The sequence below is a fragment of the Ptychodera flava genome (assembly GCF_041260155.1).
Source record: "Ptychodera flava strain L36383 chromosome 3 unlocalized genomic scaffold, AS_Pfla_20210202 Scaffold_27__1_contigs__length_13241970_pilon, whole genome shotgun sequence".
NCBI lineage: Eukaryota > Metazoa > Hemichordata > Enteropneusta > Ptychoderidae > Ptychodera > Ptychodera flava.
The window spans coordinates 4,669,402-4,741,490 of NW_027248281.1; the positions used below are offsets into that span (position 1 = coordinate 4,669,402).

At 37.5% G+C, this 72,089-nt stretch overlaps 3 protein-coding genes across 3 annotated transcripts; all 3 read left to right on the forward strand.

The window, feature by feature from the left end:
* Positions 1–15,233: 15,233 nt before the first annotated feature.
* LOC139126192 (gamma-aminobutyric acid type B receptor subunit 1-like) lies at positions 15,234–27,003 on the forward strand. Its single transcript, XM_070692240.1, has 4 exons — positions 15,234–15,386; positions 21,312–21,484; positions 26,321–26,458; positions 26,995–27,003. Exons 1-4 carry the CDS (start codon positions 15,320–15,322, stop codon positions 27,001–27,003), a joined length of 387 nt encoding a protein of 128 aa, XP_070548341.1. The 5' UTR covers positions 15,234–15,319.
* A 653-nt stretch (positions 27,004–27,656) lies between these two features.
* On the forward strand, positions 27,657–34,460 carry LOC139126193 (gamma-aminobutyric acid type B receptor subunit 1-like). Its single transcript, XM_070692241.1, has 6 exons — positions 27,657–27,821; positions 29,801–29,902; positions 32,642–32,848; positions 33,437–33,667; positions 34,018–34,081; positions 34,375–34,460. Exons 1-6 carry the CDS (start codon positions 27,723–27,725, stop codon positions 34,458–34,460), a joined length of 789 nt encoding a protein of 262 aa, XP_070548342.1. The 5' UTR covers positions 27,657–27,722.
* An 805-nt stretch (positions 34,461–35,265) lies between these two features.
* LOC139126454 (gamma-aminobutyric acid type B receptor subunit 2-like) lies at positions 35,266–43,291 on the forward strand. The gene is made up of 8 exons (XM_070692511.1): positions 35,266–35,415; positions 35,700–35,835; positions 36,175–36,288; positions 39,468–39,590; positions 40,699–40,876; positions 41,368–41,531; positions 41,914–42,021; positions 42,383–43,291. The coding sequence occupies exons 1-8, from the start codon at positions 35,315–35,317 to the stop codon at positions 42,458–42,460; spliced, it is 1,002 nt and encodes a 333-aa protein (XP_070548612.1). The 5' UTR covers positions 35,266–35,314; the 3' UTR covers positions 42,461–43,291.
* Positions 43,292–72,089: the final 28,798 nt, after the last annotated feature.

Sequence of the window (72,089 nt, forward strand, 5' to 3'; positions counted from 1 at the left end):
TTCAACGATCACCCAACATCAAGGTAAAAATCTCACAACGTCACTTTCGTACCATGAACATTGACAGACTGATTGATATTATTTCATCCAAATGATCGGTCATCCACGCAATACCAACCCAGAGGATGTGTATGTTTATTTCCATGATGTTGTTACCGATGCTCTCGATACAGTCGCCCCTGTCAAAAGCAAATCAGTCTTAAATAAAGTGCGTGCACCATGGTTCACTGAGGATCTACTGACTTTTAGAAGAGAGGTTCGTCGACTAGAAATAAATTGGCGTAAATCACAGTTAGAAATCGATCGTCAAATGTTCGTATTAAAGCGCGTGGAATATTCACGCCGCTGTGATGCAGTAAAATCAGCCTATCATCGGACTAGAATTGAAGACGCAGATAACAAGAAATTGTTTGCCATTGTTGCAGAGCTATCGGATTCGAGAACAGCTTCATCCAACGCCATGCCAAACAACATCCCAATGAAAGAGATTCCTTCAGCATTCATGAGTTATTTTGAAACCAAGGTGTCGCAACTTCGTGACAGGATTGGTCAACAACCGCACAGCTGTGAGATTAATGATGTAATGCCGAGCCATACTTTAGCTGAATTTGACCCGGTGTCACCTGGGGATATAATTGCGTTAGTGAAACAGTCATCACCGAAATCTTGTGAACTCGACATTCTACCGCATGGAGTGTTGAAGAAATGTGTACACATCTTGGCACCTTTCCTTGCGGATCTATTCAACAATTCGTTCACAACTGGCATCGTTCCGAGTCATTTCACGTCAGCGATAATTCGTCCATTGTTAAAGAAAGTAGATCTTGATCAGAACATTCTGAAGAACTACAGGCCGGTTTCAAATCTCCCTTTCTTATCGAAAGTCCTCGAACGGGCTGTTGTTCAGCAATTGAACCATCACCTTACTAAATTTAGTCTTTTCACAAAGTTTCAAAGCGCTTACCGGGCTAACCATAGCACAGAAACTGCTCTCCTCCGTGTTCACAACGACATAATGCTTGCCTTGAATAACAAACATGATGTGATTCTCATCATGTTAGATCTATCAGCGGCGTTCGATACAATTGATCATGAAATTATGCTTCAGAGACTACAATTTCGTTTTGGTATAACAGGCAAATGTCTATCTTGGTTTCGTTTGTACCTCGTTGATCGCCAGCAACGCGTCAAGGTTGGATCTGCATCATCCCCATTTTCTCGCATGAAATACGGTGTTCCGCAAGGATCTGTTCTCGGCCCTCTCTTGTTTACACTCTACACTGCACCTCTGGAAGACATCTTCGTACACCATGGGATTGATTGCATGATATACGCGGACGATACGCAAATTTATGTCATCTGCAATAGACCTGACGATATCCGGAATAACATTGAACTCTGTGTTGACGACGTCCGCAGCTGGATGAAATCTAACATGCTTGCGCTAAATGACAACAAAACTGAAGTTATTCACTTCTCATCAAGTCTAAAATCTGATGTGACAAAGCTAGACAGTCTGAGAATTGGTCAATGCGACATAATCCCTTCAGTTTCAGTCAGAAATCTTGGCATTACTTTAAGTCAGGACGGTAGCATGTCTGACCATATCAATATGTTGTGCAGAAATGGTTTCTTCTCTTTGCATAGAATAAGTAAGATTCGTAAACTTCTTGACAGATCTACAACTGAAAAACTAGTCCATGCATTTGTGACGTCCCACTTAGACTATTGTAACAGTCTTTTGTTTGGTATCCCTAGAGGACAACTTGCACGACTACAGTGTCTGCAGAATGCCGCGGCGAGGTTAGTTTCTCGTACGCGCAAATTCGATCATGTCACACCCGTTCTCAAAGATTTACATTGGTTACCGGTAGAGGCTCGCATCAGATTTAAAATTTTGTTGCTAACATTCAAAATTATCCATGGAAATGCACCTATTTATCTGAGAGATTTATTAGATTTATATGTACCAGCTAGAGACCTGCGATCACGTGACAAATTATGTTTAACCAAGCCCCGTGGCAATTTTAACAAGACATGGACAGAGAGCGTTTTCAGTATGTGCACCCTTACTATGGAATGATTTGCCATTTGAAATTAAGACTGCCAGAAGTGTAGATAGTTTTAAGCGCAATTTGAAAACCCATCTTTTTACTCAGTTTTATGTGTAATTTTCTGTTTTAATTTTCTTGTGTGGTTGTACTTTTAAATTATTTTATCCAGCTATGTACAATGCACTGAGACGTACGTGTAGTGCATTTTAAACAATTTTTAATAATAATAATATAATAATAACCTAGACCAAATATGGAGCTCAGAGGCCCGGGCACGTTTCTTTGAATTATAAGCTTATAAGCCGTACACAGGAAGGATATAACATCAAAAAATCGAAACTATGTCACAAATTTGAATACCGGCATATTAAAAAAAATAAGAATAAAAAAGGTGGGGTCACAGTGCTTGATCTTATACAAAACAACGTTTAAAAGTTATCGTTTTTCGCGACGCTCAGTGCAACAAGTCATTCATTTACAGTTCAAACAGTGAAGAGCTTCTCACCCATGGCGAGAAAGTGTTCCTTTTAGCTCCAGTCTCTCAATGTTTTTCTACAGTGTCGTTCACACAGTTAAAATCGTAGACAGTAGGCTATGTCTACGTTTAAATTCGCCGAGAAACGTTTTATTCTTAATGATGAAATCTGAGTGCTACCTCCATTTTTTATTGTTTTGCACCCACTTGTCATATCGAGCTGTTAAATATCGTTTTAATTTATTCATTAAAGTGTTTCAAGAGTTTTTCTTTGAAAATACCCCCACGCCTCTTTTTCGTTGTTAAATCTCGTTTTAATTCAACTCCGCAAAAGTGACAGACAGTCTGTAGACAACGGGGCCAAGCCGGGCCCAAGCCCTGCAGAGCTCTACAGCCGCTCGGTTAAGCTAGCTAACATGTACAGTAATATCACGTACCGTTATTCTTTATTAAATAATCAAGTCATGTAGACATTCTACACATTGATGATTATGCAGTGCGTTCGCGGGCCGAGCCAGGCAGCCTAGCCATTCGCCCCAAGTCAACATGTTGGCCTATAGGCCTACACTAATATCACGTTATGGTGATTCTTTTATTGAATAATCAAGTCGTATATAGACATTCTACAATTAAATACGATTATTATCCCAGCAATGTGCCAAGCGCCTTTGTATGTATCGGCGATAAATCAAAACATAGGTTAGTTGCCATATTAGCTCCAAATATTTGCGTGTCGGTGTCTGACTAGATTACCCCAATTTTGTCGGTATATAAATATCAAAACAGAATAAATTGAATGATTTTGGATAAAATCAATCGACTGTCGCGTATTTGGTGAGGTGACATTAAAGCAATGTACTTTGGTAGGCTGATGTATCGATCGGAGGGGGGTTTCAACGCGATGGCCTTGGCCAGCTATAACTGGTACGCGCGCCGAGACAAAAAAGCCAAGCGAATGGGGTCAGCCTGGCATCTCAGGTGTTTTGACTTATGTACTCCAGGAAAGCACAGGATCAATTCCACAGGCACTGGCAGTAAGCCTGAATAAAGGTAATATTCTGCTCTCATAACTTTTGTAAAGAACAGTACTGATAGATCGAAAATCTTCTAGATTTCCTGTGTAGCTGCCGATTGTTTGCGTTGTTGACCTACGCGACTATATAGCGGCCGGCTGGTCTAGGGAGACATTTTACGCTGAGTGAACTGAGGCACAAAACCTACGCTCACAATATTTCCGATAGAATCATTTTCAACAGTAACACTATACTCTCCATCACTGACTACCCTCTAAATAAGTAATTCCAAACATTGTTCTATTGTAGGAGTGATTGTCACTTTCGAAAGTATAGACAAAACTTGAGATAGATGCCATTCTGCTATTGTGTGTATAGCTTTTCCGTTCTGAACTCACGAACGCCACTTGTGACGTCACTGAAATGGACGAGTTCCTTACCGAGGATTTTTCGTCAAGCCATGAATATTTTTCATTCTAACAATTATTCATCGACGGGAAAAGGGAAAACATCATTTAGCTTCGAAATAGCATTAGTATTTATTGACAAAAATAAAAAAATATATTTTCTAGGTAAGATATACCCTTTAAGATATAAAGCTACTTAGAACTAATGAAACGCCTATCATCGTCTAGGTTATAAATATGTTTACATTTAAACCATGTGACAGCCGCCTGTCATGATGATCGTAAATGCAAGTAGCTTGAAGAGCGTATTGTAACATCTCTGACTAATTGACAAAAAACACGATTGGAACTAATTCAAGACAATTGGATTGAGATGTAATTTCAGTTAATCTGTAAATGTAAGCTCACTTGCTTGTTTTAGTTATAAGCTTGTTTTTATGACTAATTGTAATAGGGCGACATTCAGCTATAGAGCACCTAACCCTTTCAGAAATTTTAAAAATATGAAGATCCAATTATCCCAAATTCTAATCGTTTTCAAAATGAAATACGCATCAAGCGACAATATTGGAGATGGTGAAAAACGGCTTGTGTGATGAATTACCGGAGCCTTTTGTTGTTTTACAAATAAAATGAAAATTAATGTTGAGCGCTAACAATACAGAATCATCGGTTTAACGCCAGCACGTTAATTAAACTCTTTACTGGGCATGATAATGATGATCACGCCGAGGAAATAAATCCTGTGGTTCTAGTTACCCGATGTACTTATTTTTTACCGACTTTAAACTTTTTAAAGCCCTGTGGGCATGGAAACGCGTAAGTGGAATATAAGGAATCCCATCAAGGTATTGACATCCCAATGTGTATATGTGAACGATAGAGCGCAGGCCGTGCAAGCGTGCCTACGATACGTACGTGAACGTTGTTCGTATCAGCAACGATATTCAATGTGGCAACTTACATATTGTGACGTCCATGTAGCTTAAGTCCGACCTTAATCTGGTGAGGTAGTTATACAATACGTTCTGTCGTTGGCATTTCAATCTGAACGTCATCAAGTTATCAATTTTCTTACTAAGTTATATCATCATCAAAGTTCGCATTTGCATTAGTTTATTTAAACTACCAATTCAGAACAAGGAGGACCCGAGACAGAACTCGCAAATTACAATCTGAAGAGTGCAGATCGAACTGAACAACACAGTGTCGGTTGCAATACGTACAAATTTCCGATGTGTTCGTTTGTTTGTTTATATTTCTCAAAACTTTACTTGTACCTGAGTGCAATGCCCATGATTAGATACAAACACCGAAATGTTGACAATAATTATCGATGAAGTGTCCGAATGCCATAACTCCTATTCGCTCAGCTATTTTTTGTATATGTATACCTCCGAATTTAAAGGTCACGGGTACGCGTACCTGTAAACTTTGAATAGTTCTGGTTACAGTCAAAATACAATGCGAGCTATAGTAAGCAAACTTTATGTTTTTTTTCTTTATGATATTTCATAGAGTCAAAGCGAAAGTGCTTAAGGTAGAATGCACCTTGGGGAGATATTCTGACTTGAAATTCATTTTAAATTCTTTTCTGATCTACCACTTGTAAGGGCTCATTTTACAGCTCTTGGAGTAAGAATCATTTCTACTGTCTTCGTTTTTTCGAAAATCCAAACAGAGTTAAGGTAGCGGTAAAGGCTATTTTTGCACGAATTCTTTTCTCAGAGTTAATGTCAAGTTTCAAGTGTTAGAATCAAGATATTTAGTTCAAATTTTCAGGATAACTCCCTTACTTAATACTTTCTCCAAAGAATATAAAAATTGTATATTTGCAGCCATGGTTTTGAAATATGACACCAGTAAATATTAAAATTTTATTTTTCACATTGTTTTACATATTTGAATTTAATAATAATTGGACAGCACTTAATACTACCAAATTAGTTATAAATATGTTGACACTATTAATTGTAAGATGTGTACGGCAGGATTTGTAAATAAAATTTGTTTTTATGATTTTACATGGGTTTACATATCAAAAAATTATTAAAAATTCTTTCAAATTTCAAAATGTGCTTTTTCAAAAATACTTTAAATACAGGAAATTGTGCCATAGTCATCTTGTCTGTAACCTTGTTAATAGGCTGTAAAAATTCCATGTCCATATCTCATTTCAAAGGTTGGATTAAATTGGCATAAAATTATATAGGAAAACTGTTATTCTGTCAAAAATGTTGAAAACAAGCCATATTTGCACCCCTCTTTTGAAGTCACAGAGCAGTCTTTTTGGTTAATCTCACTTTTGACACCTCTTTGACACTCAAAGAATCTAAAAATGCATTTACAATAGCAGTCACGCATTCTGAATGCAAGCACTGCCTTGTCAAACTTTCCTGAAAAACAGCAAAAAATGACTTTCCCTTTTCAAACATTTTTTTAAAAGCTAAGGGACCTCTACCATAGTTAATACACTAAGACTCCCCAACTTCCTCTTGTTTGGTCACTTTTTCAGAAGTTTCAACAGGCTATAACTCTGCAATGCCTTTGACCCCAAATGTCTAGTTTTTTTATTCCACAGAGAATGTTGACTACTTTTATATTTTAATAGTTTTATTGAAGTTTATAACTGACGCTCTAGCCTTTACCGCCACCTTAAAACAGTGATGGCAGTCATTTGAATTTTAAAGTTTCATTGAGGAAAGTTAAAGCAAAAGTTTAAGTTATCAATACCTTGAGTAGTAATATGGTTTGTTGAAACTCTTGAGACATACAGTTACTCAGAACTTATGAAATGCTTGCCATTTTCTCGGTTATGATTATATTCAAATTTAAACCACGTGACAGCCTGTCGTGATGATCGTTAAAGCAAGTAGCTTTAAGAGTGTATTGTTAGATCTCTGATAAGAAGTACAGGACAAAAACACGTTTGAAACTAATTTGGAATAATTAGATGCTGAAGTAATTTCAGTTTAATCTGCAAATGTATGTTTATCTGCTTTCTTTTTAAGTTATTCATTTGTTTTATGAGTACTTTGTAATATGGCAACATTCAACTATAGAGCACCTAACCCTTTTCAGAAATTTGAAAAATATGAAGATCCAATTATCCCAAATTAGTTCTACTCGTCTTTAAAATGAAACACGCATCAAGCCACAATATTGGAGATGATGAAAAACGGCTTGTGTGATGAATTAGCGGAGCCTGCTGTTGTGATGCAAATTAAATAAAAATTAATGTTAAGCGCAAACAATACAGAATCATCGGTTAAAACCACACAGGTTAATTAAAGTCACTACTGGGCATGATAATGATGATCAAGCCGAGGAAATAAACCCTGTGGTTCTAGTTACCCGATGTTCTTATTTTTTACCGACTCTAAGCTTTTTGAGCCGTGTGATATGGAAACGCGTAAGTGGAAAATAAGATATCCCATCAAGGTAGTAACAGCCCAATGTGTACAGTATATGTAAGACGAAAAGCGCCGGTACCAACGATACGTACGTGAACGTTGTTTCGTATTGGCAACGATACGATGCGGTCAATGTGGTGACGTTCATGTGCTAAAGTCCGACCTAGATTGGTGAGGTAGCTTATTCAATACTAGTACGTTTTGTTTGGCATTTCAATCTGGACGTCATCAAGTGATCAATTTCTTACAAAGTTATGCCATCATCAAAGTTCGCATTTACATAAGTTTATTTAAACTATCAAACTATCGATTCAGAACAAGGAGGGCCCGAGACAGAACTAGCAAATTACAATCTGAAGAGTGCAGATCAAACATAAGAACGCCGTGTCCTAAGTCCTATTCGCTCAGCTATTTTTTGTATATATGTATACCTCCGAATTTAAAGGTCACGGGTACGCGTACCTGTAAATGAAATACGGGTTTATATTAGTACTCTTAAAACAATAGAAGAATAGCAATACAGGCATAGCATGTATGGTAATTGCTGATATTTAACACTTCAATCAGCATAAAATCATAGCTTGGCTATGGATTGTGTGTTTTACCAAAACATACATTGCCTATAGAGGGATGCTTGTCAGTTGATAAGTACAATTTTGAGGTCATAGCTATAACTGTTGTTTAATAATTCAAGTTATATATAAAATTAAAGCTTAAGGTAACTTGTAGAATTAAACAATTTGCTTCAATTAGACATATAGAAGTTGGAGTTTTTCAGTAAAATCATCAGATTTATCCATGGTCCAGGGAGACGTTTGGCGTCATGGGACTATTTTTGAATAAAAGATATGTGTTCAATTCTACACTAAATATTGGACAAATCAGTGGCCGTGTACAATAATGCGATTCGCAACTGACAATTTACAGGTCACCTGGCAATTTTTTGAAGTCCAACACAAACTAGGTGGATATAGCAGTGGGAGCAAATACTTATCAAAATTATCCGGGGACACTTTTTTTTCAAATTATTCTCTTCAGTCTGTCGTGATGAACGTAAAGGCAAGCAGCTGGGACACTGTATTGTTAGATCTCTGATTATGAAATAAACGACAAAATGAATAACACATCAAGCGACCATCATGGAGACGAAAAAACGTCTTGTGTGATAAATTAGCGGAGCCTGCTGTTGTGATGCAAATTAGAATAAAAATTAATCTTGAGAGCAAACAATACAGAATCATCGGTTTAAGGGACCGAGCACAATTAACGGCAGGGGGGCCGGAAGAGAAAATGGGGGGGGCCACGAAAAAAAATGAGTGTTCTTGGGGTGGGCCATGAAAATTCCAGGGAAAGTAAGGGGTGGGCCACCAAAATTTTTACACCATGACAGACAGAGAATATTTTCAGCATTTTTGTTCCTTGTTGAAGCTGGAGTTCCTTGTTAAACTTCTTGTAGCATGATGAAATACCAAGTCTTAAACCTCACAATGCAGTTGTTATGTGTAAAATGAGCAATATTATTATTGAAAATTGACTTCATTTGTCAACAGTAATAATGGTTGGTAATGATACAGAGGCTCGGTTGAAACTGGTTATTTCATCATGCTATAGGAAATTCCCTTATAGAACAGGAATGCCTGTCAGTACCATGTGAAATTAGCATTCACATGGCTAGTTGGCATGGCTTAATGCATGTGCATAGGGAATAGGCAGTCAGGCAGTCCACATTCATTTCAGAAGCACGTGGGTAACATGTGTATAGGCCGAAATATTTAAATGAGCTAGCCATTCACATACATGTGAACGAATGGTTATTCTGAATCCACTCACACGTATGTGAACGAATGGTTATTTTGAATGCACATATGAATGACAGGGTCATCCTGGCAGAAAAAGAGCACCATGAAAAGTACTGATTTGACACCCGATTTTACTTATTTTGATGTTGCCGTTATGAATTTGGTAAACATTGTTACATTTGCAGGTTTGCAAGGTGTAAGCAAACATCAAATGAGTGAAATCAAATTCCAGTAAAATCAAGTACTTTTACACAGCCTCTTTCGGTGAATTATATGATACAATTGGTTGGAGATGTAATTTAACCATATTTGGCCTAAAACTAAGACAGGCCAAACAGAGTTAAAAGCAACTCTGACTCACCTGAACACAGCAAACACAAGCAGACTCACCTTTCCAAATGTTCAAAATAACAAGCACATAACATATCTGTAAGTCTGATGACCAATTTAATAAATTTTTGGCTTCAACAAATTTCATAGAAACAGTGAAAAGTGATTTAGTCAAAGATTAGTTTTTAAAAGAGTTCATTTAACTCTGGCCAAGTCTCGTGTTTCATGTCCTATTTTGTTTTGAAATTTGACATTGAAGACTTCTTTACGTAAGTCATGATTATTCTTGCCAAATTTCTCTTGGGCCTTGGCTGACATGCACACTGAAATGAAACAGAAAGACGAGAATGAACTTAGCAACATTTATTAAGACAACAACTTTACAATATAGTTTCAGAACATGTGTATGATTTGTTACATACACATAGAGGAATTTTTTACATACATCTTTGCGAGTGCAAAATTAATACATTGAAAGTGTATCATATATATGTCTAGAAATGTATTGGGTTTGTGTATGTTGTATTGACTTGACTGGTTGCCACAGCCACTATACCGATTAATTTATGTACATCTTTACAAAGTGAGGGCATCACAATTCATAATTTGAATCAATACAAGAAAGTATGTTTATACATGAGGCAAACAAATTATTGAACTCATTAAAAATTACAGCTGCTGTCCCTTGAAAATTAAGATGTATCACATTTCTAAATATTTTTTGTCTTTCAATACAAGGCTTCTTACCTGGCAATATATCATATTAACAATGGATTTTAAAACTAACCATGTATAAAATAAGTAAAAAATGCAAGTAAGACCGGGTGGTACAAACAATCATAAGTTTACATAGCCATGTTCATCCTACAATCTACCGGTAGTTTTTTTTTTTTTAAATATTTTCATTTCGCCTATTTTTTTATAGCAGTGTTTTTGCACTGAGTGAGACCATGGACGCAAACTAAGCTTAGGCGTTGTTCAAGCCCAGCTTTGTTTTGTGTTAATGGCCACACTGTACACCTCCCTCCGCCCTGTCCAGGTTAGTCCCTGCGTACAGGTCTGTGTGTTCCCGGCGTGATACGGCCTCCACCACAGCCCTGCAACGGTTCATGGAGATGACTGGCGACAATGCCGTCCAGATCTGGCCCGCAACGAAAGACTGTCTTTTTGGCCGAATTCTGCTCTATCGGGGCAAAATCCTCTCCCTCCTACCTTTACCTCCTAACCGACCAAAGAAAAGATGCGATTAACTTCTCCTAACGTCCAAAACCGCTCGTTTTCTGAAACATACGTACTCGACAAGTGTTTACCCATGGTGATCGCCATTTTGAATCTCACCAGCTATCTCTATGGACCGTTGCAGGGCTGGAGGCCGTATAACGCCGGGAACACACAGACCTGTACGCAGGGCTATGTCCAGGTATACAGATACGTACTTTCTTTTCACCCCTGAAGCTCAGGTTAAAAATGCCGGGCCATATACAAAACCAAGCTTCCCAGGAAAACATCAATGTGCAGAGAAAAGCCTCTCTGTAAGGCATACTATACTAATTTCGTAATTGCCCTTTGTAAATATGCATTTCAAATACTTACCGGATGAATAGAAAATTATCGTCCACGACGACTTGCTATATCGGTCACTGCATCCAACACTGTCGCGGGGAAATACACTTTACCTTCATGCCAACTCCACTTAGACCTAACTCACTTGCTGTCTTGACTAAAAATGTGTCGTCACTGGAGGAAGAAATGACCGAGAAATCAGCCATAATTCGTAAGATTCAGCTGGTCTGAATAGCCATTACTTCAAAAAAATCTGCGCAATCTCATTTGAGAGATGCAATGTGATATCCGATAACGATCGTGTGGGAACACAAAGCATCGGTCAAATTCGAAAGGTCAAGGGTCGTGATCGTCGCAAAATTTTGACATTTCAAGTACGCGTAAACTGTTCTTTTAGATTTTTCTAATAAGCAAAAATTGACTTTATATGAAGAGATCAGTTAAAATACGGACGTCCAACACACTAAGTGAACCCTGTTGCAATTCTGATCAGCCTCGTTAAATCCCAGCTTACTCATTACGGGACCCTTACGTTCATACCCTGTTGCGTCCCGTCCACTCTTCCAACACAACTCTTTCCAAGTCACGACATCATACATCGTCAGAACCGTTAGTCCATCCGGCTCGACTTTTGAACGGTTTGGGGATGAACAGTACCTGTACTGCGTTTCCATTAAGTTTTATGTAAGTTGTAATCGCGAAAGTTTACAATGGCAGATGCAGGACCGTCGCAAGTGTGTTCGTCGTTGTGTGATGATCTGACGTACATGTACATGACTGCATAGCCAGTTGCTGACAGACGTACGCGAAAACGTGGACCGTATGAGAAAATTTAATGACAGATCCAACCATATTACGTCTGGAAATGTGAGTACCTTTCAATAGATTGCAGGTTCCGATCATATGGAATATTTAGCGGTGAACATGTGTTTATTATTGCACATTTTGAAAATAAAAATAAACGATGTTTAAAATTTGATCTGTGCTGATTTAATTTAGAGGCTGCTCACAGACGTTGCAGCCATCTGATGACTTCCCTCTTGTCATATCATTGGTTTATACTGAAAATCCCTGGTCTCGATTTTTTGAATGGAGATGAATGAAACCAATGCTAATTATATTTAAGGGATAGGCTGTAACTTCATAATTTTGGCAGAAATTGTGTTCTTCGTACATCGACTACAGGTTTTTCTCTCTTTTCAAAATCATGTCAGCCAGTATTGCTAATGTTATTCTATTTTCTAAAACACGTTCAAATATCCAGTCTTCACGACCTGTATTATGTACAGTCAGCATTGTTATTGTTGGTAAACACATTTTGGTCTGGACTAAACTTCAATTGAACACAAAACAGTGAACTTTTATAATATACATGCACACAAAGTGTATGTTGGTTGTATTGATAATATCAACGAGCTAATTCAACTTAAATTTGTGAACCACTGAAGTAAGTGCAGTTGATACATAACAAAAATATTAACAAAATCAAAAACTTACAGCTTTATACTGTCACTTTAAAATGGCAAACCGTTGCTTCTGTAGCCTCTAAATATTTAAGTCTGAGAACAATTTAACTGGTAAATGTGACCCATGTGCCATTTCTATAGTGCAAACATGAGTAATTTCACCTGAAAAACTTAACCAAGTAAAATCAACTCTACACTTGAGTGCCGCCTAATTTATTTAAATTAAATAGACAATAGGGATATGAAAACATGAGAATTGACAACAAGTCAGTCCTGTGTTAATGCATGTCTAAATTTTTACCGCCACATGTGTAAGCTACCATTCAATCCATTGACAATCTTCCCTTCTATCATGAATTCAATAGGACTGCTAATGAATGGTTACTTCACATGGCTGAGTCTGATTTCACATTCATAGCCAGTGATGAATGTTCAAATTTTAACATGTCATATTTCCAATACTGGCATGTGGCAGGTTGGACTGCTATGGACTGCCTATTTTTCCTCAAATAACCATTCAACCTGTTCCACACAGGAATGTGGACTGGCTAATAGGCAGTTCAGAACTAGAATACGTAGTGGACACACAGGAAAAAATACTGAAAAAAAGGAGGAAAAAATGGCATTAATGGGTCTTTTATAGTTAGCCCATGAAGGACTATTCCAATGGCAGACTGTCATTACAGTGGAGTAACATTGAATATCTTGGGTAGTCATAGAAAGGCAGACACTGGGTTGTGGAAAGTGCATTGAAATCACAATGGTCATGTTATACATTTTTCCCCAACATCTGAAAACATCATACAGATACTCAGTTGAAGTAAACTTATTTTATTTGTTTATTATTTATATATTTATTTGTTTATTATTTATTTCAAGAATGCAATAATGTTGTTTTCACTAAAGCATATATTAAACGTTATAAGGATTATATATATGTACAACTTTGTACCTATGTAAGCTTATCTTTCTTTTTTGGGGAGGGGGGGGCCACAAAAATTTTGTCGCCGGTGATGGGGGGGGCCACTAAAATTTTTGCTGGTGTTAGGGGGGGCCTGTAATAAATATACGCACCACATATTTTCTCTTCCGGCCCCCCTGCCGTTAATTGTGCTCGTTCCCTAACGCCAGCACGTTAATTAAAGTCACTACTGGCATGATAATGATGACAAGCCGAAGAAATAAATCCTGTGGTTCTAGTTACCCGATGTTCTTGTTTTTTACCAACGCTAACTTTTTTGAGGCCGCGTATGGAAACGCGTAAGTGGCAAATAAAGTATCCCATCAAGATTGTGACAGCCCAATGTGTATATGTGAGATGTGTATATGTGAGACGTCAAAGCCAGATCGCGCATGCGTACGTATGCGTACATACTTTACATACCTGAATTACTCGTGTTTTTCTATGTCTCGCAATTAACCAGATTGATTCACATCAGTGAACAAGAAGTCTGGCTGATTCTCACCAATGAATGGTGAGTCTGGTTGATTCTCACCGTAAAATTACCATTCTCACAGTGCTTGGCGAGAATTTCCATTCTCATAGGTGAGATTCTATTATCTCACCAAGGAGTGCGTTTCTCACTGCTCACTGGTGAGAATTTCTGAATTCTCACCGGTAGCTGTGAAAATGAGAATAGATTCTCACCAATTGCGAGAAAGTGTCACTTTCTCGCTCCAGTCTCGAATTTTTTTCCTATAGTGTCTGTCTCTCGACAAAGTACATCAATATTGCTGAGTATTTTTATTTATTGTTGAAAGTGAAGAGTTTATAGTAATGTCACATTGCACTGCTTGAAAGAATCAGTGTAATTCTGCCTAGGGGCAAGTATGACGTGGCAAGTTTCGGTAGCTTCCCGTTGATATTTCATTTCACTATAGGAAAAAATTGCGAGACTGGAGCGAGAAAGTGAGGCTTTCTCGCAATTGGTGTGAATCTCTTTTATTCTCACCGCTGTGGGTGAGAATTTTTAATTCTCACCGGTGAGCTGCGAGAAATGCACTCCTTGTTGAGAATAAAATATGATAGCAGATTCTCACCGGTGAGGCTGTAAATTCTCACCAAGCACGTGAGAATGTATCATACTCATCATTCACTGGTTGAGAATCAACCACACTCGCCGTTCATCGGTGAGAATCACCAGACTCACCATTCACTGGTGAGAATCAAGCAGACTCGCTGTTTATACTGTGAGATTCAGCCAGACTTGCTGTTCACTGTTCACACCAGTAAATCCCACTGTAGGCTATTTTACATGCCACACATTGCAGATATCACAATGGAATAGCCAGCGTGCTGTGATCATTCTGCAATGTTCAGTAATCTCACAAATTATTTTAAATTATCAAAAGTATTCTCGGAGCGTTTAATACAATTATCGCTCACATTGCTTAATTGCTTAATATATTTCTATCTATGTATTTGTAATAGAATGCATGTTAATATAGACTCGTTATATTCAGGATTGCCTTCAACCACATAGAGCATTGTACATTCTAGGGATGGTTATATACATCATTCATTATTCAAATTTATCCCCGAGTAGCTGTGTTAAAATGCGTTGCCCAACTCAAATGATATTCATGTATCGATTACTTTAAATACAATAAAACTGTGACGACTGTAAAAGACCAATCAGCATTGTTGTAGTAAAGTACAGAGATCCAATAGCTTAGCACCATATGTCCTCTGTCGTCTGTTGGATAACGTCACTCCGACTTAGCCTTTCCGATATTTTAGTTGTGTGTGTAGAAGCAGTTTGTTAGGAAGTGCCGTATCGCACTACTCCGTGCTGGAGGATGGCTAATGATGTATGGAATACAAAAATCTTGTACGTTCTATTGGTTCTGGCTTTTCTCAACAAAAGTAAGTGAATAGCATTTGTAATAATATTGAGATTATATTTTCGTTCGAAGAATATTTGTGAGTACACTTATTAGTTGTATAGCATTGCTTCCTAAGGAACTTGCAAACACTTTTGTCATCATTGTGGTTTCCATGGCAGTGAAATGTAAGCAGATGATACGTGGTATGCAGTTTTTTGTAATTGTCGTTGGTAATCAAGTACTAGCTCGACATGTGTCAGGTATCCTGGAAATTTATCGAGTGGCATGGTTGCTTTTTCTATCACCAGATGCAGAGTTTGACATTGAACAAAATTTACAAAACGATAACAATCACCCTACCTGCAACTGCGTTTTTACGCCAAAGCATATGAAAAGAACAGTGGACTTTCATGATGTTATTTGATTACCAGTCATACTGCGCATAGCTAATCTTGAGTTTTCAAAATTTGTTTTAATATATATAGATCCACATGACTGGTGATCGTTGAAATGGTGAGTCTTATACATGAAATGAAAATTAAAATAAATGACTTAGCCCGGGAACTGCATAATTGATTTGTGTCGCTGTTAGAATCGGGAAAGTATAATTTCATGGCCCACATCATTTTATTTGTAACTCACAGTCTTTTTAAATCATGGTTGGGTCTTCATCTATTCTTCCTTTCAATTATAAAATATTTAGGAAGTTTCTTTTGTGTATCACAATTACTTGGATTTTCACTAACTGTAATAGCAGCCAAACTGCAGCGAGGATTGGTAGAAGTTAGACCCAAACCTGTTACATCTGGCAGCTAAGAAAGTGGAGAGATTTATTTCAAAACATAAGTTCATGAAGAGCGATTTCATAGTGCAATAATTGAATAACGAAGAGTTTGGCAAAATAGTTTGCCAGATCGAACATCATCATTCATTTCGTTGAAAGTAATTTTGTTATACGTATCTACTTGATATTGCAAAATACATTTGTCGATGTTATTAAACTCAATGAATATCAATTTTTATCCTCCTCATTCGATAACGACTGTGTGATTCTTCGCTTAATAAACACCCGCAGCTGTGAATTATTTCCAGTTACTGCGCAAGGAAGTACGATTTCACATTTGTATTCCTGGAACGTGTAGTTCACTTGCAGAGCGAGGGCAACTGCGTGCTATCGCTGAAAGAACAAAGAAATTGGTAATTGACTGAAGAATGGTAACTACCGTAACGTTTTCCAGAAAATGCCACGAGGTAGTTACCACGAGGTAGTTAGTAAAATTCAACGTAGGCACATTTAGATTCGGTCATCAAATGTTTGCTGTTTTCTTCACAATATTTACGGCAAATTATTGCAGCAAATCATCAGCAGTATCCGCTATTCAACCGCAGAAAGTTACGATGTTTCAGAATGTTTCCTTATCCATAATGTAACATTATCTGTATCAGGTAGAGCTTTATGCTGCATGAAATTGGCCACTACAGCCTAGGCAACATAGCAAAAAGTGAAACAATGTAGTAACGTTCTGCGCAAGCATCAGATTTTAATAAGCGCTGATGAAATCTTGTTCAATGACATCACTGAAATATATGAAATATGAAATGCGCAACTGCTCGTGTGCACACTTGTAATTATTTGGTGGTAAACCTTCGGATAAGTTTCTGAAATTACCACTTGAAATTATTTTACCTTTGCACACTAACAAAAACTAAAGTGCGAAGAGAAAAAAACTTGCATAGCTCGGTATGAAGAAGAAATAAACTGTGATAAAGGGAGTGTGGATTTGTAACTCAACCAGGATGTAAGAACAGAGATATAGAACACGTGAAAACAGAATATCCATATTTTAGGAGATAATATTTTGTTTTACGAGTAGAGACAAGTAACACCTAGCTAGTGATTGTTGGGATTTTGAATTTGAAGTCAGGGTGTGATTTTCCGTGATCCTGTTCGAGATGGACAAGTCAGAGCTAGAGAGAATGTCACTGAGGTAGCCATATTAAAAACCACTGTTAATAACAAAGATTTTACACCTTCATTGGTTCAGATCTGACAAACAATACCAGGCTTATCGAAGTACATGTACATCATGTTTCGCGTTCATTCCAAATTCTTCCCTCCCCACTGCTAGTTTTTTTGTGCTAGGTGAATAAATCAATGAAAATAGACTTTGGTCAGTTCCCGCTCAAAATTAACCACCTTGACATCGTCAACGGACCTAACAAGGCGTGAAATTTTGCGTATTTGGACAGAGTTTGGCTTGTTAATATACCAAATACAGACGTGGTGATGTCGCTGTGTGTGACCATAATACAAAAAAGTATCCGACAGTCACTGTTCAAGAATTAACTTTAATTAGTTTCTTAAATGTTATAAAATATGCTACTTGACTTGCCAGGTTATGCAACCGTTTTTAGATGAATTTTCTTTGTGCAGGCGAGATGGATTGTTAGAACAGTACAATCACCCTATGGGACTTGTAGACAGACACAATAACTTAATAATTGACCTGTCAGTATTACAATATTTCCTTCTGTAAGGAGAACACAAAATATATTTATTACCTCATTTAATGTTGATACTGTCATCAGTTTTGTTCATTGTTTGTGAAGGACCCGCGGTCACAGTAGATTACACGAACGAACGAAGGAACAAGTTTATTTCAGTACTTGTGGCCACCGGCTAAAATGTACAAAATCGTATATGGGTCACTGGGAAAATTAACTTGCAACAACAACAGGTCATGAAAGGTAATTACAAAAAAAGACAAGATTAAAGAGATTGGGCTGCGTTCACAAAAAATGGTAAGGGGACTGGAGGAATTCGGGAGGATTCGAAAATTTTTTTGGGTAGTACAGTGGGGACTTGAAAATTTTGCTCTGCCTATAGGGGGACTTGAAAATATTTTTGTTCCCTTTTAAATTCCGAGTTTTTTGTAAGTAATTCAATGAAAAATGAATACCATTTGTATGTCTTCCAATTGTTGTAATGTTTGTAGTAGTTAAACAAAACCTAGAACCATTTTGTCGCATTCCATGACTATTATCTTGATAAAATATAAGCTTGTATGATTTGTTGTAAAAAAACAAATTTAACCTAGTAACAAGGCAGAGGCTGCAACAGTTGATGTTTAGTTTTTGCAATATTTCTGTTGAATATATCAACTACAGTTTCTTGCTGTTTCCCTACAGCATCCTTAAACACACAATATTCAGTTTGTCGGCAAAGCCTGTAAATACAATGTGTGTGAGGTGATAATTTAATTAGAGTCCAGACTGACATTCAGTTGTCAGTGATACAAATGCATGGCACACATACACAGGCTGTGTTAGCAAGCTGAATACTGGACAGTTCAACATGCTGCAGGGAGTAGAACAAGAACACAGTTGTATAAACTGAACAAAAAATTGTCAAAATTATCAAAGTTAATACAGCTATTCCCTGCGGGCAGTGTCACTATCAGGTACCGCCCTGCTACTGCAGTGTCACTGTCACTGCATACCTGAGCAGTGATAGAGATAGCTCTGACTCTGATGTATATACATGCAGCCGTATAAACGGAACAAAATTATTGTCAAAATTATCAAAGTTAAACAGCTACTGCCCTGCTACTGCCCACTGGCAGTATCACTGTCACTGCATACTGGCAGTGACAGAGATAGCTCTGAATATGAAGTAGCTGAAGAGTTTCAGTCAAATGACACTCATGACAGTGAAACATACTTGTACACAAGATCAGGCCAGAGAGCAACACATGGAAGACCAGGAGACTTTAAAACTTATCAAAAATTTTTAAATTCAGGCATATGAGAATAATCAAATATTTAAAAAAAGGATAGGGTCACCATGCTTGATTTTCTAAATTTCACATTTTCATCATAAAATAATATAAAAGCAAAACTCTGAACAGTAAAGACTAAATGAAACCAAATTTGCCGTTATTACACCCACAATTTCAGAGATGAAACATTTATTTGTTGGAATATTTTAACCTTCCAGTATTGTCAATTTTGAGTAGCATCAAATTCATATATGTCTTGTAAACAAATTTTTGGTACGTCACATTACACAGTTTTTACAATATGGCAATTAGTTAGAATTCACGATTGCCCTCTCTCTCATGGTCGTCATTCACCGGTGGAGAATCAAGCAGACTCGCTGTTTACTAGTGAGATTCAGCAAGACTCGCTGTTCACAAGTAAACAACGAGTCCGGTTGATTCTCACCTATGAACGGCGAGTGTGCTTGATTCTCACCAGTAGATGATGAGTCTGGCTGATTCTCACACGATGAACGGCGAGTCTGGTTAATTCTCACCAGTGAACAGCGAGTCTGCTTGATTCTCACCAGTAAATGATGAGTATGATACATTCTCACCGTGAAAATACCATATGTGTATCAAAACATTGAGAGTGCGGTGTGATACACTGATCTGCATACACCAGCAATACGTATCGCCATGATATACCATAGGCTATTTTAGCTAGTTGTACCATCAGCCTATGCTGGCATTCCACTGATTGTAAGTCCAAAAATCTTTTAAAAAGCAGGGTAATGCCATGTGATATTTACCGTAAGCTATAGTGTGTACTAGTGGTTCCATGGTTATGGAATCTGAAAACACCAACAAGTGAACAAAACATGCGAACCTACTTGGTAACCTACCACTGTATATACAAATCTGTATTAGGTGATAATTTGATTAGAGTCCAGACTGATATTCAGTGTCAGTGATACAAATGCATGGTACACATACACAGGCTGTGTTAGCAAGCTGGATACTGGACAGTTCAACATGCTGCAGGGAGTAGAACAAGAACACAGTTATATAAACTGAACAAAAATATTGTCAAAATTATCAAAGTTAATACAGCTACTCCCTGCGGGCAGTGTCACTATCAGGTACCGCCCTGCTACTGCAGTGTCACTGTCACTGCATACCTGAGCAGTGATAGAGATAGCTCTGACTCTGACGTATATACATGCAGCCGTATAAACGGAACAAAATTATTGTAAAATTATCAAAGTTATACAGCTACTGCCCTGCTACTGCCCACTGGCAGTATCACTGTCACTGCATGCTGGCAGTGGCAGAGATAGCTCTGAATATAAAGTTGCAGAAGAGTTTCGGTCAAATGACACTCATGACAGTGAAACATACTTGTACACAAGATCAGGCCAGAGAGCAACACATGGAAGACCAGGAGACTTTAAAAGTTATCAGAGATTTTTGAATTCTGGCATATGAGAATATTAATCAAATATTAAAGAAAAAAGATAGGGTCACCATGCTTGATTTTCTAAATTTTCACATTCTCATCATAAAATAATACAAAAGCAAAACTTTGAACAGTAAAGACTAAATGAAAAAATATGTGACTAAATGGAATTATTTATTTTTTAACCAAATTTGCCATTATTACACCCAAAATTTCAGAGATGAAAACATTTATTTGATGGAATATTTTAACCTTCCAGTATTGTCAATTTTGAGTAGCATCTAATTCATATATGTCTTGTACTTTTGAAACAAATTTTTGGTAGGTCACTGTGCTAGATTTTTTACAATATGACAATTAGCCAGAATTCACGATTTGCCTACTCTCTCATGATTGTCATTTTGTGTGCTCTTCGGCAGGAGAAATTGACCTGGCCAGAGTTGGATTAATTCTAGTTGGCTCAGACTGATAAATCAAAAAGTTCACTCATGCGTTTAAAATGAATCAATTTAAGAACTTGCCTTAATAAGGAATATGACATACATATTCTTTTTTCTGCGCTCACATCCTTTACTTATATACGGGTCTGTGACAGTTGGGGGACTTGAAAAATTTTGATCATGTAGGGGGATTCGAAATTTTTTAGCGATTGAGGAGGATCTGAAAAAAGTAAGATTTCCATCGCGATCCTCCAGCCCCCCCTAATCGTTATTTGTGAACGATGACTGTATATGTTATTGTCTGACAGATGCTTGGTGTGTTAACAAGACACGGATCTACATTGGAGCATTGCTGCCAACTAGAACAGACACAGTCTTACGGGAATACGAGAACGTACTGGAGAAAGCGGTCGCTGACGTCAATAACTGCTCCGAGATCCTGACGGAATATGAGATAACACTGGTCGGTAATTACACCGAGGTGAGAATTTCTATAAAGGATAGACGATTCTTATCTTTTCACGTTTTTCTGATTCAAAGAACATTCAAAGGCCTAGGGGAAAAGGATTAAGATCAGATTAAGGAAAAATGGCAAAGTTTATATGCATTCATATTTAGAATTATTACACCTAAGGTATCATTCGGTTATCGTGATTGGCTTAGATTAAGTCACGTGGCATTTGAAAACAGTGTTAAAACATGGTTTAGGAGATTCTTGCCTGCTCGATGAGGTGATTTTGACCGCTGTGGACGTATCTCAGTGTTGTGCGTATCGTTTCTGCGCCGCGGGAGGTTGGTGCGTCTTGTTTCTCCGCTCGGTGAAGTGATCTTGACCGTTGCTGATGTACTTGAACTTTGAATTGTGCGCCTTTTTTATGCGCGTTATAAATTATTGAATCGTGATCTTGCCCATTCTATAACAGACATCGTCATGGATCAAGTAATATCACCTGACATCATTATTAACTTTGAATTGAATGCTGACAGCTGGAATTCACAACAATCTACATGCAGAACATCAATGTATTGCCAACCTTAACTTTACCGAAGACCATCCCGTCAGAGCTCGATAAACGATGTTGGTTTCAGCAAAATAGTGTGAGGTCACACATGCCATTCCTATGCATAGCAGAGTTTATTCGATCTGTAAATGCTGCTGATCGTACAAAAGTTTGCCTTATTTCATGGCAAGTTTAATTTCTCAATCTTTTTCTCAGATTTGCATACCTTTTAATTAGAAACGAGAATACTCATTTGTTTAAGACATCATGAGTCAACGCTGTCTGTTAATTTACACGAAAATAATATGTAATTCGGGTGCATGTGAGTGGAAAACACGCGTACTTTTATTCAAATAAATTTAATTTCAGAACACAAACTTGATATTTACCTCTACTAAACACAAACAACCTCGAAATAGGGATTACACTGCCGCAAGTAAAAATGGATACAACTAAAAATTGATAGACCTGCACAAGATCAAATCATTGCAACAAATAAAAAATGGATAACAGTGAAATAGTGACCGTCCAGCGGGAGATAAAAGACTTGCAAAATCGCAAAAAAATGAAAGCATGAAGTTTCGGGTTCAACCCTTCGTCGCACTAAAATCTCATTGAGGAAATGCGGAGATAAAAAGACTAAAGAATCAATCAAACGAGAGAAAGTTTAAACGCGTTAAATTGTGCATTCATGCTAGCTGTGGCGAGAGTGTAAAAGTTTAAAAATTGTGGCCTGTTCGAGTTTATGACGGCTAGTGTCGGTAGTGGAAATAATTGCTGTACTGCCATGTCAGACCGACCTCTGTGGGGTGGTGTACAGAAATGTTTATCCACCGGGTATGCAAGCTTGCTGTCGGTCACGATGCGAAAGATGTTCGACAAAGAGATCGCCTTGGCGACGCTTTGTTTCGCCAATGTATAACATGCTGCAACGTTTGCATTGGATACAGTAAACGGTATGAGCCGACGTGCATGTGAAACATCTTACCGCGAGGACCCTGATAAAATTAGTTGTAAAAATATGCCGACAGGTGTTACATACTCGACGGCCATATGATGATGTTCCAGTTGAGCGGTCGCGATCATGCAAACTGGAACGTACGAGGCGGAGCGTCGAAATGCCATTATTGGGGGTGCGGAGAAATTATGCTTGGGGAGTTAGAATGGAAAACTCCTCAAAGACGATTTTGCGGATTCAATGGTTTAAAGGGTGGCATGTTAACACAAGAGGAATGCGATTGGATTTGGAAGTGGTGGTTGACATTAACGCCTCCTCTTGTGTAAGAGGTTTGAAGCGCTGTTTGGCTTTGTCCACTACAGAGCGGCGATAATCCCGAGCCGAGAACTGAGTACTTATGGTGTCTAACTTTAGAGTTACTCTTAATGACGTGCGTCAACGTGTTTCATTTTTAGCTCACATTTGGTATACCAATGTGAGGTTATCGTATAAGCTGAATCAGTTCATTTGCATCCGATTTGCATGTCTGTCTGTATGTATGTATGTATGTATGTCCGTCCACATCAAAAACACCTAAACCGCAGCACCTACTGTCTTAGTATTTGGTGTACAGGTGCACCTAGGGATGGAGATGTGAATTTGTTCAAATGAACTTGTCAGTGTCAAAAATATGCAAATGAGGGGAAAAAGAAAAAAACACTGCAAATTGCTAAAACTCTGTAACCGTTGGTTAGATTGGGTTGAAACTTGGTTTGCAGGATCCTTTAGGTATTCTAAATTAGGTGTTTAAAATTTGGGATGAAATTTGCATGTTTCTATTTTTGGGGTAATTTTTTCAGTTTTTAGTCAAAAAATGTTTTTCTCTGAAACCACTCATCTGATTGCTTTGAAAGTTGGTATACATGTTCCTCAGGATGACCTCAGTCAAGTGTATACAAATTGAATTGAAATTTTAATATTTGTAAATTTGGGGCAATTTTCCGAAGTTTTTGGTCAACAATTTTTTTATTCAAAAACTGCTAATCTGATAGCTTTGATATTTGGTATACAGGTTCCTCAGGTTGATCAAAATCAGTTTATGAATATCGTGAAGATATCTTGAATTTTGTATTTTTGCTGAATTTTTTGGTTATTTTTCTCATTTTAAGTAAAATTTATTCTTCTCTGAAACCGCTAGCCCAATTGCTCTCAAATTTGGATTGGATGTTTGCAAGGGTGTTACCCTTCTAATTGTTGAAATTATGACAAAATTGGAAATATTACTGTTTTGGGGCAATTTTTGTCATTTTTGGTCAAAAAATCTTAAAAAATATTTTCTTTTTAAAGCCCCTGGACAGACAGCTTTTATATTTGGTGTACAGATGTCCAGGGATGACAATAGTTAGATATGTGGAAATTGTCCTGAAATATACAAACTTGTAGTTTTGTGACATTTTTGGTCAAGAAACTTGTTCTCAAAATTACTTTGTCTGATAGCTTTGTAATTACGTACAAAAGTCCCGAGGGTGTTATTAGACAAATTTTGTGCTCAAAGTGTTGGGAAACCCCAAATTTTATATTTTAGGTAATTTTCTCAGTTTGTGACCTACACCAACCCAGGATATGTTGTGAGAGAGTTTCGAAGGCTGTGAACATAATTTTGTCATATTTAATATCAATTTGTAGGTAAAATTTGATCCAGAAAACAAAGTGAGGTAAATGTTTTCATTGCGCACCAATTTTTGCAACTTTTGCATGTAAGACACACAAGAACTGATGAGAAATTTGGATCCAGGATAATTCCAGATGTCGTAATCCCCCCACAGTGGAAGGCATTTCACTATCTGTAACTGATTTAAGTGCTGTTTACATTCGAATGATAGCACTCATAGCATTAATTAAAACATCCCCAAGGTTGTAAATACATTTCCTACCAGCTGGTCTTATGTAAGGGGTGGAACATTTGATATTTAGGAGGGGGTAGGGGCTAGAAGATTGATGAGGTAGCATTACTTTTTACCAGATCCCTTGTACATTTTTTCCCATTCTTTATTTTTTCCCCACTCTCCCAACTTTTTCTTTTTGTCAAGCTTCTCTGGCTAATTTTTTGTTGACATTTGCTTATGTATGTAGGATCTGCTTGTCCCATTGCAATAGAAGTTGATATGCATGTTCCTAAAGATGACCTCCAGTACCTAAGTTGCAGACCTTATTTGCTTTTGTCATTCTTGTTTTTCTGGTTTAAATTTCTTGAATTTACCAATTCAAACCGAATGTGAGCACACTGTCCTTGACGGTATTTTTTACCACTTCTATTAGTCCAAACGAAACGCATTCTGTTTTCCTCTGTTGTAGCACCCAGCACACACAAGAATATCATTCAACACATACAAAAGGAAAATGAGTCCCTCTATAAGTTCTTAGCAACTCAGAAGTTAAAAAAACGAACAAAACTTGGTTGATAAATTACCTACAGCCACTCAACAAAATACTACGCCAAATCCATGCAAATCACACCTGTTGTTACCATTTCACGAATTGCTCCTTTCAGACCCTGAATGCTCTGTTCTGTCAAAAAGGGATGAAATTCATTCCATGTCAGATATTAAATTCCATTCTCCAGATACAGGACAATGCGAAGCAGTAGGATTCGTAAGCAGTGGTCGACTCTTTCAAAGCAAAGATAAATGGCGTCATGATCACTTCAACTCATAGGAATTAGTCTCTGAATCGTTTACTGTTTGGCAATATTTAAGTAAGATTTCTGACAAAAATACATTTGGATTTTTAGTGCCACATTCACACCTCATAATCAGTACTTAATGGTGTCAAATGTCTGCAGATCTTGCTTAGAAGTAGAAACAAACCATTCAAGCATGCGGTATGCTTACTTAACTCTCCTTTGCTAAACCCGTGGGATACTAATCCTCATAAGACAAAAAGAATGCATGGCTGAGAAGCAAGCTGCCAATCGTCGGGGTATTTGAAGCAGAAATCGTATTGTCAAGTTTATACCAGTCATGAATAGATGAAATACAAAATGGCGCAGCCGTGAAATCGTAATGTTTGTGTGTGTTTAACCTTGACATCAACAGTGCGCTGACAGAATACGTTATCTTAATGCTGATGTATCCTTCACAAGTGTAAATATTTCAGTGTACGTAGCAATCAAATTTCAATGTCCCGTCTTAATAGTCTTGTCTCTTCATTAATTTTATCAACGACAAAGTTCATTACATGAAGAGAGAAAAACAATCCTCCATTACCTCCAATGTTAACGAGACTGATATTGCTATACGTCTTGTAAAAGAGGTGAGTCAAATTGTATTTTTCCCTCACGAGAGACATTCTAAATCTCCTAATATGTATCTCTTCACAGATGTTGCCTGAAAGAGCATTGCATATTCTCTATGACTTCATTTACCGAAAACCCCAACTGACTACCCTGTTCGGCCCTACGGTGTCAAAGGTTGCCACAGTCGTCAATAGAGTAGCCGCCGAATATAACATTATACAGGTAATGTTGATGTTATTCTTCCTTAAATTCAATCACGTGATTAAGATTGACTACAAATCGCATCATCGGTTCAATTCGAATTTTTTACGAAGTCGTCAATCCCGGATATTGGATTAAAAGCAAACAGGCTCCAGGTGTACCGGTTTGATCTATCTTGTTGTTAAATAATCACCATATAATAATCTCCATAAGCGACATTGCTATGTTTATTCCTTCGCCAGAAGTTAACAGCTGCATTTCAATTTACTGAGTGTGTGCAGTGCTGCCATTGACACCGATGTTCAACTAACGACCAGAAGCACTTCGTCGTATTGAATTACAATGGAAATCAATCTACAAATTCACTATTTACTCTCATTTACAAATGCTTTGTTTTCATAACAGTAACTCGGTTGAACCTTCAAACCTGAACGTCTGCTCTTTCAATAAGAATCGGAAATTATTTATCAACGCATTGAGAAACGAGCTCTCGATGAATTGGCAAGAGTGAAACAAACTTATAATTTGTTCTCAAAATAATCATATTATGACTTCAGTTCTCTTAATCATTAAGAGTTGTAGAATGCAGGCTACTAATATGCGATAATATAATCTTTCTTAGGGTTAACATATGCCATTGTCAAATACGAATCCTTGCAATCTGTGGTAAAATTTGCTTTTTGCAGAATCACAGAAAATGCGTTTTTGTAAATGGATTGCTTCAGACATTTTCATGTGCATCTGCAAATACACATTAAAATACCCTCGAAATAAGTTTATAAGATTTTACCTACTGGGGACCTAGATTATGTTGCGACAAGCAATGCCATTGTCTTGTCTGGAGAACCAAGGTAGATATATAAGAACAGGCCAAAGAATTTGCAATTATAATGATTGAAATTGATACTTGAGCTTAAATTTCTGCGTTTTGAATGTCCTTGAGCTCTTAGATTAGGGTAGATATTATGAAGATATCGTATGTTGACCCTCAATAAGAAGGAAAGTCACCCAATTTGGTGGTGAGGTGTGTTGCAATGAAATTTAACGCTTTATAGGTCAAGAAGTGTCGGGTAAGTCAGCAGCATTGCATGGGCACTTCAAGTTTTGCACGGAAAACCATCGGGGTCACTAAAGCAATGTGTGTCTTACCCAAGGGCATTTCAACTTGCCATTCGAATGGCCAGATTACTGACACGGTGTTAATCTTGATTTGACAGATTGGCTACGCTTCGTCACCGTCACTGCGTGATAAAGTGGCATACCCATTTACTGTCCAAATCTACCCATGGATTATGTATTAAATCCGGCCAGAGTTCAATTCATCAAGTCTTTCAAATGGAGTCGCGTCGCCATAATATTCGATGATATTGAATACTTCCGTTGGGTAAGATAAAGTTCTGACCTAAGGTTTCAATCCTGCAGGATTTTCTAACAACCTCTTCAATTTATATCCACCAAATATAATCTACACGACATGAAAAACAGACAAGAATTCTATTATATGATATTTAGTCATGTTATGTTATTAATGTACGTACACAGCTATTGTACTCTTGTACTGGCTTAGAAAGTACAAGGGGAAATGATGTAACGGAGCATTGTGCAAAGTCGACAGGGGATATGTTAATTACGGGTTAGAGGTTTCACACGGAGTTGAAACTTTTGTTCAAATTGTGTAGCAATAAAACTTGAGATAGAAATTAAATAAATTAAATGATCTAACTTCTGCTTCTCCTTATTTGTGCATTCATTCTTTTAAAGACGTTTTTGGATTTTCCAAATTGTTGTGAGTATGTCCATTGACCAAGGCACATTGCAACAACCCTTCGTCCTTACTACAAAGTAACACGACAGTCTACTCATCACCAATGAACTGTAAAGGTTATACGATGACCGGATAACTCTTAGATTTCGCTTGAGCTCACTCTTACTAAAAAATTCACTCCGACCACTTACGTTAGGGACCGTTCAGTTTTAACGGCCTGGGGGGGGGGGCGGCAAAATCTTGTCGCCGGTGTTCAAAAAATATAGACCCCCTGCATTTTTCGCGAAATAATGATGACCCCCCCCCCTTTGTCAAGACGAAAAATTTTGATGACCCCCCCCCCTCCCCCCGCTGAAAAATAACCAAAACCTATATGTCAAATTTACCAGTACGGTTTGGATTTGAACTCCGGTACGCGGCGCACTTTAATTCGTGTAGCAGAGATGACAGTGCACAAACTTCTCAGCACATCCATGCAAACGTCTGTTAATTAGGACGACTGTAAGGCAATTTTGAACTTCATTTCCATAGACAACTTATGTCCATGGACATTGTATAAAGTAAAATTTATTGGAGTGGTTCGCCAAAGGCAGCCCTCCGGTTAAGAGGGTCCATGGGCCATTACGTAAATTCAACTTTATTCTTGTGGGCAACCAAAGGTGGCCCGCTGGTAAAACGAGGTTGATCATGGGCCTTTGCACGAAGTAAACTTTACTGAACAGGGCCGCTGAAGGCGTCCGGCCGTGAAGATGGTCATAGGGTATTACAATAAGTCAATATATTGTAGCGGGCCGCCACAGGCGGCCCGCCGGTAAATAGGGTCGATCATGGCCATGGCATAAAAGTGAACTTTATTGTAGGTATTATGTTTTTGAAAATGTGGTGACCCCCCCTTTCCTACCAGTGAAAAAGTGATGACCCCCCCTTCGCGGATTCCAAAATTACGATGACCCCCCCTGGATTTTGCCGGGCCCCCCGGCCCGTAAAAAACTGAACGGTCCCTTACTCCCATGATTTCATTTTTCCTCAACATTTATTCTTAAAAAAAAACTGCACTTTCTCAGCGCACTTCAGACGGCAATGAAATACAATTTACTATATTTGTGTCGAAAAAACTATCGGTTATTAATCTATTCAATCAGACAGATGTTTGCTGAATATAATCAGCTTCTCATATACGATCGATCTGGACGATGTGTGAAATTCAGAGCTTTCAAATGTACTTTTCAAGACAAATAGCATTGGTGGCAAAGGCAAGGAGCGTATCTAATCGATTACATGATGTACGCACATGTATACCATGTCATCGATATCTGTCACCATGGCAACGTAGTACATAATAGTATTTCTGTCATTTCATTGGGAAGTAACAAATGTCTATGCCGTTGAAAGTAATTTGTTTTTGTGAGAAATTCAATGAATACTTCCTCTTACGTAATGCAATGTGAGTATATTCAGGAACATTGAAGATTTACTCTTGCCTCATTGCGTGTTAAGGTATTTGCTCTTCAAAATGAAAGTAACTTTGTAAATATGAAAATTGCTTGCATGACACAGACTAACCATTTACAGTTCATTGGTTTCTGTTTTCAATGCAGAATATAAAGAATCTAATACAGTTACTGAATAATGAAGAAATAGATATCTTAACGATGGAATCAATATCCCATGACCCTAGTTTACAGGTTCAAAGTTTAAAGGTCAGTATTAAAATTTCACAGGTAGAACAATGATTGCCTGTTTGTGTGCTTTATGGATGAAGTTGAATAAGAATACTATTGACCTGTCACCATTTCAAATCAAAATTATTTCTACAGATGGCACAGTTGGCAAAATGTACCAAAACAACTTAAAGGGTCAACGCAGACTCAAGTGGCTTAATTGTAGATAATATGAAGTCAAGCCAGGCCTTTAGTTTTATTTGTGTTTTCACATATCGGTGTGTGAGATTATTTAAATGACTTACAGTCCTCCCAAGTCTACTTTACATGAATAATGGTCAGCGACCGAACTGCCAGAATAGGGGATGTAATTGAATTCTCGGGTCAACTCACCGAGTATAAGAATGCCAATCCATATTGTAAGCATTAGGATTTGTCAAGTTAGCGCTAGCTCCAAACTATCGTAATTATGCTTGCTTTATGCAGAGACACGACGCCAGAATTATTTTCCTTTCTGCGTACATAGAAGAGACCTACACCGTATTCTGTCAGGTTGGTACATCAATGACTGTAATTGATAAATTGTAGATTGAGCTTTTGACTAATAGTTTTGAGCATGTAAGGATAAGTGACTGCATTCAATCCACAGATACTTTAAGTTGTACTTGATGTGTGCATTTTGCGAATTCTTAGCAGCATATGTGCAAGTCTTTGTATATCCTTGGTAAATACTCCTCTATCATAGCAGTGTGTGCTTGAAGAGATGTCGGGCAATTCTGAATCTTTGTAGAATGCTATAGGGCCTTTAGTGAACGTTGCATACAAACTCAGACCAGTGATTCACGCTTCAGTTAATCCAGTGTCATGAACGATAAACTACTCAGCTTTATCTAGATGATCCTTGCCTCCACACATGCTGCAGACCTGCTTGCATCGTTAGTATCGGACATAGAAATCGACGTAATCACGAATACGCATCTAACCTACCGTACACGTGTTCTTTCGTGAGCGACAATTTCAAACGAACAAAATGGGCAATAATATATTTTCTTCAGGTCAACATCGTTTCTGATCGGCGCTGATGTTCCCGCAGGGAATTTTAGTTATGTAATCAACAAGGCTTCAGATTGTTGTGGTATTGATTGGAGCGTTATTTACATTGCAGTCGTGTTAATAGCCTAGAATGTAAATCCATGGAAGATTGTTGCTGATCGAAACTACACCGTAAGCACAGATATAAACATCAGATACATATTATCGAAAAAATCTCTTATTTCGATTCATGGATGGTTGACTGTGTTAAAATAAAACGTCTCCTTTACCGCATAACACCGATGTTACGGTATTTGCTGATAAAGCTGCCGCGTAAGATGAGCAAAACAAAGTGACCAAGCTGAAAGTTATGCGGATTTACGTGTGTGTTACTTTATAAAAAACAACAGCTGCAACTGGGTCTGTACAATTAAGCTAGCCGTGAAAAATGGTGAAATCGTTAATTTTGTATCTAGTACCATCTCTGCTCTCCTATATCCGTCCAGAACAGGTTAACCAAGAAGAGAGTGCCAAGTAAGTAATGAACAAAATATATACGGCCATCGACAAATTCCCAAAAAGACGCAAATTTTCTAGAATAAGACCAAACATTCACACTCATGAAGTACGTAAAGACAGATATCAGAATAAAATTCAGAAGCTTGATTAGGGTATGCCAGATTTCGGAATCCGAATGGTTTGTTTCTGACAAAAAGCAACATGTATTTGTAGCTTAATTAAAACTCATTGAGGTACAGACTTGTTCAATGACAACGGATGCAATGATTCATTGTCAAACCTACAGGATTCCTTGAAATCCCTTTTTATGATAATGTAACCAGTGCTGTTTCAAAGGTGTGTGACGATTGCCTCCAACCTAGTGGCATTGTTGTTTTTGATAGTCACCCCGTTTACATGTTTTTAATTCTTCATTCAATTGTTCTAGGCGGTTAAGTATTGCATGGCTTAATAAGAAAAGAAGGTAGCGTTTTAATCACAAAGCCGTGATATCTGATGGTCACATAGACTTTCTGTGTTAATACGCATGTATGCAACTCAATGATGTGTTTGGTAGACACCTGGCCTTCTGGAAACACGCTGTTCAATGAAACTGGAAGCTATTCAGCTCTTCAGAGACATCTATTCCATGTGAGACTTTAAGCAACTGGCACTTGGCGTTCACGTGACGAATAACAATACATTTTGGCTTTAGTCATAGAAAGTCGAGGGACTGCAGTCCAGTACAACAACAGGTAATACGATCATGGCAAAAGACGGGTAAAACATGCCTGACCGTTTACCTTGTTCTCTGCATGAGAAATCATGATACACATCGATGCCAATAAGGTCTGACCTGTAGTACGTGTGGCTTGATACGTGCTAAGTTTATTACGGTGGTATCAGATGTAGTGTAATTAACATCTCAGAGAGACCTGGAACACAAATGTTACATGTAATTACCTTTTCACACGCGTCATACGCACAAAATCATAATATAGCACCTGAAATACCTTCTGTTTTAATAACTCGCAGTACGGTGAGATATTTGGGCACAGATTCCACACATGTGACGTCTTCACATTTAACGAATGATTTGATTTGACTTCTCTTTACAAACAAACAAACAATCGAACAACCAAACACATTAACTAAATGATAATGTGTATTTTTCTGAATCGAAATTATCTGACAAGTATGTAAATGTTTCATTCGATGAAACTTAGTTTGTTCTCAATTTCTTGGAAGGCCTATCTGGAGGGCATGTACGGTCGTAAGTATGTTTGGATGATTCCTGGATGGCTGAACGACATCAGCCGGGATAGCTGGGATACGTTTGATTGGAAAACTATACCATGCAACAGGGAACAGGTGCGAGAAGCCATGGACGGCTACATAGGTTTTGTAGCAGATCCGTATTTAGATGATCTGGACGAGATCGACTTCAATGGTGTGGTAGGTTCCAGCCAGCATAGATGGCGCACTAGTGAAACATTTTAATTAACTATTTTCTCGTACAATTCAAGTGCCAAGTAATCGAAATAAAGATGTCAGATTTATCACTTGTTAAACAATCCCATGCAGGTTTAAGAGCCAAGATTTCCATATGACAACTTTGTAATTTAAAGTCCAACAATTGAATCATCGGGCAAACGTTAGTCTATGCAAATTCAATCAATACAAGTTAACAACTTTTAGGGGCCGTCTTCCATCCCGGTTCTCGCATCAGTGCTCGTTGATATTGACTATTTACGTTATGTTTGTCTTTTCGTCTCCTTTAAAAATGTGTTACAATTAGTTTTTGAGAGGTAAGTCGAGAAAAATTTTTTGCCCTTTTAAATGTTACCAGAATGCTACAACAGTCATACGCGTCGTGCCAAATGCCTACCAATATGAGCTCTTGCATATTTTTATGTCGGCATTCCATAGAGCTTTGATATTCTTTAACAGTTTGCATCGTTACAATATTACAGATATTCAGCCGAGGATTTTAATGTTGACAGTGAATGTACATGCATTTTTAATGTCTCATCAACTCTGCAGAAACCATCCACTTCGCAAAAACAGTTTATTGCATCGATAATGCAATTCAACACGGACTTGATTCTGTCCTACGATGCTATCATGGTTATGGCGTTAGCAATGAACGCTTCCTTAAGTCTACTCAGCCAACAAACGCCAAGGCAAAGACTGGAAGATTTCACCTACGATAATGAAGACATGGCTAACTTACTTCTACGGGAGATCGCGAAACTCAACTTTACCGGAGCATCGGTAATTATTTCTCATCACTGTGACGGAAAACAACTTGAAGCGCTTAAATAATGAATAGAGATTTGCATGGCTGTAATTCTGCCTGATCCTTGATACACTTCTTAGTTTACGAAATCAAAAAACGCTACTCTCATAAAAATGACGTAGATACATGAAAGGCACCGACTTTGATGTAATTTTGAATAAAATCAAGAAATGTATAATTCAGTTGGCCTTAGTCTTTGCAATTATCAGGCTATCTCGTATTTGAAATAAGCCTATATCAAGTAACGAACTGACATGTTTTTTTTTTCGGACAAGTGCTTTAAACTTCAATAAATAATTACGGTGGCTTCACAATTTGATTGCAGGGTAAAGTGAAATTTGATGAAAAGTACAGCCGACAAAGCAATGTTGGAATCGAACAATATCGAGGTTTGTTTGTGTTGTGACATCTAAAGTTGATTGACTTCAACAGCTTATAGGCTCTTTACGAACGCTGTTGGTGTGTACCATATTTAGCTTTTGTCTATAAACCCGACCAGTATCATTCACACTCAATTTTGAGCAAAGAACTTATATCATGGCCAAGTATCAAAGAACGAACATCAATTTTACAGCAATACAGTAGGGTCAGTCCGTCGACTGCTGTTTAAGAAGATATTGAGATTGTGTGCAATATCTGAATATGTTACTTTTTCTCTCTTTTTTGGTATTATTTGACATAGAGGGCAACATCACAACAATTGGCAAATACAAAAATGACCTTGGCATTATTGACTGGTATTCAGGAGTTCAATGGCTAGGCAAGTGACAATCATTTCATAGAAGACTTCGAATTCAATACCAAATATTAATACTAGCGAGAATTACAGTGTCATTCGTGTAGTAATTCGCAACTCAAAAGTCAATGTTTTGAATGTTTGTTCTTCCTGTGCGCATTGAAACTTCATTTGTCCTCTCCCATAATAAAACTAGTCTCGGCGCTCAAATATTTTTATTACACAAGCAAATTTGCTCAAAAGTTTTATCTATGTTTGAAGTTCAAAATAACAGTCATTTCCTCATAACGCTATCAGAAAAATCCAGCTTTTGATTTTCAAAAACATCAACATTATGACAACTGAACTTTGTGAACAGGTTTCATAATAAACCCACACAAGCTGTAAACAAAAAGTATTATCTAGTTGTATTGACTAAAAAACTAGTTCAAACTCTACGTGATCAGAATTTAGATGCACTTCGAGGGGGCGTGCTTACTGCGGTGAAATTCCATACTTACGGTGACGTCATCTAAATGATAGTGTATGTGTGTGTATGTGTGTGTATGGCATCTAAACTCATTGCTAAATGCTACAACGGATTGCCCTAAGCTTGCTCAAATGTTCGGATTTAATAATTTCACATAAATACAATGCGTGCATTTCTGTAACATCGAAACAAAATATCATATCGTGCATTTAAGAATATCTCATTGCAACCGTGAAACCGATGATTGTCAGACCGATTCTTGAAGTTTCCCATTTTGCCATCTCTCATCCACGAATCGCATGGCAACACTGTCTACACTTCCAGTCACAGTGGTTAAAAAGCTTTAATCACTTTTTCTCCTCAGGTGGAGGTAAACCTCCTGTTGATGGCATTAAATTGGTAGTTGCACCTGAGTCAATGTCACGCGTGCATCGTCTAATAATTTGGTCGATAGCCGGATGCGGCTGCTTGACGGCCGTTGCCATGTTAGTGATCAACACTGCGTACAGAAATGCTAAGTAAGTTTGCTTTATTCTACAAATGTGGATACATCTCAGTCACGTAATCATATTATGCATTCATTGACATAAAACATGCACAGAGTTGTTATACCATAACGACCGTATGCTTTGTTTTCACTCACATACTCTCATTCCAAATTACGAAGAATATTTCCATAATGTTGGCCTTCCTTCTCTTTAATATATCGGTTAAGAATACTGAATGTTTAGAGAGATTATTTCATCGTTACTCATTGATGTAAAGTCTGATCAATGTCGTAATCTTTGCCTTTGTCTTTTAGAGCCATCAAAATTTCCAGTCCCCCACTGAACAATTTCACCGCTGTTGGCTGTCTCTTACTGTATGCTGGCGTTTTTATGTTCGGAATTGACATCGGTATATCAACTAATGTACAACTATTACTTGCATCTTGCTGGGTAAGCTGGTCAATAACTTCCATGTCATTTATTGTCATTCACCTGAGCACGCCCAATTTTAATGTCTGACATAATGTTAAGGGACATTGACAATGTCATTGTCGAGAACGGTGAACCCTGTGTCTTTCCTACAAGAAAGAATGGCAACAGCAGAATCAAATTTAGTCGATAAGTACGGCTACTATACGTATTCTAAATCAGAGATGAAGGAACAAGTCTGGAAGCTTAAGTTTGTAATTATCAGTAACAGCTGTGTTTCGTGAAAGTGTGTGGACTTTTATGTGAGATTCATAGAATATTTGAGAGACCTTTCATCGAGTATCACTCTCTTTTCACTAGATTCGTATCATACTGCTTAGTGTTGGACTTTCACTGAGCTTTGGTGCACTGTTCGTGAAAACTTATCGAATCCACGTCATATTCAATGAAGCTTTGACTAAGATGAAGATGACCGTAGGTAACAACTAATTTCTATTTGAACATTGTTTGTTGGAATGCCTGCTATTGCTGTCCATTAGCTTGTCTGTGTTTGTCCCAGCATACACAATTACTCTACTCAGAGAAACCACTACTCATTACCAGTTGGGCAAACACACATCTCTCCTTTGGTTTACGCCATTTACAATATCTTTATCTGTCAAAAATTGCAGACCGAAATTTGAAAAGCATATTGCTTGTAAAAGAATGAAATTTACATCCACGAATTGCGAAAAAACGGGAGTGGTATATTAATATATAAATATATATATATATATATATATATATATATATATATATATATATATATATATATATATATATATATATATATATATACACTCCCACGTGATTCTCAAAAGTCATTTGGCACTCTTCCGATCGCTTTCAATATGAAATCGAAATAATTATGATGAAAATGTAAATAAAGGCAGATGATATTGCAGCCACGGAAAGGCCGGATTTGAAATGTCAATTTTCGTCTCTGAAAAAATTATTACCATGCGTTAGCCTCAACATTTTGTATTCCCAACAAGACAGTTTTTTTTTCAATTTACACTCTTTCCCATTAAATAGTGATAAAAAGAATTCTATAGAGTATTTTCATGGAGGTCTGTGCCGTGATTTTATTCAATGCCCCCGTTAGAATACTGCGACAGAACATTTTCGAAAAAATTAAGAAAAAATACTTCTGTGACCATACTACACATTTACGTTTCGTCTACTCCAACATCTTTGTGAAATTCTTCACTGCCATGTATGCGCTTTTTTCTGCGTTTTTTTTTATCTTCTATTGATTTGCAAAATGTTGAAAATTATATTTATATGATCATTTGAGACAGAATTAGCTTGAAAATGATTGGCGGTCTTCTTGAAATACGACACATTCTTTTTGTAGAGCTATTTTCTTTTTATCAGCAAATTAATGGCAACTTGAACATAGAGCATGCCTTCAGACACAAGCAGTAGAGAGGGCAAGCAAAGTTTAATGTAGGATATGACAAGAAAGTGTATGATTGTTTATTGTAAAGAAATATCCAGACTCTCAAGTGAGATGTGCACTACAGATTTTAGCATAGACCGTGGGATGTTTGGATCATCATCTGGTATTTTCCTTTAAATCGTCTTTGTCATGATAAGTTGTATTCTAAAATTTCTTGATTTTTAGTCCCCACGGACACCGTCCGGGGGGACTTATAGGTTTGGTCATGTCCGTGCGTCCGTGCGTGCGTGCGTCCGTCCGTTCACGCAGATATCTCAGAGACGCCTGGAGCGATTTCGTTCAAACTTGGTACAAGGATAGTACCCTACCTCATACAGATGCACGTCGATTTGTTTCACAATGCGATCAAATTTGGCTGTGTTAGAGGACTTTTTAGTTTTCACCTCCATAGACTCCCATGTATAAGGCAGTCCATAGACTCCCATGTATAAGGCAGTCCATAGACTCCCAAGTATAAGGCAGTCCATAGACTCCCATGTATAAGGCCAAGAAAAATAAAAATTAAGTTTCTCATCGTATTCATCTTGCAAAAAGGATGCAGTGACACAGTTTTTAGTCCCCACAGATAAAGTCCAGGGGGCTTATAGATTGGGTCATGTCCGTCCGTGAGTCAATCCGTGAGTCCATCCGTTCACGCAGATATCTCAGACACTTTGACAAAATGTCACGTGACCTTGGTGACCTTTGACCTCAAATATACATATTTGTCCATAACTCAGTAACCACAAGTGCTACACCCTTCATATATGGTATGATTGGACACCTTATGACGCCACATATTGTACCTCATTAATTATGTGCATATCTAATTTTGAGCGAGCCAATAGAGCTAGAGGTCTGATTTTTGGTATTTAGGGATAACTTAGCAATACAATTTTTTTTTGACAAAATGTCACGTGACCTCAATCACCTTTGACCTCAAATATACATATTTGTCCATAACTCAGTAACCACAAGTGCTACACCCTTCATATATGGTATGATGGGACACCTTATGACGCCACATATTGTACCTCATTAATTATGCGCATATCTAATTTTGAGCGAGCCAATAGAGCTAGATGTCTGATTTTTGGTATATAGGGATAACTTATCAAGACAATTTTTTTGACAAAATGTCACGTGACCTTGGTGACCTTTGACCTCAAATATACATATTTGTCCATAACTCAGGAACCACAAGTGCTACACCCTTCATAAATGGTATGATGGGACACCTTATGACGCCACATATTGTACCTCATTAATTATGTGCATATCTAATTTTGAGCGAGCCAATAGAGCTAGATGTATGATTTTTGGTATATAGGGATAGACTATAGGATAGAAATTTTTTGACAAAATGTCATGTGACCTCGATAACCTTTTACCTAAAATACACGATTATGTCAATAAATAAGTAACCACAAGTGCTATGTCCTTTATATTTAGTAGGATGGGAGACCTAATGACAACACATGCTTTACCTCATTAATTATGTGCATATCTAATTCTGGGCAAGCCAATAGAGCTAGAGGTCTGAATTTTGGCGTATAGAGATTAATTAGCACTACAATTTTTTTTTTCAAAATGTCACGTGACCTTGATGACCTTTGATCTTGATTATACATATATATGCATAACTCAGTAACCACAAGTTCTTTACGCTTCAATTTTGATAGGATAATAGACCTTAAGATGTCACATCTTGTACCTCATTTATTATGCGCATATGTTTTTCTTGGCTGGCCAATACAGCTAGAGGTCTGATCTTTTTTCCCGATTTAGAACCATAACCTAGACATGCCTCTTGTTTCAGATTGGGAACAATGACATAGACCTATGTGTCCATAGATCTGAACATATACACTCCAGTGATACTTCTTAATGACCACATTTCCCTGCCCCATCAAGACTAATACTCCTATTACAAGTGGGGACTATGTCATTGTCATTGACTTGTTTCTTGAAAAATTCTTCATCATTATGGCCGCTATAACGTTATTTCTATTATCCTGAAAGTTTGCTTATCATTTTCAGTGATAGGCCAGCAGAATAGACAAGCATATATTCCTAAAACATTACTTTAATGTGTCAACATTTGAATATAACCGATAAAAGGTCAAAGCAGCGTTTGAATGATTCATCTATTTCGGTATACGTTATTTTTCAGAATTTGCCAGACAGTAAACTCATTGGTGGAATCCTTCTTCTGGTATTTGTCGACATCGTTATATTCGTTCTATGGATTATTTTGGATGATATGCAAATAGTAAAGGCCCACCTTGAACCAGTCGTAAGTATTGTCTGGGCACACCTTGAACCAGTAGCAAATATTCCATATTGAATATGTCGCAAGATAACAGAACCGTGTTCACCATATCATTAGAAAAGAAGAAAGAAACGATATAGGTTGATTGTAGTCGCGGCTTTCACGTTAAAAAGGTCGATAACGCGTATTTCTATCCCTTGCCAGTGCATCCTAGTATGAATGTTTAACAGGTATATGTTACCCTCATTTATAAATATTTGAATCATAATAAACACCTATTACCTGGTCATTAGGGCTATAGCGTCCGTTTAATACCCGGAGGGGTCGTGCGTTACCAGAAACACATCGCTGTTCCACGAGGCCGTAGTCCCAGGGATCTAGCTATGTGTTTCTAGTAACACACTGCCACGAGGGGTAAGATAAAAGTGCTATAGCCCGAGTAACAGCTAGGACATATGTGTTTTGTAGCACATCATAGGCTCATGATGTTTTGATATAAATGCAACTCAATAATCAATTGTGAGAAGTTTACTTGGCGACAACTCTGCGCCGGTAGCAGTAATGCCATTTTCTTCACAAAATATACCACGCAACGTTCTTTGTTGCATTTGAACGTAGTATTGTCGAGAATCTGTTCAGGTTTCTACACTATCGGAATGGAAATGTGCTGTTTCAGTCAGAGCTCGTCGCTCATCAACGGCGCTCATAAACTTGTAGTCACTCGCCGTTATTTCAAAGCTGCAGGCGACACTATGAATCGGGTCATGTGGCCGGGAACTTTTTCAAAGACAATTTCCCTAAGGAAATAGTCTTTTAAACCCCCTCTAACGTCACATTGTCCATTCAGTGGGGCTAGACTTTCTATTTTCTCATCACATTATGTATTCTGGCGATAGGAAAAAGGAATGAGCATATGGAATATTATAAAAAATATTATACAGAATTTGGAATTGTCAACGCGTATGACAAGATTAGTTGTAAGCTTTATCGATCTAAAACAAACAAACAAATAAGTGCGATCAAAAGGATAAAGCAGTACACACATCAAATTGTAAAAAGACCAAGAAGATTTACATTTTCCTGACGTAAAATTTGATCTTCTGACATCTCTCTCTATTCTATTCTACTATAGTTTGACGAGACCAATTCTGAATTGGAGATCTATTTGGTTCCTGAAATCTATCACTGTTCTTCCAGACATTCACTTTATTTTTCCATTGCCTTATATTGCTACAAAGGCTTTATACTTCTTTGGGGCGTATTTCTTGCCTGGGAGACAAGACGGGTCTCTCTGACACAACTCAACGACAGTGAGTATACATCATGTGTGAACATCCACGATCTCTTAGCGTTGTTGATGTTGTTTTTTTATTGCTATGGAGATCACGCCATTAACTTTCCATTTTGTTCCATCGTATATTTGTCTATGACATATCCTAACATTTGCATTCGATATGTAAATATTAATATTAAAATCACTTCAGGTGTTTAGATACAAATGAATACTGCCCTCTTTTACATTCATATCAAGATGTCCATTCCTAAAGATTTATGCATCTTAGTGATTATCAGACTCAAATCTATATAGCTTTAGTAGAAGGTACCATTTGCTAGAACTAATATGCCTCAGAGTTTGATTTGCAAGGAGTGTTTTATGACAGAACATGTTGTAAACGCGTGATTTAAGATGCTTGAGATAGCTATGTGCAAAATAAAACGATAACGATGTCTGTATGTGCCAGTAATATGAATCTAAATTCCCTGAATTTATCTTCATATTTATTTTGTTCATTCATCCAAGGTACGTACATCGCACTGTCCATCTATGCAGTCTTCGTTACCTGCACTATCGTACTTCCGGTTCTCTATCTGAAAGGAAATGACGCCACGTTTACGTTTACTTTCCTGACAACGGCCATTATCATCGTCAGTACAGCGATATTGTTACTGGTGTTTGCACCAAAAGTATGAGTTTTGTATTTCACACATTATTTCAGTAATATGCTAATGAACTTGTTTAACTCTTTCACATGCGTGTCTACAGCTATTGTGGATATAAACAAATACAACATAAACACGATAACGGGAGATCCAATACTTTGCAGCGGATATAGCATACGAAATAATTCTTGATCTGAGCATTCTTTTGCTCCTAAAATGGTATGCGCAACTTTAGGAAATGTATTGAAAACCCTGCATTGTCTTCCGATGTCTTTGTGAAAATGTCCTCTCCGAATATTGGTAAAAATTGATATACCAATCTTTGCAGACTTCTAATGATTCAAGTGATTTATCAATGTGCCATTGTTGTAGACAGTTAAACTGCACGATTTATTTCTATCGGTAGATTCTACTACTGACCAAAGACCCCGAGTCTCTGACCACCAGTATCATCCACATATCGAGTTCGTCGAACTCTGGTGACACAAAGGAATCCAGGAGCGTGTACAGAAAGGTAAGGCAGCTTTGAGTACTCAGAACTGTAAAGAAACCATCGATTAAAAAGTTTAGAAGGAATGACCAAGATTTTGACAAATACTTCTTCTACACAGTACTATCATTTCCCAGTCAATAAATATTTTGTTCTCTATTTGTTATGGAATTACAAATTTAAGACAATTTGGCCATGTCTTAGTCAAATACATGAACAATGTTTAACCAGTAATACCAGGTAATGACACAAACATTGGATTTTTTCCAAATTGAGTCTATACTTTGAGTGAAATTCATATTTATAACTCGGAATTACATATCGCTTTCGTTTGTTTCGTCATCGGTGCTAAACTGCTTATCTTTTGTGATTTGTTCTCGGTAAGAAAACCGAAGAATTGCTACATCTACGAAGACGCCTTATGTCTTGCGGAAATCAAGAATCCTACGTCACGCACCTGTAATTAAATTTCACATAGTTTTATAGCATCAATATGTTAACACAGAAAAAACGTGAGGCAGATGTTGAACTGGATGACGTGTTGTGTAACATTGACTTAAAGGCCAATGGCTGTATCTTTTAGTATTATTTTTGTGATTTTACTTCCAAACTAAAACAAGTTCATGGGAATGTACTCATTGAGGGGTGTTTATACAAGTAGAATAAACTGTCCACTGGGACTGCATGTGCAATTTTAAGCAAGATAAATAATAAACGTTTGCCCCCCCCCCCCAAAAAAAAATGGCGCCCTCATGCAAATAAAGCAAAAACACTGTACGTCATGCATATATGTATTGGAATCTTCACAGAAACGACAGAGTAGTCAAATATAATGCATGGTGAGGAATGTTTTCCACTGGGACATCATATTCTTTCTTTGTAGTATTTCAGATTTCAAAAATGGCGGGAAATCAAAATAACGGATAAAATTCAAATTGTATTGCCCAATTTTTTAGTAGTAAAAGACTATATCCTTTAAATTTGTAGAATTTAAAGAAAATCAGAGAAAATATAAAGCCTTTTTCAGGTCAACAAATTTCAAGAGTTACAGCTACAGCGGCTTTAATATCAAAGACATTGTTCGAACCATTTGGGTCAATGATTCTTTTACTTTTGAAGCCTCATTGTAAAACTTGTCAACAGAAAATTTGTGAAAATTGTCAAAGTTCTCCTTGAGTGGTCTCCTTTAGTTGTTTTCTTGGCTTTTTGAGAACTAATGTCACTTCAATGGACCCACTGTTTCGTTTTTCTTTGGTCAGTAATGTGTATTTATACCGCAACGTTCCGCTGTACATTAGAGCTTCATCAGATAGTTTAGAAATAAAAAGATGTTGGTATCATAAGTGCTTGAGCTGTTTATGTTTGCAATAAATTATTTTGTCTGCAATTTTCTGTAGAAACTCCAGTAAATGAAGTTGAATACATGTTACACTATTGAATTTACAAAGCAAATTTTAATAATGACAAATCCATGATTACGTAAGCTTAAGTATGAGTCATTTTTTCTGAACAAAGTCAAATTTTAGTAAATTTTAATTAAATATATACTTATTACATAGTGAGATTTTCCTCACACAGCAGATTTTAATTTTTCATTGCTGACAATTTTGTCGATGTGAAGTTTTGTTCTTGAGCCACGACATTGGAACAAAAATACGACAGTAGAGGCAAACCGGTGTTTCCTTTTACCTCGTCTTTGCTATGCTCCCGTCACTCAGCGAATTGCCTTTCAGAGAAAAGACGTTTACGTGGATTCCAGTCACCACTGACAATAATTATGTACTCTTAAGGTTTAAAATCTCAATGGAGACCCTATGTGACAGAATCAAGCCATAGGCTACATGTAAGCTTAAATTTGACGAGTCACTTTGCAACCAATGGTTATGTTCCGCTACGTATGACAACAGCAGTCAGCATGCTTTGATATTCGTGGTTCGTATATTGCCCTGACATCATTTCACAGAAGCGAAGTGCCTGTTCTCTATTTCCCCCTGAATGACGATAACACTGATACAAAGGACTGTTATGGCGCCCAGTCTACGAAATTAATGGAGTGTCGATGCATTGTGAAGCACAGGACACGGGCGGCAAGTTACATGCACTGAGAGAGGACTAAAAATACCCCTGCCCTGCCCTTGTCTGTGATGCAACATGGCAAACGCTTGAACTCATCTAGAGTGAATACTTGCATATCCAGGGTCACGCCGAGAGTTCTACCTATCCAGCGGACTTGTCAGTCTGATAAATACCTATACCGCTGGCTGCGTTGCTCACGAAAATAACGTCAAGTATGGGATAATGTTTCAGTCAGAATTTTGACTGCATATTAATTAGCAAAGTCACCTGACAAGATCATGTGATCATCACATCTGTACAGTACGTTTTGTAGTTGTTTGCACGGCTTCACTTTGACCGATATGCAGCAAAACTGCATCGCGTGGGTTATCGATATGCTGGCACTTGCCCACGTGGATACTTAGTACGCTTGAAGTGACGACTGAACAAAACAGAGGAAGTCAAATCATCCTGTTTTAGCTCCATGGTCAAATAAACATTTGGTCAAGTAGACTCATGAAGGTACAAACGACACTCCATCGGAAACTATACACGGATACCGTATACCGCTTCACACCTCTGTGCCGGGGTATTAAACATTTCTTGATTTGTAATTCTAAGTTTAGCATCATTAGTTTGGCAAGGACTACGCGCCTTTCCGACTCCGACTCTGTCGAAGTATTGGAATATCCTGGATCCTTGGTCGGACACACGCTTGGCGTGATGAGCGATTTTAGGCCCGAAAGCAGCATCTGATGCAATGCAATGACGTACTCGTCACAAGAAGAAAATTCATATGCCATTTTGCGTGACTTCTGTCGTCCGATCGTTATATCCAAATTTGCCCGGCGTACCGTACACGTTTGCCATCGTTTGGTGTAGGGTAGAAGCCACAAAACCAAACCAAACGGCCCTTTTCAGGGCCACCAAAATTTCTAAACCTGAGAGTACCCGATAATACATTTTCTTCTTCACGGTTACCAAGATGTAATCAAGTTGAATGTAGTCTGATCACGTCTTTTATTCCCAGAAATGTGGCGGATAGGTACAAAAGTTGGAGAACTGTGAAGAAACTATTGCACACGTCTTTCGACATTGGAAATCCTGACACATATTTTTATTTATTTTTAGTCACCGGCGAATGCTAATCGACATTAGGTACACATCCAGCTAACTCATGCCTTATTTTGCACAAAGTTTGATTGACAGTGACATTCAGCTCCCATCGGCGTTCCCTTGGTTGACGTTCTCACTCGCCACGCACAATTACTCACCAAAATTGACTCGAAAACATATCGGTTTGAAAAATATGGAGTCTTTATGCATTGATCAGGTATTTACCCTGCTGTAGAGCATTCAAAGTTCATAAAATTTTCATAAAAAACAAGCAAAAAAAACAAAATCTCTGGAGCTCTCAGTTCAAACCAGTGGTACGGCGTCTCTTTGCATAATGAGCGTCCTTTCATGTAATTCGGTATTTGTAACCAATGGGCGTACTCTGTTCTTCTATGATAGTATTTAGAAGTGAAATGACGACTATGATCTACGATTTTTTTCTCAGACGTGACCTGGTAACCATGGTGACCTTTGAAATGTACTCACTTACTTTCATGGGCAAACGAAATCTAAGTTCGAAGGTAGCTCTATGTTGGAAATAAATTTAATGCAATCACTGCGCTCGTAATATTGACAAATGACAGTCATGCTGACAATAGCCCATACTTGACCCTAATTTCGTGAGCAGTGCCGCCAACGGTAGATATAAACAAGCTACCTAGCGGCCGATATAGCTCCCGCTGTGTTCTGTCGAGAATAAATGTTTTTGACATGTACCGATGAAGATGTGATGATGAAGGTGGAAACTTTGCTAGCTCATTTCAATGGCCAGACAAAAAATGGCAAGATAGCTGCAAAAAAACACAATCGAAGGTTTCATCATAATTTGAACATATCATATTAACATAGTCCCTTAGAACATATCAGCCAAAGCTATCAGAGTAGTAGTTTTTTGAGAAGTAAATATTTTGACCAATAATGGCAAAAATTACCCCAAAAACAAAAATTGCAGATTTCATCATAATTTCAATATATCACATCAAGTTCATCTCTAGGAACCTGTATACCAAGTATCAAAGCAATCAGACGAGTACTCATTGAGAAACAAATTTTGGACCAAAAATGGCAAAAATTGCCCGAAAATTACAAAATTGAACATTTCGCCATAATTTCAATATATCACAGTAAGTTCATCTGTAGGCACCTGAATACCAAATATCAAATCTGTCAGACAATCACCTTTTGAAAAACACTTTTTTGGACCGAAAATGGCAAAAATTGCCCAAAAATTACAAAATTGAACATTTCGCCATACTTTGAATATATCACATTTTGCTCATCCGTATGAAACAGCATACCAAATATGAAAGTTGTAAGGGAAGCAATTTTGGTGAAATAAATAAAATTCTTGACCAGGAATGACAAAAATTGCCTTAAAATACAAATTTTCATATATCTGCACAATTTGAACAAATATGAAATAGATCATCCTTAGGGATCTATGTACCAAATATCAAATCTATCTGACCTGTAGTTTTGGAGAAGAAGAATTCTAAAGATTTTTTGACCAAAAATGACACGATTTGAACATATCTAACTGAAGTCAAACTAAGTAAACTACACATCAAATTTCAAAGCAAACGGACATGCGGTTTCAGAAAAGTAGATTTTTACCAAAAACAGCAAAAACTTCCGCAAATACAAAAATGCAAATTTCATGACGATTTTAACAAATTTTAGTGAGGTCATCGAAAGTGAATTGCATATCAAAGTTCAAAGTAATCGGATTGCGGTTTCAGAGAAGAAGGCAATTGTTGACGGACGGACGGGCGGACGGACGACGACGGACGACGACAGAAAATCAGCCTATTTAATAAACTCCGTGTCGCTGACAGTGTTCAACCGCGGGAAGTACTTGTTTCTGATATTATCATAAAGTTAGCGCATCAATAAAAATGAAATTGATTTTTATTAACGGAGGGCTACATACCTTCAATGACTGACGTCACGTAAAATTTCTCTGAATCATAGAAGCGTACCTTAAGGGATCGTCTGTAAAGCATTATTGCCAGCGGGTGTCATTGAATTATTTCAGCATTGAAGTACCGTATGGATGGTATTTAAATCTCAAACCACCAGGCCTGGTGGTAGAAAGTGCTTACGCATGCGTGTTCTAATCCAATTTTCCTTGGAAACAATGTTTCACATATTAACATAATTTAAATAATGTTCCAAATTACAGCAGTTAAGATGTTTTGCCACTGCATATTTTCCCTGCCAAGCATACTGGCCAACATTCCTTCATCGTTGAAAGACTGGACGTTTCATCGCTTTGAGGATGATACAAGTACAGTGGGTCGTTGTGGGATTTCAATCGATGAACTGATATTCCATTAATAATGAAAACCACACAAGTTGCTAACGAATTCTTGCTTTCCAAACCGTCGCGTGATTAACTAATATCAATGCTATCCTATTGGGAGCAACCGAAATGTTGTCGGGGTGAACAAGTCCCCTGTCTATGTACTGATCGATACCTGAGCAAAAAGACAGCTTTTGCCAGAGAATCGCCCGAAAATAGTCCATTTCCGAGTCACGCACGAAGCGCCGACCATTGGCTGATGAAAACAGACTACTTTGGGCGACCGACTCTCATTCCCTCTTGCAACAAGCGTATGCCGTTATCCGAATATGGTCAGTCGATATATGTTTTGTAACAAACCTCAGCCAATTTTCTCATCACCAAATTGAGAAATTCCTCCAGCTATCCCCGGGAAGCTATCATACACCGTCTCGGTCCGAATACGACACTGCCATGTGTTTTACACCTTCGAGCATCTGCGCGTACGTGGATGATACTTTCAAATTACAACAGTTTTACCGAACTAACTACTTAACATATTTGAAAACTGTCAACTGTTATTTTTCTCTTTGCATTCATCAGCTTCAAAATGATGCATACCTTGAGACCGTAAATTGAAAAATCACAGCAGAGAGTTTAGAGTAATGAGTTGCAAATCTAAAAATTTACGCCACTTTCTGAAGGTAGTTGTTACATTACTTATGAATTGTTGCCATGCCAACGATGACAAATTGAAGTTCTGTTTGAATATGAATTATGGAGCAATGATAGTCAGGCAAAAAAATTATTTCTAGACATTGACATTCAGCAAAAGTGATGCTGCGACGCGGTTTTCTTTTTCTTCCTTTTTCCTCTTTTTTTATTCCTAACAATGTTGGTTTGGCACTATTGATGCAACAATGATTGTCTTTTATCACAGGCTGCATAATACTTCCGTTTTCTTTTTAGCATTTTTGGACATGCAAACAGGGATATCAAGGACAGTTGTACTGATGAGTATATACCTCCCCCCAAAAAAATAAATAAATAAATTAATATATAAATATATGAAAGCCATGACGCGCAGGTTCTGAAATGACGCGCGCGGTGAACAGAAACGATCTTTTTTGGCCTTACACCTGTTTAGAAAAGACGTGTTTAATGCTTAGTGTAAAGAAATATTTCCGAATTATTGCCCGCGAATGAGTTATTATTACGATGAGTCAAAATATGAATTTCCCTGCCTTTGGTCGAATATGACAACTTCACTTGAACTTGAACAAACTTCAGTAGCCATCATATATCACCACCTCTTGAGAGTTCCGACAGACTATATGTGAAAGAAAACTTTGCAGGCCAACGTTTTCAGAATTCACGTTTTAGGGTGTTGTGTACAAACCAAATGGAATTAAACATGAGTTTTCCTTGCAGAAAGGCGATTAAAAGTGTGTCCTCTCGGCTACAATGTGATGGCTCAACACTGGCTATGATGGATCTCAATGCTGACTAAACTAAGTCATGATACAGCGATCCGATAGTTTAAATTCTTTAGTCTTAGACACATCAAAATGAAGTCTACACTCAATTTATTTCCAGACACGTTCGTACATATCTATGCTATACTTCCGCGCAAATGTCGCCGCAGACTTCGTACGCGTGTTCCACAAAGTTCAATATTTGAGTCTTATACTCTTTCTCACGAGAGTTGAAGCATATTTCGTCAAATATTTATGAAGTCTTAATTATACATTCCGTGGGCTGGCAGTCGACACCTGCGGCTTGGGCGCTGAAAGTATCGTATAAATCGACTAAGAACCAACGACATCAAAAGCTATCCGCCCCACAGCATTATCTGTCATCTGATAACATTTCATTGCATTTAATTGAAGGGCTATTGCAGAGACTTGCAGGGAATATTGTTCGGCTGTTTCTATGTTTTTGTCTTGCTTGTTCGCTTTTTCGTTGCTCGAGTTGTGACCATGCGACATGGAGGGAGGACCTCTATCTCACATGATCACTAAATTTTCTTCTCGAACAGTTACGAGGGACGTGTACAACCAGGGGAAATAAACTAACAAATAATTGAGCTATCAATAATGCAGCATTGTATTGCTCCGATAGTTGCATTTTCGAAGTGATAAAATAAAAGTTTGTTTTTAATTTCTTGATCACATCAATCGTAAACATAGCGGTTCACAGTCATGACAGTGCACGGCAGTTGTCCCGCTGAGACTTGATGATGTCAAATCGCGTTCTAACGTCTCTGTCTTGTGACTACAAATGGGTAGACTGTCTATCGGTATACAGCTATATGAGAACAAGTCTTGCAACCGAAAGATGCCCAAGGAAAGGCAGGGCTTTTTACGTTCCTAATTATCAGTTTTCTACTCACACCACGCTCCCCTCGATGCCCCTTGGGATCATGATGTATAACAGCAGACTTAAAAGCGGGATTTATCATGTATGTCGACTTGAGGCCAGTACGCTCACATGTTTACACAGTATGTGCAGACTTTGCATTCGCCTCAATACATGCATTGATGTAAATCGGTTTGTATTCGTGCCAAGGCTAATGACTGATTCATGATGGAGTAGCGGCTAAGATGGTCTAAATAAATCACCCACAAACTAAGTACATGATCATCCGGGGTATTTCACTTAAATTGAGGAAGGCAAAGGATTAAGAATCGCGAGGAGGCGATGGAAAATGTGAGGCTATCCAGCCTCAAGATTACAAATACAAAACAGGTAAGATTCACGGCATAGCTGTGAATGATTTTTCAAACAAAATTTTCTCTCTGACTAGAAATACAGATAAAACTATCCTGCTGTTACCGTATCAACTTTGAAAACAAATAAGTATTGCGTGTATGGCCCTATATTAGGCCATTGAAACAAACAAACAAACAAACATCATTCATAATTCATAATCCTGCCCTGAGTCATGTGACCTTTCACCCAACGATACTAACAGTCACGACAACTAAACTTTAAAGAACTGCTCAAATTAGATGGTTATTGAAAATGTCTTGCGTGTAAATATGCCGTACTTCCCTCACAAGCGGCACCATGCCAAATTGTCAAATGCAACCTAACAGCTTGACCATCTAGACTGCAGGCTAAAAAGTCGAATACTAAAATTCTTAACTTACAGGTGGGTACTTATTCAGCTGCCTAGCAGCTACCTACCCACCTAACTACTTACCATCTATCCTCCCATCTGCCCACCTACCAACTCACTCTGTCACTTACTTCATCTCTTACTTACCTACTTACATACCTACCAACCTACATACTTACTCACTCACCTACTCATTCACTTACTTACTTACTTACTTATGGTGACATTGGGCCTTAGTTGGTGACCACTATCTATCTGACTTATAGATTGATATATGGCGGTGCCACATGTGGGGCAGGATACGCTTACTATTTTCGAAACACCTGACATCACTTCTCAGTCTTTTGCCCAGAGTTACATGTATCTTTCTTTCATGATTTTAACTTTGTTGTGTGTACCGGTGTGTTACTGTCTATTCTGTGCTGCTGTGTGTCTATGCTTATAGCTATTGTATTATGATTTTGACCTTGGGTTTTCGGATTATGGATTGGTATGATTGCGATTTTTTTACTCACTTACTTACTTACTTACTACTTACTCACTTGCTTATGATTACGTTTTCGCCATCAATGAAGCAAACCACGACTGTCCAATCTAAAATGTACACTTGTAAGATTCATTTTGTCGATTCTGAGATGGAATGATGTAAAAGGTAATACTCTGATCGAATGTAACGCGGTTGAGTTGAGATTAATTTTGTTGATTATATTTATTTCGTATTTGCAATTCAGCAGACTCTGATTTCTGAGACACGGCACAAATAAAACCAGTCTTTCCTGGATAGACTGTCCATCGATTTCCTGCAGTGTTTTTAGGAAATTAATGACATTGGTTTTACTCTCTCGACTGGTGTTAATTTGACACATATATAGGTGTCGACTTTAACGAGACGGTAAAACCAAAAGAAAGTCTAATAATAGCAGAACAGAAAGACAACACTGTCTTGCTTGAGTGGTGTAATAAGATAATACGATAGTCTATATATTGACATTTCCGTCGACTTAAGTGGGTTCACACAATGTAATTCCATGTGGTGATACTCAGTACCCAAGAATTGTGTTTACATTGTATCGTTACACTTCTTCACAATTATTGTCACTTGAATCAATCAGAAGTACCCGTTACTACACTAACACGAGACCCTACAATATTGCTTTCAGATGCTTCCAATCACAACTTGATTAACTGGGATTACTTGCCCGCTCCTTTGAAAATCAGTTGTGTATATGCTTCATGTCAGCTACAATATGCTACCGTCATCAAATATATCATTCTGAAATGAAAGGCATCTCAGAGGAAACGTAAGCTGGTCCTCTGATCTAATCGAAATTTGTTTTCACTCACCAATCAGTCGTATCATCTTACACTCTGTCCCTTGACAAAGTAGATAAATATTGCTGAGTATTTCTATTTATGGAAACTGTAGAGTTCATATTGGTGTCACACGGCACTGCTTGAAAGGAACCAGAGTAATTTTAAATAGGTTGAATTGTGTGACGTGGCAAATAGCTACCCGTTGATATTTCATGTGTTGGACGCAGAATGTAACTCAAATGTTTGCATATTTGGAAAGGCGATGTCTGGAAACCAAATGCACAAATTTCATTTCCATTCTTTACATAATGGAGCACAGTGACACCTTACACCCTTGTTAATGAGTTTCTTCTTTCAATTCATATTTTTCTTGAAATGATACAAGATTTCTGTTTAAGATATATGATAAGATAATAACAAGATAAATTACTTTCAAAAGTGTATTGCAGTTTCACTTGCAGGCTTTGAATGATATTTTTACAATCCCTATTAAAAGCCTTAGCAGATGGTGATGCCGAGCAAGACCGTAAGGCAGGGACAAACCAAAGAGTGTCCATGAGCAGTGCCGCTGAAAACCAAAGGCAATCAATCTAGCGACCGTCACGTTTATTCTACTATTCTCAGCCGGAATTAAAGCTTAGTTTTCCTTAAGAAGACCGAATTAATCGCAAGTGCCATGACTTCCCCATTGCGTAATCCTTGTATAAAGAATGATAAATCATGACTCTGTTTTGTGTATTTGCGATTGCATTCTTCAATGTCTTGGCTTTCCAGATGTTTAAACGTTATGATCATCAATGAGTTAGTGAGAACTCTACATGGAATCATTTCTTTGAGGAAGGATTTGCTGTTTCTTCTCCCGGAATCTTAATTATATCCCAAATATCCATACGGAATTTTGTCCTTCCTCATACGCCAACCAAGACTACATTGAATGTAATTGATATAAGCATTGACATTGTTAAGCTCTGTGGTAATGAAACTGTGCCACTATATCAACACTGTAATGTCCACCAACGTTGACTTTCAATTTTACACTTTATTGTTTCAACCTTGTTTGTATCCAACGATGATATATCCATCTCAAATAACTGTCTGTACTGTTAAATGACGACCAGAGTGTATCAAAACATTTAGAGTGTGGTGTGACGCACTGTTCTGCATACACCAGCAATACGTATCACCATGATATAATATAGGCTATGGTAGCTAGCTGTACCATCAGCCTAAGCTGGCATTTTACCGATTTGTAAGTTCAAAATGCTTTAAAAAGCAGGGTAATGTCTTGTGATATTTATCGTAAGCCATTGTCTGTAGCGAGTTGTTTCAATGATTATGTAATTTCAAAACATCGACAATTAATGAACAAAACATAGAACCTATTTAGTTGCCTAGTTACAGGATGCTAATGCCATAAACTACGCCGACTGTAGTTTCCCCCGCCCATTTTTGTTATTTTAATGTCCAGTCATTAATATGTCTACATCATATACGCATACACAGGTGATTGTAACGTGACAATCTAAACGAGAAAACACATGAGTTCAGAGTTTTCAGTGTCGCTTCATTTTCTAACCACGGTAGTACCTCCGCACTATTAATGCTTCCAATCTAATTATGATAAATGGATGTGCATAATTTATCTCCAATCGCTGTCTGGGAAATAAGTGATTCATGTCAAATTGTTGTGGTTCGCCGCTGAGAAACATATAATCTAGCATCTTCCGGGATGATTTAATTTTTTCGACAGTGAAGTGAAATACATGTTACTTAAAAATACACACGTTTCAGGAACTCAGGAACTTAACTAAAACACTCTACGCGACAAACAACTCACTACCTATGTCATTCATTTTACAACTTTTATAATGAATGTAAGGTCCCCACAGGTGACATTGTGACCTCCTTATCGTACTTTATTGTCAACGAGAAAGGTTAAAGTGAAATGAAGACAGGACAGGTACATTTCAGGTCGTGAAACCATGGGAACGACTGTCAAGACTTGTCTACTATTCAATGAGACTCGAGTTAAGAACGGTCAGTTAGGATATAATACGGCTTTTACGTGACAATCAACATTTGTTTCAATATGAAGGAGATCTGTAACTTATATCGTGTTGCTTTTTGAAGAGCAAAGTCGTAACGATTCATTGTACAACTGTAGTTTTTTGACGAGTGCAGTACTGTGGCCATGACATACTTTTGACTTGGATCACAGTGTAGTTTGTAAACGATAACTGTTGTTGCCATAGGCTTGGGTACACAGATCGATATGTATCGCATTGCTTTTTCGCGTGCAAGGAGAATGTATAGGCATTTATAACGGTGAAATACGTTCATTTTACTTCTGCAATTATTGCGGTGAACTTGACTCACCATGCAGATGGAATGAATGTATAAAATAACCAGTGCGAAAATATCCAACCTACATGAAAGCAAGTCATATTCTTAAAAAAAGGCGTTGAAATACAGATCACGAATCCTTGTCAATAAGTGTTATATGACAATTCTTAGGGATTTTTTTTACACTCAGACAATTTCCTAGGTCAGTGGAGACTGTTGCTAGGATCACTCGCAATGCCAATATTCTAAACCGTTGAAATTAAGTAGAAACAAAACTTTATAATCACAGGTAAATATTGCATAATCATGACATTGAGACAGTACGAGGACTGATAATTATAGCAGAAATTTGCAGTATGGTCTTGAAAGTCAAATACCTTAAAAGACATTCCATTATGTTTCGTAATTTGTTCGGCCTAAGACGAGTACCCACTGTATCGACGTTATTTTTTTATTACATTAGAATTTCAAGCGGGGCAATCTTCAAACACAACGACTGTACACACTCTTCGTGTGTTCAAGATTAAACTTGTCAAATGCATGGCCTACACATATTTCTAACATGACAGGATGTGCGATCTCCTTCTCGTTTACATTACTAACTCTTCTGAGATTCACGTAAAGTGGTTCGAAAAAATTAGTCAACGTCGAGCTTTGTGCTTTGAAAATGGTGACAATCCAGGAAAACAAATATGCAAAAGAATTATGAAGACTCGATGGTGTAGACATTGAAACTGTAAAACACATCTTACAAATGGCAATTGCTTTGCGATAATCACGTGTAGGATCTAACTACGCTGTGAAAACAACTGCATCTGTGTACGTCACGAAAAAGACGGTAAAATGAGATACTGTACGATAATGTTTTGTAGTCAAAGCACTTGCATCTTCTGAAACATTCATTAAATAATTGAGTTGTGGAAAAACAAATCAAAACAAACAAAACAATTTAAAACAAAATATAAATCTTAAATTAGTAAAAGAATGACACCATCACGTCCAACTCTAACCTCAATATCAATATCATATCATCATCATCATCATCATCATCATCATCATCAAATCAATCGATCAAACAATTAATCAATCATCATCATTTTTATCAACAACAACAACAACAACAATATTCCATGATGCAACATGAAGATATCCTGGAAGCGTTGAACATGCCGCGTCTCTAAGTTAAACTCCATGGGTTTCCAGTGACATTTAGAGTAGCACATGGAACTGTATTTTACAAACACGACCAAGGTACCGGAAATATGTCAAAATTTACAGCTAGCGGGCGTAAATCCAATTTTAGGCTAGTTCAGCACACCACACATTGAAGATATTACAATGGAATAGCCAGCGTGCTGTGGTCATTCTGCCAATTTTCAGTAATCTCACAAATTATTTATCAAAGTACTCTCGGTGCGTTCAATACAATTATCGTTCACGTTGCCTTAATATATCTATGTATTTCTTAATAGAGAGCATGTGACGAGGCTAGTTATATTCAGGATTGCCTTCAACCACATAGAACATTGTACATTCTAGGGATGGTTATATACATCATTCATTATTCAAATTTATCCCGAGTAGCTGTGTTAAAATGTGTTTCCCAGCTCGAATGATATTCATGAATCCATTATTTTAAATACAATGAAATTGTGACGTCTGTAAAAGACCAATCAGCATTGTTGTTGTAAAGCCGAGAGATCCAATAGCTTAGCACCATATGTTCACTGTCATGATTTCTATGATTATTCAGTCATTACAGTAACAACAAAAGAGGACACAGAGTCTTCTGCCCATTTAATTGATATGGTGTCAGACACCACATATGATATCGCATAACATTACGAAAACGTCATGAAACTCAGATCATCCTGTTTTTCTGAGTGATTCTACCACCGTCATAATTGGTCGTTTGGTTATGACGTCACACCGACTTAGCCTTTCCGATATTTTAGTTGTGTCTGCAGAAGCAGTTTGTTAGGAAGTGCCGTATCGCACCACTCCGTGCTGGAGGATGGCTAATGATGTATGGAATACAAAAATCTTGTGCGTTGTATTGGTTCTGGCTTTTCTCAACAAAAGTAAGTGAATAGCATTCGTTGTAATATTGAGATTATATTTTCGTTCGGAGAATGATATTTTGTGAGTACACTTATTAGTTGTATAGCATCGCTTCCTAAGGAACATAGAAACACTTTTGTCATCATTGTGTTTTCCATGGCAGTGAAATGTAAGCAGATGATACGTGGTATGCTGTTTTGTGTACTTGTCGTTGGTAATCAAGTACTAGCTCGACATATGTCAGGTATAGTCCTGGAAATTTATAGCACCAGATGCAGAGTTTGACATCGAACAAACTTGACTAAACGATAACAATCACTGTAGCTGCAACCGCGCTTTACAACAAAGGATATGAAAGAACACTTGATATACATGTTATTTGATAACAAGTCACTATCCTTGCGTAAAGCTCTAAATCTCGAATTTTCAATATTTTGTTTTAATGCTTTCACGAGACTGCTCATTCAGATGACGAGTCGTTTACACGAAATGTGAATGGAAATAAACGACTTCGCCCGGGAACTGCCTAATTGATTTGTGTCGCTGTTAGAATCGGGAAAGTGTAATTGTCATGGTCCACATCATTTTCTTTGCAACTCACAGTCTTTTTAAATCATGGTTGGGTCTTCGTCTATTCTTCCTTTCAATTATAAAATATTAAGGAAGTTTCTTTTGTGTATACAATTACTTGGATTTTCACTAACTGTAATAGCAGCAAGACTACAGCGGGGTTTGATAGTAGTTAGACCAAAACCTGTTACATCTGGCAGCTAAAGTGAGAGACTTTTTTCAAAACATAATAATTTCATGATATGCGATTTCATGGTGCAATAATAGAATAAGGAAACAGTTTGGCAAAATAGCTTGTCAGATCGTACACCATGTAATTCATTTAGCGAAAAGTAATCTTGTTAAACATATCTACTTGGTATTACAAAATACATTAGTCGATGTTATTACTCATATTAATTTTTTTCCTTCTCAATCGATAACGAATGTGTGATTCTGCGCTAAATAAATATCCGTAACTGTGAATTTTCTCCAGGCACTGCGCAAGGAAGTACGATTTCACCCTTGTATTCCTGGAACGTTTAGTTCACTTGCAGAGCGAGGGCAACTGCGTGCTATCGCTGAAAGTACAAGAGAAATTGGAAATTGACTGAGAGATGGTAACTACCTCAACGCTTTCCAGAAAATGCCACGAGGTAGTTACCCGGATGTAAAGTGAATATAGCCACATTTAGATTCAGTCATCAAGGCTCGTTTTTTTCCTTCACGATATTTGTGGCAATCATTACAGTACATCATCATTTATAACAGTATCCTATATTCATCTGCAGAAAGTTACGATGTTTCAGAATGTTTCCTTATCCATAATGTAACATTATCTGTATCAGGTAGAGCTTTATGTCTGCATGAAATTGGCCACTACAGCCTGGGCAACGCAGAATGAGCAAACAACATAGTATATTTCTGCGCAGCATCATACTTTAATAGCGCTGATGAAAGTATCTCAACCAGGATGTAAGAAAGAGAATAGTTTACGTGAAAACAGAATATCCATATTTCGGGGAATAATGTTTTAGTTTTTAAAGAGTTACAAGGTATAGACGGATAACATCTAGCTAGTGATTGTTGGGATTATGAATTTAAAGTCAGAGCGTGTTTTTTCCGTGATCCTGTACGAATTGTCAAGTCAGAGCTGGAGAGAATGTCACCAAGGCAGTGATACTGGAAACCACTGTTCAATGACAAATATTTTTTTCCTTCTTCACTGATTCAGATCTGACAAACAATACCAGGCTTCTAGAAGTACATAACGTTTGGCGTTCATTCCAAATTCTTACTCCTCATTGCTAGCTTTTGTTAGCTAGGTAAAAAAAATTAATTGAAAGTGGACCGTGGTCAGTTCCCGCTCAAACGTAACCACCTTGACATCTTCGACGGACCTAACAAGGCGTGAAATTCAGCGTCTCTTGACAGTTTTGACTTGTGAACATGCCAAACACAAACGTGCCGTCACTACGTGTGGACCATAAATACAAAACATGTATCCGACAGTCACTGTTCAAGAATATAAGTTTAAGTAGGTTCTTCAATGTTATAAATTATGCTACTGACTAGCCAGGTTATGCAACCGTTTTCATGTGAATTTCATTTGTGAAGGGTTCATGCGAAATGGCTTGTTAGAACAGTGCATATCTCCCTATGGGACTTGTAAGCAGACACAAGAACTTAATAATTGACCTGTCAGTATTACAATATTTCCTTCGGCAAGGAAACAAAAATATATTTATTACCTGGAACGCATTGATAACTTCATTTAATATTGACATACTGTCCATTATTTTTGTTCATTGTTTGTGAAGGACCCGTGGTAGATTACACGAATTAACGAGCAAGTTTAATTCAGATTTTTTGGTTGTCACCGGCCAAAATGTACAAAAACATGAGTAATTAAGGTAGGTCACTGGGGAAAGCAGCTTGCAATAGCAACAGGTCATGAAAGCTAATCACAAAACAGACGACAACATGAATTGAAATTTACATTGCTCATATAGTCGTCTCTACCCTTCATTGCAAAAATATATATCTACTAAGCTGTCTTAGGGTATTTACGTTTTCTGCTGACATCAACAAAGAAAACTTATATAAAACAGGTGGGTTGTAATAATAGCTGATATAAACTTTGCCAGTAGATTACACCTTGTTCAAGTTATTGGAGATTTTTTCTGTAAACGGGAAATCCTTAAATGTACAATGGACTCGAACAACGTCACTGTACAAACACGACCTTTCTTCTTATTTTTAAAGCTCTTATTTTTAAGTGTACAGAACTGTGCCCCGTCCTGATTTGATTGCGTCATTACTTTTTCTTGTCCGTATCTGATTACGATGACTGTATATGTTATTGTCTGACAGATGCTTGGTGTGTTAACAAGACACGGATCTACATCGGAGCATTGCTACCAACTAGAACAGACACAGTCTTACGGGAATACGAGAACGTACTGGAGAAAGCGGTCGCTGACGTCAATAACTGCTCCGAAATCCTGACGGAATATGAGATAACACTGGTCGGTAATTACACCGAGGTGAGAATTTCTATAAACTCTGACGATTCTTATCTTTTACGTTTTTCTGTTCAAAGAACATTCAAAGGCCTCGGGTAAAAAGGATTAAGATCAGATTAAGGAAAACGAATGGCAATGTTTATATGCATTCATATTAAGGATTATTACACCTCACGTATCATTCGGTTATCGTGATTGGCTTAGATGTAGTCACATGGCATGTTGAAAACAGTGATAGAACATGGCTTAGGAGATATTTGCTCCTTCGATGAAGTGATCGTGACCACTGTAGACGTATATAAGCGTTGTGCGCATCGGTTCTGCGCTTGGTGAAGAGATCATAACCGTTGCTGACGTACCTGAATTTAGTGCGCCGTTTTCATGTGCGTAATAAAATAATAAACTCGTGATCTTGCCCATGCTATCACAGGTATTATCAGGGATCAAGTAATATCATCTGTGACATCATAATAATTGACACTGATGTGATAATATCCGAAATCAAAAGTTGACAGGTTTCATTCACAACAATCTACATGCATTACTACATCAATTGAATCTATTGCCAACGCTAACTTTAACCTCGTACGACTACTCCGTCAGAGTTTTATACAGCAATATGAGATTCAGCAAAACAGTTAAAGGCCATACATTCCGTTCCTATGTACAGTACACTTTATTCGATCCGCAAATGCTGCTGACTGTACAAAAATTCGTATTTATCTAATGCCAAGCTTATTTCTCAGTATTTTTCTCAGTATTATTCAAACACATTTAGTTTCAGCCAGCAAACTTGACATGTACCTTGTAAGCGGTAAAGTCTTGTGCACAATATCCCCAATTACTATCATCAACGGACAACATGCACTGCACTTGTACTAGTTTGGAAAAAGCCAAGACTTGAATGAAAAGAGTTAATTGATAATGTGTCTAAAATAATGTGTTCCTAGATACCTTCAGCCGAAAGGCGACATCAGTTAATAGAGACAGTATGTACATAATGGAACACAGTGTTTCCACGATGCTTGACGTCCAATGTGGTCACTTTATTTCAAATAGCATCTGTAGCATTTAGCAGCACAGACTGTGTTTCGACATGACGACACTCGTCAGCTTTCACTGAGATTTTTCTCTTCTGAAATTCTACATCATAGATTATGGCAATTATTAAAATAGAGGCTTTAGATTTTTAAACAAAACAAACTTAAACAACATCGAATACAGTAGACTGAAAAATGATAGTTTAAAATATGGCAATCGGCGATCTCACAAGCGAAGCATTCAAGCTATTTCAATGTACACGCAGACGCTGCGCATTTATAGTCAGGGGTGATCCCGTCATTGCAGTAGCGTTACCATTTTACAGGCTCTCCACATTGTTGTCTTTGACAATTAAGTAGTGAAGCCCTTAATAAATTCTGATAATTTTTCATATTTTACATGCTTTTTGTTTCTTGATTAAATAAAAATTGTTCTTTCCTCAAGTAAGCAGGCCGAACTAGGTTATAAAGTCACGTTGCTTTTAATAATGAAGAATTGAACGTTGCACGTCGAGTTGTACACAAGTCGCAGTTTTGTTCGTGTTCGGAAATGTCTAATCAATTCCTTCAATCGCACACCTTTTGCTACAGTAGGATAGACAAATAGACAGACAGACATAGGTCAGACCTACCGACAAACAGAGACACATGGCAGCATATGCCATAAAGACACTAGTTAAAGTCGGATGGTTTTACTTAAGCAATAATGCACCCCCTCCCGGCCCATAATGGACGAAAGCAAACTTTGCACGACATAATGTACGAGGCGAAGCCGAGTACATTATGGAGTGCAAAGTTTGCTTGAGTCCATTATGGGCCGGGAGGGTGTGCATTATTGCTATTATTTTATAGTTTTGGCAATGCCAGTGAATTTGTAGTTGTAGAAAACGAATAAAAAAGGAAATTTAAACTGAGTTTGAAGCCAGTGAGCGTCCTGACTCTGTACACATCACATGCACTCCACACTGCACTGCACTGAACACGCACGTTCAGCACACAAAATGACCAACACATTCACGGTTCAATTTTGAATTGAAAAACGATGTATTTTCGAAGGAAATGAAAAGTAACTGCATCCCTACCGTCTATATCAAACTTGAAAGATCACCTTTAGATATCATGCCATTCAAAAAGCCGACACGGTGAAATGCCAGAGATGAAGAAAACGGAATGTTCATGCATCGACATCAGCATGATCAGCGAGCTGCATGCCATGGTATCAGCTGATCAATACGATCATTATTATGTCGCTAGTAGTACAGCATTCATTGCAAACGATATCAACAGAGTTCAACATTGTTATTCAAATGTTTATATTTCAATAATAATTTTGTCTATAAATTTAATTTTCGATGGCTTCTTGAGAAGAGCTATTTTATTTCGGCGAACGAGAAAACTTGACGTAAACGGGTGCTTGAAAGGTACAGTTGACAAACATACTGGAGGGTCTCCGTCGCGATATCGAGAACAAGGCAAGGTGAAACCACAGACAAGGAGAAAAAAATGATGAATGAAAGTTGTCTCCGATTACAGTCAGTGCATCAGAATTAGGTGGCCGAGATGTTAGATCAACGGAGAGTCCACGGTCGTCATGATTGTTGGTAGTAGCTGACCTTGGACCGAGACTTTGAATGGAGTAATTTCCGTAGACACTTCCGGTCAAGGTTGATGACAGCAAGCTGCCGTTGTTGGCCCGTTTACGGCTGGTTCGAGTAGCCTTTCACGCTTGCATCGTTTACATGGCCACTGACATACATAATATGCCATGTGTCAAACCCAGTATCGTCTAGGAGTTTGCAAACGTACTGAGGTCTGTTTCACCTATACGGCAACGAAGCGAACCATGTTGTAAACAACGTAGTAGTACAACCAGCGTATCGACTGCATGCTGAGCGCTAGCCATACGGACAACAAGTGCATGCGTGAGGATCAAAGATGTGATAAATCGTACAGTAAGACATTATTATCAATATTGTGCACCATTATCAAGATTTATAGTTTTGTGTATTACATGGTTTATCCGATACTTTCCCTTCTTTGAAATGCGCAGTCCTTTTTTCGTTTTCAAAAGAAAAACTTGCTTGTTGTGGGGCCGCAATGCTGAATAATGGAACACATTATCAGTAATGTATGGATATGACGTCACAAAATTCACTGGTATTGACAAAGCTATAATATGATCACCAATAGTGAACACTGGATGCCCTTTGTTATCTGTTCTCTCGCTTAGCTTTAATATCTTATAGTCCCAAGTGTCTCGTATGTCATGTCGCTCATCTGCTTGCTGTCGCCAGCTTCTTTCAGAGCATTCTTTGAACGTGATATCGATATAAGACACTCAAGCCATCCCTCTGATATTCGATGTAGTTTAATCTTGTGAGACCCAGTCACACGAGGTTCAATTTTATAAATCGAATTACAGTGTCGGTTGTGTCATGCAAAAGACCAGTAACTGAATTTCATTCTCCAAACACAAAGAATTTATTGTTCAGTGATCCCATGGAATCCAATTAGGTCAAAGATATCCACGAGGAGTGCTATTTACGGCATAAACCCAGCTTTATTCTTGAAATGAGAAATAGATATAGGGCTTCATTTAAAAGCCATATTGGCTTTAAATTTTGAAAAAACCTATAACATGATTTGATCTAATTTGGGATAATTGGATACGCAAATTTTTCAATTTCTCAAAAGTGTTAGGTGCAATATACCTGAATGTCGCAATATTACAAATTACACATAAAAACAAGTGTATAACTTAAGTAAAAAAGCAGATGAGCTTACATTTACAGATTAAAACGACCTTCAACTTCACCATCCAATTATCCAAATTAGTTCTAATCGTGTTCTGTGATAACCATGGAATACTGTCCAAAATACTTCTGTTCCAAAACAAATATACCGCTTTCACAAAAAATTGACTCATATCATCATTATTGTCAGTACTTTCAATCGCTTTATGTTAAAAATCTATGATAACAATTGACTAATGTTCAAAATTCTTCTCCTCAATAACTGATTAACCATTTGAACTGAAGTTTTACTCATACCATCACTGGTGCATGGTCATATAGGTGTGCAAATCACATTTTGATCAGTCAAGTTATTTGGCGGCCATATTAGTTTTTGCGAAAAACCAAAAATTACAAGTGAACAATGTTCAAACATATTTTTCTTCAAAACAATGCACCATTTGTCCTTCATTTTTTCTATATCTTCATTAGTATGTGTACATTCATTTTAAATTAGCTGAAGGCGTTAAGATCAGTCATGTGGTTTGGTGACCATTTGCATTTTCAAAAAACCTATGATAACTAGGGAATAATGTTCAAAAATCTTATCGAAAACAAATGCACTATTTAAACTGAAATTTTACTGTTATTGTAATCGGTGTATGTGTACTCTAGTACATCTCAATCACTATTGAACTGCTTGCAGCTTTAATTTTAGTATTTTGGTTCAGTGTTGATCAGATATATAGACACCATGGAATATATAATCAAACATCACTTTCTTTGAAACTGATGATAGATCACGCTTGCTAATGTACAGCATATAGGGTTGTGTCTGTTTTGAGGGATGAATTATCCGAGACATCTGTTTACTAATTTCGTAATAATTGATAGATTTCATTGTTCGTTACATGAATAATACATTGGAAGCTATCAACTCACAAGGGTCACGTGATTGCATTGAGCAGTGGTAACTCGTGAGAACTTTGAGCTCCTGAAAATTTCTTGATTTCAAGTCATTGCCGGATGGTTTTCACACCAGAAAACTTTCAACAAGTAGGACAGTGCTATCTACAACCATGGGTGTTGGTCTTGAAAGTTGGCGAGCAAAAATTGGTAGTTTTTTCCAGCCGAAATGTTGGCGCTTCTTGTCAGTGGACCTGTACACGTCGGAAACAACATGGTCGTCTACCACCGAATATGGGTACAGGTTGGCATGTTGCTTTATTGTCGCCTATTCGATTCTCTGTGGCACCTATGGTATCATATATTCTGTACGATGTTGTGAAGACTGGTTGGAAAATTCTGGTCTATTGGCTTGTGGAGCATTTACGAATGAAATACGTGAAGATTTCGACATGCTCTTTGTATCTAAATGCAGAACGATTGGCATGAGGAATTCAACACCTGTCGGATTTGAAATGACTGCATGTTATGCAAGTAGTGCACTTGAGTTTTACCCATCTCGTCAGTTTCTTGGAACTTTCATGAAAATGTCTGTTTCTCGTCGGAAAATACAAAAAGTTCCCCTTGTCCGTTAGTCACTCGTTTTACTGCAGCAAGCAGGAGACGTGGAGTTGAACCCAGGTCCACGCAGAACACAGCAATCAACCCTGACAAGTACAGGAGAGCTTGAAGTCGCGGCGGCGGCAGGTCAAAAGACTGATGATAGTATGATGGATATTTTGAAAAGCATTCAATCGGACATAAAGGAAATCAAACGTGATATATCTGGAGTGAACAAAACCATTGAACAACTCAAAGAAGAACAAAAGTTACTAGTTAAACAAAATGAAGAGCTCAGTAAAAGAGTGAAATACCTTGAAAATGATTGTACAAATTTGCGTTCTCAGACATCAAGAAACAATGTAATCTTTTACGGTTTCGATGAAAAAGCCGATGAGACATGGTCAGACTGCGAAAAGACAGTCCGCCAATTTATGGTTGATCGACTAGGAATTGATGATGCAATTGATGAAAACTCAGTGGTAATAGAGAGAGCTCATCGATTGAACGTGCGTACTAAACCAAATGAATCAAGACCAATTATAGTAAAGTTTCTGTCGTACAAACACCGTTCCAATGTACTTGAACAGGGAAGAAAGAAACTACGAGGTTCAACTTTTCGAGTCAGCGAAGATTTCCCCCCTAGTGTCAGGGAAACAAGAAGAAAATTGATTCCTTTCATGACTCAAGCACGAACTGAAGGAAAGAGGGCACATCTAAACTATGACAAACTTGTAATAAATAGAGAAAAATTTAAATATGATGAAACCTCCAACACTATTGTTCCTTTATAACGATGTGGCCATGCCCAGAGTCGAAATTCCCCGGAAACTGTACAACCAAAGAAGATGTCGTTCCTATCATGGAACGCCAGGGGTTTGAAACAACATCGTTATAATGTAAAACTTAAAAATTTTCTGTCACAGTTTTCCTTTATTAGTATTTGTGAAACTTGGGCGAGATCAGAGGAAGAGTTCTCTGACTTCTTACCGTCACACTTATGTTTTTCTATTTTCAATGAGCGAGCCAGTAAATTTGGCCGTTTTCCTGGTGGTATTTCGGTATATGTCACTCAAGAATTGAGCAAATTTGTTAAACGTTTAATCCTTCCATGTAAGAATGCGATTTTTTTGCTTCTAGACAAGGAAGCTTTCAATTTTACCAAAGATATAGTATTGTGCTGTGTTTATTTGCCACCAGAAGGATCACCTAGTTATAATAACGAAGAAGTCAATGGAATAGAAGTGTTGGAAAATTATCTTGTTAATTTATATTCGTCAAACATGGATTTTAATTTAATTCTTATGGGTGATCTTAACGCCAGAATTGGCGCACTGGAAGATTTTAACGTTGAAGATAGAGAAAGTAATTTGTTTCTTTCTGTTGACTATGATGTAGATAATTTTTGCACTCCAAGAAACTCGCAGGATTCTCAAGTCAACAATTTTGGTCGTTCACTTATTGATTTATGTCGTAACTACGACATTCATATTCTAAACGGCCGCTTTGACGGTGATAGTTCAGGGAATTACACCTGTTGCACAGCGAATGGAGCGAGTGTGGTGGATTATATCATCGTTCAAAGCGATTTGTTCCCTTTGGTTCACAATTTTGTAGTTGACACTACTGATGTGTCAGACCACTTTCCAATTTATTGTAGTTTTACTTTGCCTGAGAAGACCTTATTAACTGAATCAGATGATACAACTTCTTATTCCAAATGGATTAAATATAAATGGAAGCCAGATCTAGCTGAAAATTTCTTAAATAAATTGAGTGATGACAATGCGAATTATCTTTTTAAAACTTGTATACTGCCAGCGAAATAGGTGATGTTGACCAAGCTGTAGAGGAGTTAAATAATGTACTTGACCGTGCTGCCATTGATATGAAATACACAGCTGGTAACAAAAGAAAAGAGTATTCAAATGCTAATGAAAGCTGGTGGGACAATGAATGCGAAGATTCTCGCAAACAAAAATTTGAGTTGCTAAATACTTTTCGCAGGTCAAACAGTGAACCTGCTCGCAGTGAATATGTGTTAGCTAGAAACCGCCATAAAAATCTTTGTAGAGTGAAATATAACAATCACAAGAAGGAGCAGCAAACTACTCTTTTGTCAAACCTTAACGACTCTTGTAAATTCTGGTTAACTGTCAAACGTATCAGAGGTGGAAAAAGTACATTTCAAGCTTGTAAAATCAAAGCAATGGACTGGTATAATTATTTCAGAAGTTATTTGACATAAATATGCAACCAGGTGATTCTCATTTTGATGCTCACATACAAAACGAATTGACGAATCATGATAGATTTTGTGAACCTTGTAACAAAAATGAGCCGTTATCTGTGAACTCCCCTATTACATTAGATGAAATTGAGTGTGTTATTAGAAAATTAAAGACAAACAAGTCACCAGGTCCTGATGGTTTTGTAAATGAAATGTTTAAATGTAGTGTACATATTATTTCACAGTATTTAGTTTCTATTTTCAATGCTATTCTTACCTCGGGAAACTTCCCAGAATCCTGGTGTAAGGGAATAATTTACCCTCTATACAAGAAATGGTCTTTGAATGATGTAAACAATTATAGGGGAATTTCTCTTTTGTCTGTTGTCAGCAAAATATTTACAAAAATTCTTAATAACCGTCTAGTTAAGTGGGCTGATGATTTGAATGTAATTTCTGAAGCCCAAGCAGGTTTTCGCAGAGGATACTGTACTGTTGATCATGTTTTTTCTTTGCAAGCATTAGCATCTAAATATTTGTCTAACCGGAAAGGTAGAATGTATTGTATTTTTGTCGATTTCTCTAAAGCCTTTGACTGTGTTCGACATGACTATTTGTGGCAAAGGTTGATATCTTATGGCCTGCATGGTAAAATTTTACACGTTCTGCAGTCAATGTATTCTAACTTGCAATCTTGTGTTTTATGCAATGAGGGTTTGACAGACTATTTTGAGTGCAAAATCGGCACTCGTCAAGGTTGCATGTTAAGTCCTCTTTTATTTAACTTATTTATTAATGAATTGTACGTGTACATGATGTTTCTGATAGGGACGGTATATTTGTAAATGAAGAATTGCCTAATTTGGACTACTTATGTATGCTGACGATGTAACAGACAGTGCCGATCTTCCAATTTCTTTACAACATAAACTGAATCAGCTAGAGTTATTTTGTAAACAATGGTGTATGAAGGTGAATCTTGAAAAAACAAAATAATAGTTTCAGGAATGGTGGTATTTTAAAGAAATATGAAAAATGGTTCTATATGGGGAGGAAAATTAGCTGCGTAAAGCATTACAATTATCTTGGCATGCTAATATCGTCTAGGTTGTCATGGTCACCCGCTAAAACAGAGTTGTCTACTAAAGCGAAAAAAGCCCTCACACAAATTCAAATTGTCATTAAAAAACTAGGTTGTATGTCAATTCAAAATGCATTCAAACTTTTTGATAGCTGTGTGGCACCAATTTTGTGTTATGGTGCAGAAATCTGGGGTTTTGAGTATTCCCCTACTATCGAAAAGGTACACTTGAGATTTTGTCGATTTTTACTTGGCCTTGGCAGCAATGTAAATAATGAAGCTGTTCTAGGTGAATGTGGAGATTCCCGCTTACCTGTTTTTACATGAAACGTTGTGTATCTTACTGGTTGAAGCTCATAGAAATGGACAATTCTCGTTACCCTAAAGCTTGTTATGAGATGCTACGAAAGCTAGATGAAGCGGGAAAAACAAATTGGGTGACAAAGATTAAGCATTTGCTTATGAGATATGGCTTTGCCTACGTCTGGTTTGAGCAACAAGTTGGTAACTCTGAGTTATTTTTATCCTTATTCTGTCAAAGATTGAAAGATTGCTATAAACAAGAATGGAATGCGGCAATTAATGATTCACCCCGCATGAAATTTTACTCCATGTTCAAATTCCAATTTGAAACAGAGATGTATCTTAAATGTACTTTTCCACTTAAGTTTAAAGTCGCACTGTCAAAATTTCGTTGTTCCAATCATAGTTTAATAATAGAAACTGGAAGACATACCCACCTAGATGTACAAAATAGAATCTGTCCTTTTTGCGAAAAACGAAATGTATTCATCCGAGAGGATGAAATTCACTTTATTGCCTATTGTCCACTCTATGTATTACTTCGTAGGGATTTACTTCCCGTTAATATTAACGAAAACCCCACTAGAGATAAAATCACATCTTTATTTTCAACAAGAAATTCTGATACTCTTTTGAAATTGTCTGTATACATTTACAAAGCTTTACTGATGAGAAGTGAGTATTTGAAGACTCTGTAAATTTCCCTTTTCCACATTTGCCTGTATACTTGTTAGACTTTGCCTCACGTGACCATACTTTGTTCAAGATTTATTTGTAGTAACTTGTGTTGTATGACGGGCAGTGGCCCTTTACATAGACAAATAAACTCAAACTCAACTCACAAACACTTTCAAATCGTCAGGTGTCATCAATATCACAAAACTAGTTTCAGTAGAGTTTTGTTCCTTTCCTGTGAGAAGACATTGCACACATCGCTTGTCACATTTTCAAATAACAGGCGCATATCAAACAAACAAATGTATCGCCTCTGATGGCCAATATTGACGCGAAAGCTTTGTTTGCAGCGGTTTCTGAAGATTAATAAAGCTGCGGAGGAATGAAAGACGCTGAAATAACGCCGGGGTTGTATTAAATATACATCAGCAGGGCCTGCAATGTCTATGACTACTGGCACTATTGAATCGAAAAAAAAGATAAGCGAAGAATGATCAATAATAATACTAAGAATGCAACTTCCTAATAGAAAGAGGCGGCGAGAACTCCTAGAAATTATAAATTTCATTCTATCCGCAATGAAAATGGCATATCGAAGCTAAATCTCTCTTTCGCGTTTACATTTTGTGGAAGGTATGATACGTTAACGTCCTATTACAATATTTTCACTGTGGCTCCAGATTTGGATCACAGTTGATGTTATCGTATTCATGCCATCTTCCAATAGTTAATTTGCGACATCCTTGAAAGTATGATGTCATGTGACGAAGGTGCAAATTCTGTGTAAAACCGCCACATTTTAACTCTTTACGGTACTGTTAATTTGAATTTACATATTCGCAAAATATCTTTATAACTGTACGCAGACCTTGACATTGAAACATCATACTATAAATTCAAATGAAATTCGATGGAACTTGTGAGAGAATTGGCCTAAATGGTCGAAGCAAAGAGTAAGATGGATTCAATGACTGCAAACTAAGAGGCAACATAGGCGAGATAAATTGAGCTGCGAAAGTGGCTGTCAGACACTGGGCATTCCAAAGACAGCCTACAGTTATTAGGTATCATAGTAGTCATATCTTATAACGAGTGCGTGTTCTCAGTATAGGCAGATACTTACAACACGTGTAACTTGCTTCTTATCTATAAATGCTGGATACACAATACTAGCAACCGGTCATATTTTCTAATAATAAGATACATAATTTAGACTAGAAATAATATGTACGCTATAATATCTGAATCGATGAAGAGTCCTATAGTAAATTGAGAGCAATAGTTGATAGGAGACAAAGAAGAGAATTCTGTGTCTCCAGGGACAGATGGCTTAAAATTACGTCATGTTGAGGTTTCGAGCCCCAGTACACGAAAGTGGTGTTGACGATACTGACATTTAAGAGTAATTGCAGAAAAGTATGTCACCATCCGATTTAAAGAGTTGATACAATTGAGAACTATATTATCACGCCTTTCTGATAAACACTGTAACCTGTCTTTATTGTTACTAATAAAACGTCTTCAATTATATGAAACTGCGATTTGGAATTACAACTTAGGTCGGACTTTTTGTCAAAAGGCATGGAAAGTTATATACAAAATATGTATTTACAATATTTATTGGACTTCATGGATTACAGAATTGACATGGACATCCTAAGTGTTTGGTCACTTTCATTTCCCTTTTTCGCCGACTTTTGATGCAGTTTGTACTACATACAAAATTGCACCGAGGCACAACAATGGAACGAACGTCGGACCTTACAAACCATCTTACGTAAAGATGTACAATACAGAAGATGCAAAGAAGGCCATGTTTCGACGATTAAAAATACGCCAGTTGAATTTTCTAGAAGACGTTTGTTTTCATAAAACAGCCCAAATGGGGCAAACAGACAGTATCATCAATTTACTGTCTCCAAAATGCCATTACATTTTCTGTGAAATAAACCTAATATTAAATCTGAATAATTCATCCATCTCCAAAGATGAGCCATTATACATTAAATTTAAACATGTCGTGTCCCGGAATGTACTTCACCAATGGAAATGAAGCATGGTGTATTCAAGATAAATTGCTATATATGCTATTTAGAGCCGAAAATCGTTCATATCCCAGTGATACAATTTACCAAAACGAGAGGAAAATCTATGAATAAATTAATATATGAATACATTACGGTAACTTTTCCCTTGATGAGTTGACCATGCAATATGAACAAAGCTAGTCTTGAATTTAGGAGAGTATTTCCAGCACTCGCCACTATTTTCTACTTTTTTAAAACTAGAGACTCTTATTATCGCACCGTAGCAGTGGTTGGCATGGTGTCGTGAGAGCTCTAGCGAGGAGCATTTCAGACACCCACTGTACATTTGATCGCGTTCCGTGCAAGGGAAGATAAAACGTAACGAAATGCTATACCGTTAGCACGCACGCGTTTCACTATGTTGCCATGGTAATTTTACACGATCAGTACTATTTCCCCTCAGGAGGATGTGGTCCACTGTCGGAAGTCATTTCAGAATAGTGAAAACTAGCCTCATGTTTCAAAATTCAGAATTTTACGAATGGGATTTCAGATGTTTTGATGTGGAGACATTACAGTCGAAGTCGTTGCATTGAATGCGCGCCAAATCTATCCAAGAAGTCTCATTTTAGTAATTGATAATTGCAAATATCATGTGATCTATGGTTTTTAGGATACTTGTGGTTATTCAAGGATCTCTGAAATTAGCGCCATTCTCACAAATCGTCTCGAAACAACGCCTGCGGAAATAAGAATAATTTGCCCTCAAATATTTCATCAACTTTCATCAACTTTGGCCGAGCGGTTCTGTTTGGCGCTAGTCCGCTAGGTGATTGGATACCGTATGTAGTAAGTTCGAACCCGATTGGAAACAGTGTGCATGTATTCCAACCACTAGCATTACAAACACTTGTATTGATAGGAAGAATAGAAATCGTCAATTGCTGTAGCAAATGAATTCCGCCGACCACAAACTTGAAGTTTTCACTGTTAGCTAACATGGTACGTGTATTTGGCAATCAAATGAAATCAGTCATTTCTTGGTAACTTGACCCGGTATTATTGTTTCAAGGTGGATCAGAAAGTCTATGAGAAGAGTTATTAATGACGGAATTTAACAACTTGAAGAGGGG

Coding starts and splice junctions, on each gene's coding strand:
- LOC139126454 (XM_070692511.1), top strand. CDS start 35,315: ATGTCACGCGTGCATCGTCTAATAATTTGGTCGATAGCCGGATGCGGC. Junction 36,289..39,467: donor TGACTAAGATGAAGATGACC/GTAGGTAACAAC, acceptor GTTATTTTTCAG/AATTTGCCAGACAGTAAACT. Junction 42,022..42,382: donor CCAGGAGCGTGTACAGAAAG/GTAAGGCAGCTT, acceptor GTTCTCGGTAAG/AAAACCGAAGAATTGCTACA.
- LOC139126192 (XM_070692240.1), top strand. CDS start 15,320: ATGGCTAATGATGTATGGAATACAAAAATCTTGTACGTTCTATTGGTT. Junction 15,387..21,311: donor TCTGGCTTTTCTCAACAAAA/GTAAGTGAATAG, acceptor ATTGTCTGACAG/ATGCTTGGTGTGTTAACAAG. Junction 21,485..26,320: donor TGGTCGGTAATTACACCGAG/GTGAGAATTTCT, acceptor ATCTCTTCACAG/ATGTTGCCTGAAAGAGCATT.
- LOC139126193 (XM_070692241.1), top strand. CDS start 27,723: ATGGATTATGTATTAAATCCGGCCAGAGTTCAATTCATCAAGTCTTTC. Junction 27,822..29,800: donor ATATTGAATACTTCCGTTGG/GTAAGATAAAGT, acceptor TTTTCAATGCAG/AATATAAAGAATCTAATACA. Junction 32,849..33,436: donor AGATCGACTTCAATGGTGTG/GTAGGTTCCAGC, acceptor TCAACTCTGCAG/AAACCATCCACTTCGCAAAA.